Consider the following 51406-nt stretch of genomic DNA (forward strand, 5'->3'; position numbering starts at 1 on the left):
TACATACACACAAACACAGGTACACATACATACATACATACATACATGCATACATAGTATTACATAAATAAGGTAATAAACTGAACGTTTGGTTTCCATTTTCAAGGACGAAGGGGTTAGCCTAAAGAGGCAACGGCCCTGATGGAGCTCTTCCTCTTCCTCACTACCATGACTCGGAAGTTCAAGTTCGGTGTCCCGGTGAACGGGAAATAATAGCCTCCAGTGGATGGAGTTATGGGCTTCACACTAGCCAAAGTGAATTCCAAGCAGAAGCTATTCCCCGAAGCTACAATGCTCTGGTTCCCACGAGTTTCTCGGTACAGCAATGTCCATCGCTGATTAATTTTGTCCGACATCCGCCCTGTTCAGCCAGCAGTGGATGATATGGTAATATCATTTAACCATCCAGCATCACCCCAACACAGCTTGAAGCGAAATGGCTTTGAACGTAATATTCTTCTAGGGAAAATGCCATACAAAATGGTCTAAGTTATCGTTATGTCACACATTAAAAACGGTGAAACCGCTTGGCAGAGTTAAAAACCCTTGGAGTGCCAGAAACCAACCCTCCCTCCTACTCGACTCCATGCGATATTTCGGCCCGTGGCCGTCAAAGACGCATTGTCGCGTGTCGCGCTTTATTGAAGTTATTCAGCACAATATGCATTACTATGACGTGGGCTGACTAAAACGCGACGATGCGATATATTGTGGGCGACAACGCGACATATTTTGACCTTGAAAATTGTTGCCATGTTGCATTGTCGCTCTTGGAGTGAATAGAAAAATATTATTCAAACGGAACATATGACATCGCGACAATGCGACAAATGGCCGAAATGTCGCTTTGCTGCATTGTTCGCATTGTCGCGCTTTGGTTAATTTTGGCTCATTAAGGCTTTAGATGAGAGGGCGACAACGCGACAATGTCCCTTTCAGGATTCCAGAGTACTCGTTTTAATGCGTTATTCATTTACCAGTTCCACTGAACAAGTTTCGCCATTCTTTGACCTTCCATATGTAGTTACATTCCCGTGTTCACTGAAGTCATGTAAAGTCCTTTGAACCCTGTGAAATTGACTCGCGGTAGAGTATTCTGGCCATGAGTCCTAGTAGGTAGGTAAAAGCACAAATACGATCAATGATGACTCTGGTTGAACAGCTCTTCAAAGGTCTGAATGGTTGTCGTTTTGAATGGCAATTTCTTATTCGATTTGCTCACCACGGCACACAAATTCTGCGTTTAGAAAAGCTCACAAGATAGACCGCACAATGATCAATATCAAGGAAGAGGTCTTCCAACAACATACAATTATTAGTCGCTGTTCGGACTGATAGTTCACACTTTTCCTTCTTCAATACAGCTATGAATGGAAACATGTGATTAACCTTTAATCAGCAACCGTGATAAATAATGGATTGTTTTCACAAAGGTGACGACACTCGCCGTCAGCCCTCACAATGGTTGTTCTCTGTCCTGCAACACGTACATGTAGTAATGATAACTATTCAATATAGCCTTTCTGAAAACTCAATTTTATTCACACATGTATCTGAAGCAAGATTTCAATAACAACAGGTCCCGCTAATGATGCCCTTCCTTCTGAATCTGTTATGGTTCAGGAGTTATAGGTGGAATAATACAGTTACCTCATGCGCATAGAGAAATGCATACATGCTGCAATGATCGCTGTTGGCTGTCTGTAAAGTTGTAGGTAGTTTCATAAGGTCACATTGAGTTTTCATTCTCAGTTTATATTTTGCACAGGTATCTTATGCTCCCACCAGCTGCCCACGTATGCAATGTTGACCACAGTTACACACACGACCACTATGTTGATCTTTTCAACAGTCTGTAAGTCACACCGCATGTAAATAACCACATGGAACGTCACCAAGACACCGGAAAGATAAAAGCCCTCACAATAGTGTAATGAGAACGCACGTTGTCGGTAACAATATTAAGTAGCGGCATCTGAGTGCGAGTGAGCTATTTACGCCGACCTCACCTGCTTAAAGAGCCTGACCACCCTATCCCGTTAGTTGCCTTTACGACGGCCAGTAGCGGTCTCTTAATGAGATTGTAAGCTTCTTATGAAATAGGACTTGCTTCAAGGACACATTAGACGCTGTTGTTTTTGTACGTTTGAAGTTCATGAGGTGCTCGGTACATTTCAGCAATATAATAATGGTCTTAAATAAGATAATCCAGATTGACATCATGAGACTGATCACGGTTAGAGGGAACAACAATGCAGGTTACAAGCCTCTTACAAGCAAAGCATTTGTTGCTGAAGAGAGTCTTCTGTGACTTCCTTCGCATACTAAATCATATTGAAACAAGTCCAAATAGACTTGACAGTACCTATATTCACGTCAGACAGGTGCCTGATAATTCAAACAATAAAATACTACTAAAGTAATAAAAGAAATATCCGCTATTGTCACCGTATATGGGAGAGGTGTTGAAATTACGCTTTTAGATGACTTTGGTTTCTGACCAGCGCAACTATGCTATGAGTGCCGCTTTATGCAAGGATTGAGTGAGTGAGTATGGACTTTACGCCGCTTTTAGCAATATTCCAGCACATCAATGGCGGGGACACACCAGAAATGGACTTCACACATTGTACCGCTCTGTGGGAATCAGACGGTACTTCGGCGTGACAGGCGAACGCTTTAACCACTTACCCTACTTTAGCCCTCTTCTTTGCAAGGACAATGTCATTTCACCAAAACACCATGAACACAAAGAAATCGTATATAATTCAAGAACTCTTTCAAAGTAGAAACCTCCCACAGCAAGAAGTTTTGTGTAGGTACCCTAAAATTTCCATGTATTTTTTCAATTCTGTATTACAGTGTTGGTTCTATATGAAAACATTGAATTCTTGAAAAAACTTGTAAAAGATTTGCTTCATGTCATGTAAATACAATCAAATACAAGGCTACTTCCAGAAAAGTTAATCCCACTTGAAGAATTACAACTAGATGTCACTCAAGTAACATTAAGACCAGTTTATGTGGATATGTTTTGGTAGATTTTGAATATATATATCGTTATTTCAATCCTGAAGTCACACACCCCTGTCCTAGAGCGACACATCAGAAAGTTTAGATACGTTTGAGGCGTAAAGGTATGGAATGCCGCCAACTACCAGGTGTTGACGGCAAGTCTTTTGTAAAGACTGTATGGCGTGTATTAATAAAAACTACACGCACTTTTCACTTTCTGGGTAAAGCGTTCAGGGATGAAGGTAGTGAGTATGGTTTTCGCCAAAGCGCGCTTAAGATTCAAACAACATCACGGCAGGAGGGACACCAGATATGGGTTTCACACATTGTGCCGTGTGAGGGATTTGAACACGGGTCTTCGGCGTGACGAGCGGACGCTTTAACCACTAAACTGCACTTTGTCGCTACGGGGACGAAGTGGAAATTAACTTGACAAAAGCTGATTTGGGCGGCACGTTCCTTATGTCCGCGGTGGCTGACCGGATTAATGTAGAGAAGGAAATTGTGAGAGTCGAACCGAGCTCACTAAGTCATATCGTTTTGGTGAAAAACAGAGTTAGGTTGTGGACAAACCTGAGAAACGAACTTGTGGCAAACCTGGATTCCAAACAGCAACAATCTGTTGGTTTCTGGTGTGCTCATGGACGCAACTCTACACAAAGAATTGCGGCGAAACTCGACACGACTGGGTACATCTGATTATGATACTTATAATAGAAACACGAACCGTGTTCACACATTGAAGAACTTATGAACAACGCACAGTAATGATATCAACTGTAAACGAGAGAAAAACATATATCAGCAAAATATAATAAAATAATAAATAATTTCCACCATCATAAATGGAGCCTTTTCCTCCCCAATAGTACTTACCCAGATGACTCAAACTGTATTGACTTGTACCTGGCATTATCTGTACATTATCTATTTACGTGAACTATGTATGTTTATATAAATATTTAATACGAAAATATCTCACCTGTACATCATGTAGCTATATTACTTTGGGCTTCAAGCGGAACACGGCTTGGTACATCCTGCAATATTGTAATCTTGGGAACCAATAACAAAATAAAAAAACAAAAACTGTAAAAGAGAAACTGTGGATCTGTTATGAGACAGGTACCCGGCTACCACTGTATGTAGATAGGCAGTTATTATACTGTCAATTACTATCTATGCGACTCCTAAACAGCTAATAGCCCCTGCCTCATGCTCATGTTGTAGTATAGAACATCTATTGGACAAAGTGTGTGCAGAAACCTGGTTAAGCAGCCCTTTACACAGTAATCCGGACTGTTGTCAACAAATGAGTTAGCAAGAGCAAAAGGTCAGGCATTTTTACTGACCGTACAGATGCGGCGCTTCCTCACCTTATGAGGTGTTACATAAATAAAGTACGCCAAGAAAACCACCAAGATACCCTAATTTAAGGATGAAACTCCAGTTCAAGATTATTCATACAGGATGTTTTCAACAAACTCATTCTTCTCACGCTTCCTTTGTATGAGCTGTGAAGGTTCGAGGAAACGATAACCTTGATTATTTTGGGGGTGTAAACAAGTTCAAGGCTTCGCAAATCACCTATTTAGCCGACTTGATAAAACGTGCCCAAACATCCACCAATTTTGAAGTTTGACCTTGAAGCTGTCTGGTTCGGTTGGAAGCCAACATGCGTATGCTGACGGTGTGAAGGTCATGCTTAATTTCTGGGGCTTGGGCTATTTGTACATTTCACATGTGACATTCTCCAGGGTCTGGGGAGCCAGACCTCAATACTCCGCACATGTATAGAGACAGGTGCATGACAGTAATTTATTTGAAAGGCTGACTCCACTCCTGACTCATTTTTCTTCCTCAAAAGGTGCAAGTGCGTTTCATATTTGCGCCAAAGCTGAAGGTGTTTTTATAAGTGATACCAACCGTTAGAACCACCTCCTGACTGCATTTATGGCTTAGCAGCCATACGGCATCTCACATTGAAGACGTTAAATGTGCAGCCAACTACCATTGCTGGAAGCAGCGTCAAAGTCAAGAAATACTTGTAAGCGGTGTGCCGGTTGTAAGCCATTTCCAGCTTTTTGTACAGCATTGTCCATAATCAATGTTGCGATGAAATTAATGAATATTTGTGTGTACACCTGAGCACACAAATAATGTGCATTCACTTTTGGCACGATGTTGAGAGATTGGGAAAGCCAGAGATCCGCGCAGTAAGAAAGCAAGAAGTGATGGGGTGATTGAAGGTGAAATTGGGCTTAACGTTTGCCATGCTTGGGAATATTTCTGCTCATATGACGACGTGCATGCGTGTAAAGGTGTATGTGCGGCAACTTATTACTAGCCCAGACTGAAGGTGGTTATGCAGTGAAAATTATACAGCCATACTTTGAGACATCACGCCGTAGTGAAACGCCAGATACCTCAATTTCGGACACGTTATCACTGACTCCAAAGGCGACCAGTCCTTGTTGTTGAACCCATTAATGCCGAGAGCGCCGGGCATGAATCAACAGAGTACCACATTTAACGTCTTTTGGTATAGGCGCGCGGTCGAGGATCCGAACCTGCCACCTTCCAGCTCTCCAGACTGAGGACGCTCTAACTCCTCACCTACACCTACGGAGGCGGTAGTAACAAAGGGTACCTGAAAGGACAAACCAGGGTGTGATGTTTATGGCATCAGTTATCTGAAGTGATACGAAATGATTATGCATGCGGACAGACAAAGAATGTTCTGGACATAACTCTTTATTTATGAATGGAACTTTAGTCAGGATTGTAACTACCAGCTTTCCTCCTGAACAAATGTTAGCATTCATGTTTACACCCGTTCATTTACTGCCTTTATGCATTTTCCGTACCGCTATCGTAGATGTTTCGCTGCACGTGTATAGAATTGGCACCTGCCCCACTATACACAGATAATATCATAAGCCGAAACTTTTTACGTATCTATACAGGTGAAGGCCTAATACGGTGTACCTTTTAATGGTAATTGCATGTAAGGATGTTTTTACATCGTTGGGTGTCGACAAGGTAAAAGACATGCAATTCGTGGCAATCCATCGCCTTCCGCGTATATCGACAAACCCTTATACAGAGAAACAACCAAAGCCAGTGCTTGCAAAGTTCGTCAAATTAGACGACAGAAACGCTGTCCTTCACGCAGGTTTCAAGAAACCCATAACCCTTCGAGAATCTAGAATATCCATCAGAACGGACTTTCCACTGGTGTTGAAAAAATTTAGGGGTAAACTTGCAGCCAAGGCCTATGAACTCAGAAAAAAACAAGAAACTCCAAACTAGAATCCAAGAAAAGGGCACAGACATTCAACTACAAGTCAGGAAAGACTCTGATTACCCGTGGAAATCAATTAAACTTGACGATAATCTATAGACTTTTCCTTACTGTGACCTCAAAATGTGCCATGTGCGCGTGTTTGTGTGAGATTCAGGGCACAGATCAAACCACCTCCATTTGAAAAAATATAGGATTGCTCTCTCTAATTTCCATCTACGGACGCTAGATTACTTCTTGTGTTTCTAGAATGGGGAAAAAGTGTGTACGTGTTTTTTCTCATGTGAAGGAATAAGTCAAACTATCGGATCTTTTGTGTGTCTACTTTTTCATGGATATTCATTAGATGGACCTTTTCATAAGGTAAATAATGATACACTGAAAGTATCTATTAGCGATGCATTGTGTGGATCTAAAAGTTTATTTTCCCACCTACTTTCAGTAAAAGTCATGTAGTGCTGAAAATGCAATTCTCCACTGATGTATTGATACATAGAATACTTTATATACCTTTTCATGCACCGGGTCTATACCGGTTGACAAAATTCTACATATCTGGGGAGGGTTTGCTGTTGGCGGTGGATCCAACATTGAACTACTTTTTTTCCTTTTCGTGCTACACGAAAAAGGAACCAGATCACACGTATTCTCACCAGGGAATTATTATAAACCAAACATACATCAAAGTCAGTTATAATGCATTTTTAATTCGTTAACCCTAATTTATAGGGATAACGGTGTGCAGCGGAATAATATATTTTTTTTTTCACTGAAAAACTATCAAAGACGTATATGTGTAAGTCTTCGACTACACTTAGACTGGTCTCTCACTCCGCAGAGCGTAACCCGCTTTGAGTGTTGTGGCCTCTGGCCGTTTCGCACCATACAAAACGAAATTCTAATGACACCTGTTCTCATTCATGAACCAAACTTACCACAAATAATTTGAGCCTCCATTCTATAACGTTACTATGATCCATGTTAATCATGTCAACCCCAATTTTGCATGGGCAGCGTAACTTTGTTCTATGAACTCTGCTCTCAATTTCTTCTGTCCCAAGATAGTGTACTCTGTAATGTTTGTTGTTAGAGCTCAGAAAGACATACTCTTGCCATCTCGTATCATAAAGAGTAGAAACCAGTTCATGTCCATTTTTTATATAGAAAAATTATGAACCAAACTTTGTCCGATACACAATTTCATAAGATATGTTTAATTTATGATGTTTATGTCATCTGTATTCTATGTGGGCACAGTAGCTCCACGCCGAGGAACATGATGCTACTTTTTCTAAGTCCTGTTTCATTTACAAAGTACTTGTACAGTGAATGTTTGCTGTTAGAATGAGGGAATGTTTCCGTTTGCTATTTTTGCACTATATTAGGTGATACCCGCTTCTGTAAAGGATATATTAAGAATCAAACTTATATAAAAGACTTCTCACGACAAAGATTTTAGTTGATACACAATTCCATAATTTAATTTCAATATATGTAATTTATAATTTCTGTTGGCAATGTAGCCCTTTACTGATGATCAGGCTGTCAGTGATCTCAAGTTGTGTTGTACAAGTAACAATGTTTTCTGCGAATATTATTCGGCAAATCGTAGAAAGGTATTTCTTTTGTATTTTTTTTGTACCATACAAATTAGAAATCACCCTTTTAAGTTACATGGGCAGGATAACTCCAGGTTGAACAATGGCCTCAAGTTTTATTTACTGATAAACTCTTATGGTCTTAGTGAACATTTGAGAAGGCCGAAAGATACTTTCTTTTTGTGGCTCTGCACTATATCCAGTGGAAAACTTGATCTTCCATTCCATAACGCAATTATAATTCACTTCAAGTGTAGTTTGTATGGGCAGGATAACTGTGTGCTGATAACATTGTTCCCTAATCTCTTACGTTCTTAAGGTACAGTGATTCCTGTATATCAGGTGATACCCGTTTTTGTTAAGGATATATTAAGAATTAAACTTATATAAAAGATTTCTTACGACAAAGATTTTAATTGATACACAATTCCATAATTTAATTTCAATACATGTAATTTGTAATTTCTGTTGGCAATGTAGCCTTTTACTGATGATCAGGTTGTCAGTGATCTCAAGTTGTGTTGTATTAGTAACAATGTTTTCTGCGAATATTATTCGGCAAATCGTAGAAAGGTATCTGTTTTGTTGTATCATACAAATTAGAAATCATCTTTTAAGCTACATGGGCAGGATAACTCCAGGTTGAACAATGGTCCTAAGTTTTATTTACTGATAAACTTTAATGGTTTTAGTCAACATCTGCTATGAGAATGCCGAAAGATATTTTCTTTTTGTGGCTTCGCACCATGTCCAGTGGAAAACTTGATCTTCCATTCCATAACGCAATTATAATTCACTTCAAGTGTAGTTTTGTTTGGGCAGGATAACTTTGTGTTGATAACATTGTTCCTTAATCTCTTATGTTCTAAAGGTACAGTCATTCCTGTAATGTATGTTTTCAGAACTTTGAATGGTGTTTCTTTGCTTTTTCACATTATACGAACTCAGCGAAGGTTTGCTTTTAGAATGTAAATGTTTATCTCTGTTATTTTGCACCATGCAAAGTAAAGTTTTTGTTGTACAAGTAACTTCAACGAATATCATCCATTTTCACATACAACTGCATAATGCTTTCTTAACTTATGTGGGCAGGGTGAATCCAGTTGACCAACATCGCCTCCAGGCTTTTTCTTTGTTTTTATACATTTTGTTTTCTGTCTTTTTACTTCTGTTTATTAACTACAAATTCCACATTTGTAGGTACTTCATGCTACGCGTTAATCACTTCCAAAAATAACCATGTTGCCATAGACGTATTAATACCTATGAATACCTTTGACTTTGTCAAACATGACCATGGATAATAAAATTAAAATAGTGTCGGTAAACTGCAGGGGCCTCGGGGAGAAAAACAAGCGTAGAGAAATAATGAACATATGGAGAAAAAAATGTTGCTCAATTATTTGTCTACAAGATATTCACGTTGCTGAAAAAGATGAACTACTAATGAGAAACGAATGGGGATTAGAGTGCATTATTGCCCCTTATAGATCTAATGCAAGAGGGGTTGCCATTCTTTTTAATAACAATATTGAAGTCAAAATACATAGAACAATAAAAGATCCTAATGGCAACTTTATTATTGCAGATATCTCAATTGATGGTATAAAACTTACCCTTTCAAATATTTACGGCCCAAACAATGATGACCCAACTTTCTATGAGAATATTTTTAGAAATATCGACAGCCTAGAAAATGATTCTTTGGTCTTGTGTGGAGACTGGAACTTCGTACTTGAACCATCAATAGATTTAGAAAACTATCGGCATGTTAACAACCCTAAAGCCAGGCAAGTGGTCCTAGAAATGATAGAAAATTACGATTTGTTGGATATTTGGAGACAATATAACCAAGGCTCTAAATGTTTTACATGGTGGAAAAAAAATCCTAGACAGCAGGCTAGGTTGGATTTCTTTTTACTATCTCAAGACTTGGCAAATCTTACAATAGAATGCAATATTGTCCCAGGATATAAATCAGACCATTCAGCAGTTATAATATCAATATCAAATACTTTGTCTAAAGAAAAAGGTAAGGGTTATTGGAAATTTAATACCTCTTTATTACACAATAAAGATTATGTTGAAAAAGTCAATACAATTTTGAAAGATATGAAACAAGAATATCTCAATAGAAACATATATCAAGAAATACAAGATATTAGCGACAAAAACCTTAAATTAACCATTAGTGACACTTTGTTTCTGGAAACATTTCTTATGAAAGTTAGAGGCGAATCCATATCTATGTCTTCATTTCTGAAGAAAAACCGGTGCTGTAAAATTGAACAGTTGGAAGATAGAATATGCGAAGTTGAAAACGAAATTAGGAGGAACTTTCAAAATATAAGGGAAGAAAAACTAAATGAACTTACCAAACTTCAAGAAGAAATTGAAAAGTTAAGGGGAGAAGTAACTAGAGGGATTCAAATAAGGAACAGAATAAAATGGTATGAGGAAGGTGAAAAGCCGACAAAATACTTCTGTCATTTGGAAAACCGAAATTACACAAGCAAGTTGATTAATCAATTAATAGATGATAAAGGAGAAATAATATTAGATGGTAAAAAAATCCTAGAAGAACAAAAACAGTTTTATAAAAATCTGTACTCCCAAAGTGATAGAGCTTCAGAAAAGGAAATTCAGGTTTTCCTCTCAAAAGTTCCAGTTCCTTCTTTAGATAAACAACAAAGAGACAATTTGGAAAAAGAAATTACATTGGATGAAATTTCAAAAGCAGTAAAAGGAATGAAAAATAACAAAAGCCCCGGGGTAGACGGCTTTCCAATAGAATTTTTAAGTTTTTCTGGAAAGAACTAAAGGTTTGGGTGCACAGATATATCAGTGAATCACTTTGTAACGGCTGTTTGAGTCTGAACATTAACAGAGGAATTATAACATGTCTGCCTAAAGGAAACAAGGATAGGTCCTATCTTAAAAACTGGCGACCAATCATCCTTTTAAATTGTTTGTACAAGATTATTAGCACATATATCACTAAGAGAATGAAGACTGTTTTGGATCTTTTGATACATGAAAATCAAACAGGATTTATTCCAGGGAGATCTTTAGCGGATAATATACGATTATTGTATGATATCATCCTGGAAACAAAATCTAAAAATAAGAAAGGTATGCTACTTTCTATAGACTTTGAAAAAGCCTTTGATTCCGTGTCAAAAATAGCTATACTTAAAGTTCTGGAAAGGTTTGGCTTTGGTCCTCAGATGATAAAGTGGGTACACATTTTGATAAGCAATGCAACCTCTTGTGTCATACAAAATGGCCATCTCTCTTCATTTTTTGACAATGGTAGAGGCTGTAGACAGGGGGACCCAATCTCCCCATATTTATTTCTTTTTGTAGCCGAAATACTGGCCACTATGATTAGACATAATGATACGATTAAAGGCATTTATTTAATAAACATAGAGTATAAATTAGGGCAGTATGCTGACGATACACAGCTTTTTTTGGACGGCTCAGAAGAAAGCCTAAGAGCAGCACTTAATACTTTGGAAAGTTTTTACTATTATTCAGGATTAAGAATGAATTCAGATAAAACTAAGGCAATATGGCTTGGGTCAATGATTGGAAAGAATATTAAAGTGTGCGAAGATGTTAATCTAGATTGGATTCATGGTGACTTTGAAGTTCTTGGTATTCAACTAAACGCAAATTTAGAAAAACTATGGGTTATCAACACCAGAAAAAGACTAGAAAACATTACGAGATTACTAGCAAATTGGCGTAAACGTAAATTGACATTAATTGGAAAAATAACTGTGATAAAAACTTTAGCATTATCTACTCTTGTTCACATATTTTCTGCTCTGCCGCAACCACCCAAAGAATTTGTTGATGAACAAAGTTCAATTTTTTTAAGTTTATTTGGAACTCTAAGCCTGATAAAATTAAACGGGCGAACTTGACAAGAAGCTATGAAAATGGTGGATTGAGAATGGTAGATATAAATGTGTTCATATCATCTCTAAAGCTCAGTATCCTGAAAAAAAGCATGTTCAAGAACCTCTATAATAGTTACTTTCCTTTAAAACTCCTTTTTCAACTGGGTGCCCATGTATCGTCTTACAGACTTTGTAAAATTGATAACCCCTACTGGCAGGATTTGATATATATTTGGAGTAAATACTATAGGTCTCATTTGACAGATGCAAGAGATATTCAGGCTATTCTAGCTGAACCTATATGGTTTAACCACCAGTGTACAGACTCAAATTTTATTATAGAAAACTGGTTCGGTAAAGGAGTGCATTATATAAGAGACCTATGTGATGAGAATGGGCTCCTATCCTTTGTAGACTTGAAAAAAAATTCAGCCTCAAGGGTACTTATCTGGACCATCAGCGAGTTGTTAGTAATCTCCCTAAAGAATGGATAAAGGTGATAGACAATTCTAAACCTATATGTGTTTACGATCTTAGGATGAATAACTTTCTAATGGAATGGATTAAACCAGCAAAGGGATCTCGGAAGATCTATGATATACTCATGCAAAATAATTATCTCCCTATTATTTGTAGTAAATGGCAACAAATGTTCTTAACTGACTTAAACTGGAAGGAAATATTTAGTCTTCCTAAACAATGTTGTAGAGATATCAAGCTACAAGATTTCCAATATAGATTTTTGCATCGCATTATATACACCAAAAAGGAATTATTTAAGATGAAGCTGATCGACAATAGTATTTGTCAAAGATGTAACAATGAAAACGAATCGATTGTGCACGTATATTTTGAATGTCCACAGGTTAGTCATTTCTGGTACAATCTGGAACAATTTTTGAGACAACATTTGTGTTATGAGATTCAGCTTAATCTTAAATCCATCCTCTTTGGTACCCAAGGGACCGCAAACTTCAAACTGGTGAACCACATTCTTTTGGCTGGAAAAAGATATATATACATAAGTTGTATTAGAAATGAATCTCTATCTTTCAAATCTTTTAGTGCTACCTTGAAAGATATTTTTCAAGTTGAGAGATATGTTGCTAGAATAAAAAACCAACTAAATGAATGTATGAGTAAATGGCTACCACTACTCGCAACATGGACCGATGTGTCATGACTCTTCAACAGCTTAAAGTAGAATTTTGAGATTGCGAATTACAATATGTGTCAATCCACGGATGGGAAAAGATATACATATTTAATGCATAAGCTGTATTAAAAATTTAATATTGACCCAAAAATCCTCCATCACTTCTTTGAAAGATAGGTTGCCAAAATGAAAAACCAGCCAGACGAATGTGGAGTAAACGGGCGCCCATTACACAACATGTATGATGTGTTATGACTCTTCAATGTGTAAAACTTATGATCTTTGTGCAGTAATACTTGAATGTATCTACTCATGTTTGAAGACTGTTGTGTTGTGAACTGTCAACATGTATAAGCTTGTATTAGGCATGACATCTGTATAATAATGTATAAATATTTCTACCCCTTGGCTACCCAGAAGGATACGGTGCTGTTATGAAAACGAACTAAATGAACCCAGGAGCAAACAAGCAATATTACACATAACACCGACTTACCTAATTGCTTAAGCTTAGACGATCCGCAATTATACAACTTTGTTTGGATGATACTCGTATGTAAAGGAGTTTCTATATACATTTGTTTTGCCCTTGTTTTCACGTCGTTATCTTCGGCAGTTTCCGGAAGTAGTCGGAAACAGGAATTTCATATCACCAACAAATACACCATTTTCGTAATTATAAGTCTTTCTAATCTATTTATCATTAAAAATAATATGTTCCATTAACGTTTATCCAACTTTTAGGTGTTTGATGTAAAAAGATATAAAATCTTTTCCCATAGTGCAGTTCGCTATTGTTCCATTTCGCGCCATCACCTCTCAGATGTAGCGCAGTTTTCAAGCAGACAAGTCAATCGTTTCTTCTGCTAGTCACAACAGTTTCAATGTGAGTACATGCTCTTGGCTCATAGTGTTTTGCTTTTATGTTCACAATAGGTTAGAGGTGTTAGAAAGGCCGTGTTTTGTAATATTTCATTCATAACATTCAAGCACAAGCGAGAGGGTCATCCTCACAAGATTCACAACAACTTGTGTGTAGTCCACGTGCTTTTAGTATTATTAATCCTAGTCTTTGTTTCAACATATTTTAATGCGAGTGAATTGTAAATTATTCACTGAAATTGTTGTTATTTGTAGAATAGTTTTGTATGACCATTATGGGTCGAAACAAGCAAGTTTTTCTTTGTTCGTGATGATCACAAAGAGTTACCTCCCTTCCCTCGTTGTGCAGTGTTTTGTTTACAAATGTTTCTGATTACCTCTCCTCGATTATATTCATAAACTATGCCATTTCTATGCACAGTTGTTAGAATTATATTGTATTTTACTGCATAATAACGTTTGGTTATTATTGTACTAAGTATAATTATTGTTTTGATATTAGGACTAGTTGGTCCGTGCCCTGGGTCATGTGACCACTGACCGTTGCTGAAAGGAGTGTTCTCCTGGGGGTGAGTTAAAGGGGCAGTTCTGTACATCCTCATTTTCATAATTATTAACATTAATTGCATTTTGTAATTCTCAGCCGTAAGCGTAACACGTCTCATAGGATATTTTGTATTGTAATAAGATTCATGTGTAGAGATGGGTTTGAATGTTACTGATATTTTCAGCCATGTTAATTAATCAACCTCAGTTCATGTACATTTCATCTATTGTTCAAAAGTCAAGAGTGATGTTATATTATTGATTGATCATATGTAATACTTTTGCTGGTCAACATCAATAAGTAGTAATTATCATGTCTATTGTATTTGAATTATAGTATGATTTGTTGATAAGAGTATGTATCTCGGCATGTCCTGACAAACTGCCTTGTCTTTTGTTGTAGGTTTTTCGTTACATGGATTCATCCATCCACAATGAACAATAAAGTCTCTCTATAGAAGATCAAAACTCTCTGTATTCCTTACCCCGCTTACATTTGGTGTCAGAAGTGGGATACAGAGCAGTTATTGTGGAAAACCCCCAGGGAGGCTAGAACAAGATGGCAGATGAGGAACCAGCAGTTGTTGTGGCAGATCCAAACTTAAAGAAAATGGAATTGCTTGCCATGGAACTCGAAGCACTTCGCATTAAAGTTCGGGACCAGGAGCTATCGTTGTCTGCTAGTGCCAGCAAGCCACTCGTCCTCTCAACTGGTCGACAACTACCACGCTTCAAAGACAAGCCTCTACGAGCTGGTGACACCACGCTTGAAGAGTGGATTTCGGACCTGAAAGTCTCCGCTGAGACAAGGAAGTTGTCTGAGGAGGACTATGCGGTTCTTCTATGTGACAACTTGGGTGGACGGGCTCGCCAGGAAATCCTTGCAAGAGGACCTGATGTCAGGAAGTCTCCGTGTCAGATCATCAAGACCCTGAGGAAGGTGTTCGGAGAGGGAAATGACTTGCCAGCAGCCCAACACCGCTTCTATTCTTACCGCCAGACAGCTGGTAGCGACCTCGTAACAACTTCGCTTGACCTAATCGAACTGTACGACAAGATCGTGGAAATTGATAGCACTTTCCATGGTATGAAGGAGATGGCACTGAAGGGACAGCTTGCCGAGTCAGCCTACCATGAAGTCCAGAGGCGGAAATCAGAAGGCTGACTCGTGAGCATCCAGAGCTATCCTTCCTGGATCTCCGCGACCGTGTCATTGAATGGCTAGGGGGCAATTCCAAAGAAAGATCAATAGTATACGCTCAGGAACATCAAGCCCAAATGGCAGATATACTCAAACGACAAGAGGCCATCATTGAACGTCAACAAGAACAGATCGCCAGCTTGCTCAATAGCAGCAGGCCTCGAGGACCAAGGACCTGTTGGAGCTGCGGAGAAGAAGGCCACATCCAAAGAAGGTGTCCCCAGAACCGGAGAAACCCCCCCCCAAACAAGCTTTAAACCAGTGATTCCCACCGTGAAGGACCTCACTGTGGGAGCCGAGGAAAGTTTAACAAATGGTCCCTTCTTGTATAGAGTGGTAGGGAAATGCCCAGAGACCAGCATTACTGCGAATGGAATGAGCCTTACATGTCTGATTGATACTGGAGCTCAGGTGTCGACAATCACCGAGTCCTTCTACAAGGAGCACCTGTCAGCAGAGGAGTTATTGGACATGGGAAGGTTGATTCGCATTACTGCCGCGAATGGACAGGACATACCCTACCTGGGATACCTCGCTCTGGAGATTAAAGCTTTTGGACATAACATGGGTATAATCTGGTTCATGGTCGTCAAAGATCCAACTGACGAGGACACAAGAACACGGAAACAGAAAGTTCCTGGAGTACTTGGATCCAATGCCCTTCGAGATATAAGACTTAAGGTAACGCAAGACAATCTCCAAGTACCCAAGGACGTTCACCAAGTTTTGGCATACTACAATCAAATTCCTGCCTCAACAAAACAAAATCTCAGGATAAGAGTTTCTGGTAAAAGCCCATCCTTGTCCCAGCTCGATCACTCATGGTCTTTGAGGGAACTGTTCAGCCGAGCAAGGTGTCCTACACCGCCATCATTGAGGAAATCTCTGCTCCGTTGCCAGTTGGACTTAAATTGGGTCCAACTGTGGTCAATGTGGACTCTACAGGGAGAGTACCGTGCCAAGTTGCCAATTTCAGCGACAAGGCTATATATCTCAATCCAAGGACACAGGTTGGAGTTTTAAACCTGGCCGAAGTTGAACCAACTTACGATGTTGTGGAGGTCAGCTGCAATGAAGTACAAGTCACAGATACAGGTGGAAACAGCTTGAAGTCACAGCTTGTTGACAGCCTCCTACAGCGTATGGATGTTAGTGAGAGTCTTCCTTCTTCCTGCCAACAAAAACTGCAGGAATTAATCAACAAACACTCTGATGTATTCAGCAAAGACGAGGACGACATAGGATTCTGTGATGCCATTGAACACAAGATTCCAACTATGGACGATATACCTGTCAGGATTCCCCACCGGCGTATACCACCAAGCCAATGGCAAGAGGTCCGCGATTATCTACGCAAGTCGTTGGAGAAAGGTATCATCCGGGAGTCATCCAGTCCCTATGCCGCTCCTGTGGTGCTTGTTAGGAAAGGAACAAAGCTGAGAGTATGTTGTGACTATCGCTCGCTGAACTTGAAGACACGTAAGGACGCATATCCTTTGCCAAGGATAGACGAAGCTTTGACAGTCCTAAAGGGTGCGAAATACTTTTGTAGCTTGGACCTTGCTCACGGCTTTAACCAGATTGCAGTCGCCAAGGAAGATATTGAAAAGACGGCATTCAGAGTCGGAACAGGTGGACTATATGAATATCTCCGCATGCCATTCGGATTGACTGGGGCACCAGGCACCTTCATGCGTCTGATGGACAGAATCTTTGGTGACGAGAACTTTCAAACTCTTCTCATTTACCTTGACGACATCCTTATTTTCGGCACGACATTCGAACAGACATTAGAAAGATTGGACATGGTTTTGACAAGGGTGTCAAAATTCAACTTGAAGGTTAAACCGGAAAAGTGCCAACTGTTCAAGGAGAAACTTAGGTATCTGGGACATCTAGTTTCTCAAACAGGTATCTCTCCCGACCCTGAGAAGATTGAAGCAGTAACCAGATGGCCAATTCCTAAAACGGAAACAGAGCTTAGAGGTTTTCTTGGTCTGGCGGGATATTACCGGAAGTTTGTACCATCATTTGCAAGCGTGGCAGCACCACTTCACTCTCTCTTACAAGGAAGGACAAAAGGGAAGAAAGGCAAACGAAAGACTGAAACTGGACGTGGTATGAAGGCTTGGGACAGTTCATGTGAAAAGGCCTTTGAGGAACTGAAGCATAGACTTACCACGGCACCTGTCTTGGGACATCCCGACTTCACAAGGCCATACATATTGGAGGTTGACGCCAGCCACTATGGCCTGGGAGCTGTGTTATCACAGGACCAAGAAACAGGGAGAGTTGTTTTAAGTTTTGCCAGCCGATCACTCCGACCCGGTGAAAGGAACATGGAGAACTACTCAAGCATGAAGTTGGAGTTAGTAGCATTGAAGTGGGCCGTCACAGAAAAATTCAGGGATTTTCTTCTGGGAGCAGATTGCATGGTGTATACGGACAATGATCCCCTGAGCTACATCCAGACCACAGCCAAATTGGGAGCCACAGAAACCAGATGGATCGGAGAGTTAGCGCAGTTCAACCTCACCATCAGGCACCGATCAGGCAAGAAGAACAGAAATGCTGATTCTCTGAGCAGAAAAGTAGAACATACAGCAGACAGAGCCCGCCTAGAGTCTGTATATGCCAACCATGTAGAGCAACTACCTGCAGTGTCAAGTCGTCTGCCTGTCGATCTGAAACTACAGATTCAGCAAGACCTCAATGTTGTTCGCATGGAAACCATCCGCAACTCCAATGCGTGAAGGATCATCCCCCAGCACACGAATCCCATCAGTGTCACACGATGAAATGGCAAAGCTCCAGGCAGACGATCCCAGCATCGGAAAGTTTCTACACTATTTTAAACTTGATCGTTATCCATCTCAGCGAACTCTGCTCAGAGAAGATACGAAGACCCGGAAACTGGTCAAGAGCTGGAAAAACATGACCCTGTACAACGGTGTTCTCTGCAGAAAAGTGACTGAAGATGGAAAGACAATTTCTCAGATGGTAATTCCCGGAAAAACTACTCCCCAGAATATTAACATCAAGTCACGATGAATGTGGACACCAGAGTGCAGAGAGAACCTATTCAATTCTGAAATTGAGGTGCTTCTGGCCATACATGGCCAAGGACATCGAAGAGTACTGCAAGCGTTGTGAACGTTGCCTGCTCGGTAAACATGGACCTTCAGTTAAACCCTCCTTTGGTTATATCATAGCCAAACGACCTCTCGAAATATTGGCGATGGATTTCACTGTGTTGGAAAAAGGAAGCCATGGACTGGAGAATGTACTAGTGCTGACGGATGTCTACACAAAATATACACAAGCCTTTCCAACAAGGGATCAGACATCCAAGACCGTAGCAAGGATACTTGTCAAAGAGTGGTTTGTCCGTCTGGGTGTTCCGCAGCGTTTACACAGCGATCAAGGGAGAAATTTCGAGTCAAAGGTCATACAGGAGTTATGCAGTGTCTATGGAGTGAAGAAAACCAGGACCACACCATACCACCCTGAAGGTAATGGCCAATGTGAGCGTTTCAACAGAACTCTTCACAACATGCTCAGGACACTGCCCCTGCTCAGAAAAGAAATGGCCTACCCTTCTTCCTGAACTAATGTATGCATATAACTGCACACCACATGCTACAACCAAGTATTCACCATACTACCTGTTCTTCGGCAGAGATCCTAAAATGCCTGTGGATCTTGTTATTGGCAGTGAGGTTGAGGAAAGTGATGACAATGACTGGATTACAGAGCACCACCAAAGGCTACAGGTAGCTTTCAATCAAGCCAGTCAGAGGACAGAGGAGGCTGCTCTCAAACGGAGCTCCACTCTCAACCAGGACACGAACGACAGGCAGCTGATAGTTGGTGCAAGAGTTTTCCTACGGAACCATCCTCTGGGGCGTCATAAGATTCAGGACATATGGCGTCCAGAGCCCTACAAGGTCATAGGAAGGAAAGAAAATAACGTCTATGTCATTCAACCATTGAGTGGTGAGGGTGAAAAGTCGGTCCATAGGAAACAGTTACTGGACTCCAGAACCCTTGTAGAAGACCAGCAACCAGCCACCCTCATCGAAGTAAACCGCAATCACCAGATTCATCGGACGATCCCAGAGGTTGTCCCAGAAGACGTCGAAGATAACCTCTTGCCAGAATCATGTACCTTCACCATAGTGCGACCAACACCCAATTTAGTGAGCAATGGGAATCTTGTGGGAAGTGCTTCATGCACAGCAGGGGAGCCTGACATGCTTGGTTGTGACAATGATGAAATGTGCCAGTCAGACACCCCTGAGATTCCTGTTTGTGAAACCGAAGCTAATTCTACTACAATCAACCGTGTTGTTGGTGATTGTGTTGATATTGCTACCGCCAGCAACCATTGTGATAATCAGGTTACTAGTGACAGTGTTGTGAATGATAATGAGGTTCCTAGTGACAGTGTTGTGAATGACAATCGTAATGGTGTTGTGTGTGACAGCAGAGTTGCTGACATGCCTGATACAGTTGAGGACAATAATAGTGCTTCACTTGAAGCAGGGGAGCTTGACTCAAGTGGAGCTCCCAAACGACGACACAGCACCAGATCGACTGCTGGACAACATCCCAATCCACATAACTTGCCGCGGTCAGCCCTGCAGCAAGAAGTAACATCATCCCCACAGATCGATCCTACAGTGTTGGCCAACATCAGCCAATCTCAACTGTTGTTGTTGCAGCTATTGGCAAACTCAACGACAAAGTGAACTCTTATCAAATGGACAATGCCATATCAGTATTTTCTGAACAGTGCCATATCAGTATTTTCTCAGGTGCCATGATGTGTTACAATGTTAGTCTAGTCATTAGTTAGAATTATTATTTTTGTTATATAAGTCATGTGTCAAGGTGTGCAAAAAGTACAATCATGCACTGTCCCTGTGAAATACCTTTTCTTTCACTGTGTGGTTACACTATTTTATAAGGCACAGCCAGTGGTTACTGTCTATAGTTGTCAGGGGTCAACTATTTAGCAGGGGAGTGTAAAGGAGTTTCTATATACATTTGTTTTGCCCTTGTTTTCACGTCGCTATCTTCGGCAGTTTCCGGAAGTAGTCGGAAACAGGAATTTCATATCACCAACAAATACACCATTTTCGTAATTATAAATCTTTCTAATCTATTTATCATTAAAAATAATATGTTCCATTAACGTTTATCCAACTTTTAGGTGTTTGATGTAAAAAGATATAAAATCTTTTCCCATAGTGCAGTTCGCTATTGTTCCATTTCGCGCCATCACCTCTCATATGTAGCGCAGTTTTCAAGCAGACAAGTCAATCGTTTCTTCTGCTAGCCACAACAGTTTCAATGTGAGTACATGCTCTTGGCTCATAGTGTTTTGCTTTTATGTTCGCAATAGGTTAGAGGTGTTAGAAAGGCCGTGTTTTGTAATATTTCATTCATAACATTCAAGCACAAGCGAGAGGGTCATCCTCACAAGATTCACAACAACTTGTGTGTAGTCCACGTGCTTTTAGTATTATTAATCCTAGTCTTTGTTTCAACATATTTTAATGCGAGTGAATTGTAAATTATTCACTGAAATTGTTGTTATTTGTAGAATAGTTTTGTATGACCATTATGGGTCGAAACAAGCAAGTTTTTCTTTGTTCGTGATGATCACAAAGAGTTACCTCCCTTCCCTCGTTGTGCAGTGTTTTGTTTACAAATGTTTCTGATTACCTCTCCTCGATTATATTCATAAACTATGCCATTTCTATGCACAGTTGTTAGAATTATATTGTATTTTACTGCATAATAACGTTTGGTTATTATCGTACTAAGTATAATTATTGTTTTGATATTAGGACTAGTTGGTCCGTGCCCTGGGTCATGTGACCACTGACCGTTGCTGAAAGGAGTGTTCTCCTGGGGGTGAGTTAAAGGGGCAGTTCTGTACATCCTCATTTTCATAATTATTAACATTAATTGCATTTTGTAATTCTCAGCCGTAAGCGTAACACGTCTCATAGGATATTTTGTATTGTAATAAGATTCATGTGTAGAGATGGGTTTGAATGTTACTGATATTTTCAGCCATGTTAATTAATCAACCTCAGTTCATGTACATTTCATCTATTGTTCAAAAAGTCAAGAGTGATGTTATATTATTGATTGATCATATGTAATACTTTTGCTGGTCAACATCAATAAGTAGTAATTATCATGTCTATTGTATTTGAATTATAGTATGATTTGTTGATAAGAGTATGTATCTCGGCATGTCCTGACAAACTGCCTTGTCTTTTGTTGTAGGTTTTTCGTTACATGGATTCATCCATCCACAATGAACAATAAAGTCTCTATAGAAGATCAAAACTCTCTGTATTCCTTACCCCGCTTACACTCCTACCTGAAACGACAATGGCTACCTAATCGCCGTCTTTCCGACAGAACCGTCAGAAATCGCTTAAGAGCTGTAGGCCTGAGGTTCAGAAGAGTAATCAAACGCCCTCTACTGGCAGATGACCATCAGAGGCTCCGTTTGGCATGGTGTCTGGCTCGACGTGCGTAGAATCTGAGGACATGGCGAAAAATTCACTGGTCAGATGAAAGTCGTTTTCTGCTCCCATGATTGAAAGTTGGACCTGGTTACCATACGAGGCAACCTTACAGGTGAACTGTACATCCGAAATGTCCTGGAACCAGTTGTTGTCCCCCATTTTGATAACCACCCACTGGCCACAAGACCTCAGTTCATGGATGACAATGACAGACCCCATCGTTCAAGGGCAACTGCTCAACTTTGCCTTGGCCTGCAATGAGTCCAGATCTGAATCCGTTGGAGCACATTTGGGACAATCTTGGTTGTATACAGGCATTAGAGCCTACTGTAGCGAATCTACGTGAATTGGAAGCAGCCTTGCATAGGAAGTGGCAGCAGTTGCCCCGGGAGCTGATCCGGCGTCTGACTGGAAGCATGCGACGCAGGGTTGAGGCTGTCATTCAAGCTCATGGAGGGTTTCCCCGCTATTGAATATTTTGACATACAGATGTCATCCACAGACCTTAAGCAATATTTTTATGAAGCATGTGCAGAATTCTATAATGGCATGAACTCTGCAGCTCCATACGTAAAGGAGTATTGTTTTCAGGTGAAAATAGCACCCGTGTTTGCACAACAATATCATGAATTAAATATCATATCAACTCACTAAAGTGGCTGTTCCTTGTTGTTTGTGGGTCGTTCGTACAGATCACAATCGTTTAGCTCATCTCATTGCGTAGATTATTTCATGTGGTTCTTACTTTCATCACTGAAAAATTATCAGGGGGTGCTTAACTTTACTCCAGGTGTATAGATTCTAATGTCGTTGTCAAGTAAGTGATCACTGCGTCAAAGTAAAGACAGCAGAACTTTGTTACACACGCTTTGTCTAATGACTCCTAAACGGCCTCTAAAATAACCCGCCCCATGCTGTTATCAGTATATGGGACATCTGTGAACGAAAAAATCTTTATTCATATAATACTGACTGTGTATGCAGATACGTAATCTACATCAATGTGAAGGCAGTCTAAAGGCTCATAAACGGCCTATAAAATGTGTTCAGTATATGGAACATCCATAACTTAAGGTGATTATCACATACATTCAAAATAATACAAAACATTTACACCTCCCTCAACTAGTAGCTGCTAATACAATCTACAATATAACCAGAGAAAGCAATATTAATTAAACGAAATAAACATAAAAAGATTAATGTTACCATATTTAAGCCAAAAAGCTCAACGAGTATGAAGCCGCCCATCATATGTTAACTAAACAGACAAAGGACAAGTCACTGAAATAGTTTTAATCCATTGTGATCAATGGGTGACGTATATTTGAAAAATAAACGGTAATGATTCCCTTACTCATTGTGGCTTTCGCGGCGATTTGCGGCACGGGGTTTGTACTTGAAATGTGGCTTCGTTATTTTTCAAATGTGGGTTTCCCGGGCGGTCACCATGACTCTTAACCGGCCTATTAAATGACCTTTGTTCTAGAGGTATTATGCAATGTCACCAATACCTGATTCAATGTGCTCACACCAAGCTAGTGACAGGTCGAAAGCTAGTGACAGCCTACTTGCTGCGACATGCATAGTGTGTACACAGGGGCAACCGTCTGTATTGTGAACTACCACACACAGAGACGGGGGGTGGGGGTGTATGAGGGGAAGGGGTGTGAACGAGGTGAATTATATGATGTGGTTACTAAATGCGCAGATACAAACCTACTGTTTCTTAATCAAGCAGATTGCAACCAACTGTGGCTTTAATGCAGATCAAAATACCTGAATGTACAACGACAGAGACAATATTTAAACACGCGGAATGCAACCTACTCTGTTATATGTATATAACGTACAAATTAACACCAACTTATACAACCGAACCATTGTAACATGAAGACAGCGTACTGTTGATATAATACTCAGGGCGGATACAGCCTTCAGAGAAAAGGGGTGCACACTTTTGAGAAAGAGGGGTGCTCTCATTCCACGAGGTTTCATGGTCATTTAATAAAAATTCAGGAAAAAAGGGGGAGGGGGTGCGCACCCCTGCACCCCCATTCCACCCCCCTCGCTGGATCCGCCTGTGATACTAGTTGACTCCATGTTGCAGCCATAGCGTATTACATTTTGCAGCCTTCATGTGGGGGTTGGGAATACGAGATTCGAACTCACGACTGATGAGTGTGGGAACGTCTGAAGAAGGTATAACTCGCAACTTAAACATCTATTGCTAAGCCCCCGTCTGCGACATTCCAATGGCTCGTTCGCTGATAATCTTGACAGATGTGCAATCGTGACGACTACATACACTCCTCACACAAAAATAAGCAACGAGTATTTTCAGTGTTATATCTTTATCAATCTCGATTGCGATTTTTGCTGACATGTTACTGAATTGTAAATATTCAAAGAATACATAACCTTTAGTGACTGTCAAATTGATTTATCTGATAACATTGACAACATCACCCGAACACAACCACCCTCAGAAACAACATGCACAATGTGTGGCATGAATGTGCTCCACTCTTCACACATGCACCCTGATCGGTGTAAACCTACCTGTAATCATTCCTCTGGTACAACAAGCGGGTCCTAACTTCATTAGTGATAATGCCCGTCCATGGATGATAATGCCTGAGAAAGAGTTGTTAACGATGTTGATAATGCCTGAGAAAGAGTTGTTAACGATGTTGCTTAGATCAACAACAGCACACATGTGGACTGGCATGCAAGGTCACCTGATCTTAGCTTGGGACATTTACGGTCTCCATGTTCACCCCAAGACTCTGGATGTACATGAACAGGCGTTACAGAAAGAATGGCAGAACATTCCACAACAGCAACTTTTAAGGCTCATAAGGTCAATGGAAAGACGTGTAGAAGCTTGCATTCGTGCTCATGATGGTCATACGCGTTACTGAACACTGCTTCACTGTACACAACTGACTTCAACTGTAACGTTAACATCAATGCAGCACATTTTTCACGACTGTTTCACAGGTACATGCTTTTGATGATTTGTAAGTCTATTGTTGCTTAATACCATTTCATTTCATTTTGTTCATCGTGTGTACATATGTGTCACCTTTCTATTGCATCATTCCATGATTTGCAATTTCGATAAATGATAATGTAATGAGACTAAAAATTTGTGTTGCTTAATTTTTGTGAGGAGTATATGTACGTATTACTTTGTAAGTACACGTGGGTTTATTTGCACCATGGAATGCTGGAACAATCTATAACACTAACCATCCTATCTGACAAGTTAATACTAAATATGAGACAATTACAGAGTATCATCAATTAAATATGAATATTGTTTATCTGGCGCTCTTATAACACGGTAGAACGACTGTCTCGGTTACAGTGCATGGAGCCTATGGTATACAGAAGGTGTGTTGGGCCTATGCTTAATTTCTGGAGCTGGGGCAATCTATTACTCTCACATACTTTACTCTCCAGGGTCTGGGAGGCAGACCTTGGCCACTCCACACATGTACAAGACGTGTGCATGACATGCACTTATTTTAGCTGACTCACTCTGTAAACATGGATAACCGGCAGTGTTATAAATCCGTCAGTTGTGTGAATGTGACACTCCACAGCTGTACTCAGTCTCGCTATCTCCTATCAGGTTTTAGACAGGCTGGAAACTAGCGGACGACGATGTGGGATTTTGGAATTACAACAGTTGCCTTATTTCTGGTCGTGGTACTGGTAGTGTTATGGCTGTCAATGCGGCGCCCACCTGGACTTCCCCCCGGCCCCCGTCTCCTTCCGTTCTTGGGGAACGCCCTGTCCTTGGACTCTGATCCCCGGGTCTTGTACAAGAACCTCCGACAGAAGTATGGCGACATTTTCAGTCTGTATGTTTTCCACAAGCCTCTCATTGTCCTCAACGGCTACAACGTTATCAAAGAAGCCATTGTCAAGAACGCCGACGTCTTCTCCGACAGACCGCGATCCTTTGTGACCGATTTCTTCTCAAAGGGAAAAGGTGCGTTTTCTTTATATTTTAGCCAAACTGAAGGTGTTTTTATAGTGATACTAACCATTGAACCACACTCCTGATCCCATTTATAACATGGCAGCCACGACATCCACATTGAAGACGTTAAATGTGCCAATAACTACCATTGCTGGAAGCAGCGTCAAATCAAGAACATTGTATGCAGAATGTGTTTGGTTGTGTCATTTAGCTTTTTGTACGGCATTGTCCATAATCGTTGATGAAAGTGAACACTTCTGTGTACAGGAACACAAATAATGTGCATTCACTGTTGACACGATGTAGGGGATTGGGAAAGCCGAAGTCCATGCAGTAAGCTTAAAGAGGGCACCTGAAAGGACAAAACAGGGTGTTTAACATCTAGCATCAGTTACCCTAGTGATGCGAAATGGTTATGCATGAACAGACAAGGAATGTTCTGGACATAACTCTTTTATTTTGTAAATAGACTTTACTGTGATTGTAAATAACTCTCGAAAAAATGTTTCCATTCATGTTTACACCCGTTGTTACCTTTATGCATTTCCATACTATCGTAGATGGTTCGCACGTGTATAGAATTACCACCTGCCCCACTATACAGATAACCCATGTCATACCTTGGCTGCACTATACAGATGGAATATATCATACCTTGGCTGCACTATACAGGTGACCCACGTTATACCTTGGCTGCACTATACAGCTGGCCCATATCATACCTTGGCTGCACTATACAGCTCACCCATGTCATACCTTGGCTGCACTAAACAGCTGACCCATGTCATAACTTGGCTGCACTATACAGCTGACCCGTGGCATTCCTTTGCAGCACTATACAGCTGACCCATGGCATACCTTTGCGGCACTATACAGCTGACCCGTGCCATAACCTGGTGGCACTATACAACTGACCTATGGCAATGCATACATACAAAGAATATAGCGTGAAACAACAAAAATGTGATAGAATTAAGAATTGTATTCTAAAATGAACTAATTACAATGACGGTATAAAACAGCGTGGCAATACAAATTCAATATAACTTTGATGTATTAGCAGTGATTGTAGCAACAAAGATAGTGATGCTAAGATTCACATCGCGCGAACAGTGGTGAAGCTTTCAAAATGGGCCAAGGCTGAGTATCCAGGGTGAAAAACGATCGCCATACATCTGCTGGTCTTGAACCGTGATACGTCATATGTGACGTCATATTTAAGGTGACCAGGACCAGATTGAGACCCGCTTCGTGTACATGAAAAGATTGCTCCAATTCTTCAGCCAGCACTTGCACGTCCCAGTGTAGGCCCAGAACCTTTCACGCTAGTATTGGCTCTTAATAGATTAACCAGGGTGCCGTTGTACAAAGCAACCGTAGCGCTACGCTAGCCGTAAGTCTATGTTAAGGTAATGGGAGTTACGGTCACCTTAGCGCTAAGACCGCTTTGTAAAACGGCACCCAGGTCACCACCGTCCTAAACTGAGTCTTAACAGAAACAACGTGATACAAACACAACACTGTTCTACAATGTCTACAAACACTGCCAGATTTATTCCACGAAATACAGCTGAATTCTGTTGAACTGTATTTTTCCAAACAGGAGTAGTCGGAACCTCCGGGGACTTGTGGCATGAACAGAGACGATTTGCTCTCAATGCTCTGCGAGAGTTTGGAATGGGAAAAACCATCATGGAGGACAAAATACACGAGGAAATTGCTCAGTTTATGGTGGCCCTGGAGGAAAAGAAAGGCCGGGGTTTCAACATAGAGCGTCTTTTGCAGAATGCCGTATCAAATGTCATCTGTTCCGTTGTCTTTGGCAAACGTTTTGAATATACCGACCATGTCTTCATCACATTTCTGAAAGCATTGGATGATTTTTTTAAAAATAGCGCAGCATCTGGAATACTAAACGTTTTTCCTGCTGTGCGATATTTGCCTGGAGACCCATTCAAGTTCAGAAAATCAATGGACAACATAGATATTGTGGATAATCTACTGATTAAACCTTTCATTAAGGATCACTTAAACGATCACGATGATGAAAATCGGGACGATTTCATCCATGTATACTTGAAGGAGATGCGACGTCGCCAACAGAAACAAGAAACAACTACGTTAGACTGTAAGTGTGTTTTGTTATTTAACGATGTTCATGGAATGTACATTATCCTTTCCACGACAGGGAGATTCGTTGGCTATTTACTTTTAAAGGGTTGTTTTCTAGATTTGTTCAATAGGTTGAATGTGAAGAATTTAATACAAATAACTGGCACATCATTTCTGCTAAGGATGTAATGAATTGTGTATATATGTAGCTATTGCATTCAATAATCCATATTGTTTTACTCATGTTATTTAAGCATGACTTTGATTTGGTTTTTGGTTTTTACTTAAGAATTATATTTGTCAAAACGTATAGTTGGTTTTGTGAACATCTCTTAAATTGACAGACTGAGGACGCTGAAGTTTCCTTTAGAATCTACACTGAATCTACACTGACCTATATACATGGTTGATTCTGTTAATGCATTTCCACATTTCAACTAGTATTTCGTAGGCATGTAATTGTAATGTTTCCGGTTTTATATGGGTCATGTTACATCTGTCACGTGAACTTACACTAAAGATTACATTCGTGTTGGCAGTGGAGAATCTGGCGCAGATTATTACTGATCTGTTTACTGGAGGCTCGGAGACGACGTCCACCACTATACGCTGGGCGCTGGTCTACTTCCTGAACTACCCGGATGTACAAGAGAAGTGCTTCCAAGAGATTCTGGAAAACGTCGGTCAGAGCAGACGACCCTCCATGAAGGACAAGACGAACCTTCCTTACGTGGAGGCCACCATTATGGAAACCTTGAGATACGCTGATATTGCACCTATTGGTATTCCTCACACAGTTCCACATGATGTACAGTTCAGGGGATTCACCTTCCCACAAGGCGTCACAGTCATATTGAACCTTGATTCAGTCCTCCAAGACGCGAATGTATGGGGAGACCCGCAAAACTTTCGGCCGGACCGTTTCCTCGATGACGCAGGCAAGATTCAGAAGAGGGAGGAATTTATCCCCTTTTCTTTGGGTGAGTCACCTACAAACTCGAGATATGGTAAGCAATAGACCTGTAACCACATGTACATATACATGCACACGCACACACACGCACACATACACATACACGCACGCAAACGCACACGCACGCACATACAGATGTGCATACATACATGCACGCACGCACGCACACACGCACGCACACACACATACATACATACAGTAATGACACTGTACCTTTGTTTTTCATATTTCAAGGACGAAGGGTTTGCCTGGGGGAGTCAATGTCCCGGATGGAGCTCTTCCTCTTCCTCACCACCATGATTCAGAGATTCAAGTTCGGCCCAGTGAACGGGGAAAAGCCTCCAATGGAAGGAATACTGGGTTTATCATATTCGCCAAAGGAATTCAAACTAAACGTTATCCCCCGAAACTAATATTGTTCGGATCATCACAATGTTAAAAAGAACACAATGCCTATGTAGCCGTGAAGATCCGTGTTAGAATTGGTCTTCAGTAACCCATGCTTGTCGTAAGAGGCGACTAACAGCATCGGGTGATCATCGTCTCCCAATTGCGTGATGTTGATCACTGGATTGTCTGGTGCAGGCTCGACCATTAACTAATATCGCTGAGTGCGGAGTTAAACAACCTAGATTCTATGAGTTCTCCAACATCGTGATTTTTTGTTTGTATCTAAATGTTTAAATCAAAGATATCAAATGTTTTGGGAATCTTATTTAACATAAAAAAAATTGTATCAAATGAATAAAATCAATAAGCATATAAGTATGATTTTTTTGTTACGGTAAGGACAGGGTAGAGTAACGGCTATGACAAAGAAGAACACGGCTGTGATAGGCCATTACGGTGGTGACATTATATACCATCACAAATGTCACTGCCGTAACATGCCGTCTTTTACCTGTCTTTTACATGACAATGATCTATGGTGAATGCGGTCGCTTCCCACTTTATCTAGAAGCACAGATAAAAGTTATCAAATACTGGGTAAAGCTCTTGAATATGCCTGCATCAAGATTTCCTAAGAAATGTTATAACATGATGTATTTGTTTGACACCAACGGAAAATCAAAATGGGTAACGAATGTTAAAAAATTTACTAAATCATTGTGGTTTTAGTGATGTATTTTTGTCACAAAAGATTACCTGCCCAAAGTCATTTTATAATGCTTTATCGCAAAGATTAAAAGATATGTACATTCAGACCTGGAACTCATCTTTAATACTGTCGCCCAAATCCACTTTTTACAGTACTTTTAAATCTTTTTTCCATACAGAGCAATACCTACACGATATTAATCTTAGAAAATTCCACGTTTCATTATCCAGATTTAGATGCTCTTCACATGATCTTATGATCAAGAAGGGCAGATATTATAATATTCCAAGAGAAAACAGATTGTGCAAATTTTGTGCACTAAATGTAATTGAAGATGAGTTCCACTTTTTGCTGGTATGTCCTTACTATGCTGATTTAAGGACAAAATATATACCACAATATTACTATTCACATCCTACCATGTTTAAATTTAATTTGATAATGAACTCTAATAATACAACTTATATTCGTAAACTTGGTATGTATATCCACCATGCTTTTGAACAAAGAAAATAACGTTTGCAAACATTGTGATTGTATGCCATTATTGTTTTTATATTTTGTACTATAGGCCTGTGGCCTCTTCAGTAGTGGAATAAAGAGATTTGACAATGTCACTGATAGTTGACAATTGATATGTACAGAAATATAATCAAACATTCACAGAGGGGATGGCGTCACTTGTACACAGAGTGTCTCCATTAAAATACATGTACAAACTCAAGATATTGTTTCAAATGATAGACATATGTTGCAAAGTTTATAATGACAACATGGTATGTGTCCCGCACTAGGGATCATGTGAACTGTGTATCTGCACCTTGGAGAGCTGACAACATGGTATGTGTCCCGCACTAGGGATCATGTGAACTGTGTATCTGCACCTTGGAGAGTTGACAACATGGTATGTGTCCCGCACTAGGGATCATGTGAACTGTGTATCTGCACCTTGGAGAGCTGACAACATGGTATGTGTCCCGCACTAGGGATCATGTGAACTGTGTATCTGCACCTTGGAGAGCTGACAACATGGTATGTGTCCCGCACTAGGGATCATGTGAACTGTGTATCTGCACCTTGGAGAGCTGACAACATGGTATGTGTCCCGCACTAGGGATCATGTGAACTGTGTATCTGCACCTTGGAGAGTTGACAACATGGTATGTGTCCCGCACTAGGGATCATGACAACATGGAACTGTGTATCTGCACCTTGGAGAGTTGACAACATGGTATGTGTCCCGCACTAGGGATCATGTGAACTGTGTATCTGCACCTTGGAGAGTTGACAACATGGTATGTGTCCCGCACTAGGGATCGTGTGAACTGTGTATCTGCATGTTGGAGAGTTGACAACATTTCGTCGATCTTCCAACATTTCAAAAATTACATAGGTTTCAACATCAAGTAGATCAATCAGAGATGAGAAAAAGTTATTTCGGAGAGGTAATAAGTTTTCACAGTGTAGTATCACATGGTTGTCATAATCTTGTTACATAGCAAACATTCTTTTGAAACTTTATTTCGTGATGAAATTTTAAAACATAATTGCAAGGCTGTTCTGTGTTCAGGCTATAAAAATGTTCTAAAGTATGTGATATGTCAGTGATGTGTGAGCTCGCATGTAAGGAGACAGTCCTGCATTAAGTGATACTTTGTTACGCCACATTTGTTCCTCGTATTCTTGTACTTGTTTGTTTACAATTCGTCTCCACTGGTGTTTGGTGGGAAATGAACCACTGTATAAATAAGTATAAATACGTAGAAGTAGTTTGTAAGATTGTATTTGCACAAAACAGACTGAAGATCTCCACAAATAGTTGATTTTCGGCGCGGAATAGCCATGGAAGCACAGAATATGTGTTTCGTGAGATTATCACAACTAGTGTTGCATAAAGAGCCAAAGAACTGGAGATTACTTGTAGCCAATGTGTATTACTTTACATTTGCAAATCAGAAATGAAAGGAATTGTTGGCTTGTTGGCCATTTTAAGCAATGCATATAACATTTCAAAACTCATTAGCCATGTCATATTGAAAAACTAGATATTTTAATATATATACATTAAATGATTTCATCTTTGTTTCATATTTTCTTTTCAAAATGACTTTACAAATTTCATACCGGTAGTGACGCAATTTCATGAAATTTCTAATTAGAAGGATAAAATATGAAAAATGAAATGTCGTTAAGCTTGCATAATGTATGTTTTGTACATTCAGAATACTATGACCGTAGTCAACAACATTTCATGGTAAAGCAAGCAAACAAAACTTACAATTTTTACCTAAATGAAATATGCACGAAATTTGAGAATGCCTCAATGACATATCTATTCACTGAATAGAAACAAATTGCCACCACAATACGCTGGATGCTGATCTACCCGGGTGTACAAGAGAAGTGCTGCCAAGAAATCCGGGGAAAACGTAGGCCAGAGTAGACAGTCGTCCATGAAAGACTAGACGAACCTTCCCAACGAACAGGCCACCATTATGGAAGTGTTGAGATACGCCAATATTGATCCCCTGAGTGTCCCCCACACTGTTCCCATGATGCTCAGATCCGAGGTTTCACCTTCCTTAAAGGTGTCTTTATCATACCCAACCTAGATTCGAACAAAAACGAACATGGGGGGGGAAGAAACTATATGTTGGGGGGGGGGCGCCGGCGGATACCTTCAGAACTGACTGTTTACATGACAAAGAGGGGAAATTACCAAAGAAACAGTTAATTATGACGCTTACTATTGCCTCCCGGTCGTACAGAGATTAGCTGGTTGATCAGATCAGTATGTACCTTGGTGAGCCAATGGTGCTCTTCTTATTCCTTACTGGTATGGTTTAGATATTCAAGATAAGCCATACGTCAAGTAGGAAAGGTCTAGTCAACCTCTTCTCTCTTTTTTGTAGCCTGTAGGCACAGTCAACCTTCCAGAAACTGTCCCGTCATGAAACTTCTCCATCCACCAAATCTATCATGCTTGTAACTAACCACTCATGGCTATGAAAACAACACTTTATGGCAGAATGGTTCCCGCGGTCTGTGGTAACAACATAAACGGCCTTGCATTTAAATAGTCAGTAGGTTAATTATGACGCTTACTATTGCCTCCCGTTCGTACAGAGATTAGCTGGTTGATCAGATCAGTATTTGCCTTGGTGAAGCAATGGTGCTCTTCTCATTCCTTACTGGTATGGTTAGATGTTCAAGATAAGCCATACGTCAAGTCGGAAAGGTCGAGTCGATCTCTTCTCACCTTTGTATCCTGTAGGCACAGTCAACCTTCCAGAAACAGCTATGATGCAGTATAAACCAACATACACTGATAAATGTTTCAGCTTTATAAACGAATAACAACATACACTGATAAATGTTTCAGCTGACAAAAGAAACGAATAACAGATTTGGTTTCAGCAGCATGAGCTATGTGCCAATGACTCAACCAAGACCTACGTAAGCCGTTAGTCGCTAATGAATGAACAAAATTCATCTATCAAAATGTGAATTATCTTATAAACATCTATTCTCTTATAAAAAACAACCCCTCGTAAAGGAACTGCCACGGTCTTTATCAAAGATCAGCGATGGTAATCTATATTCTTGGTATGATTAGTTTGAAAACTGATATTACGATTGACAAGGTATGTATGAATCCGAGGTAATTTGGAGTGATTGGTTAACTACGGGCCATGTGACGACGGTTACAAAGGACGTTTGACATAATATCAGTCGTTAATATGTCTCGTCCACGGTCGAATATTTATTGGCTGCCACACATATCAGTATGTGTGTCGATACTGCTTCTTTCATTTTTTATCTTCCAGTCAGTTTATATTGATATGTTTGTTACGAAGTAGGAATACATTTGAAAACAATATTCCCGAGTGGTGAGTGAAAGCTTTTACAATTTTTCAGAAGCCTTATTCACCTACTTGGTTGCAAAATTTAAATATTTATTAAACTTAGGTCCAGATGGAAGTCACAAATAAGGTTACCACACACCATCATTAAATTTTATTTTCTTAGTTTATTATTTATGGCATCAATGTTTATGAATTTGGGTTGAATCATAACAAGACCTTGGAAGGTCAAGGGTCAAACAAAAATACGTAAAATGAGGATATTTGTCATTTCATTGCCTGATCTTTTAGTATGACGCGGCCATGGATCGAACCCAACCTTCCACTCTCCGGACAGATGATCTACCCACTGGATCATGGAGGCGGTCTGACATTGACATAAACACTCACATTCAACAATTAAACCAGTCCTGCCATTTTTACAGTGCCAAAACAAGAATGCATTAGGGAAGAGGTGCCTGTTGTGAATCTGTCATTGTTTAGCGCGCTGGAGTGGAATAATTAGTTTGTGTGAGTAGTTACATAGGGCCACCTCTGCGCCGAGTACTGTGAAACACAGGTATCCTTGCTCCCACTAGCCAAGCCCCTGAATGTACCTGTAGCTATAGACACGGCCTCTGTGTTGGCTTTACAACAGCTCAAGGTCATACGCCATGTAAACAGAACATTAACATCAAGCGTCGTATGAGTATTTACCTGGCAAAAGATAAGAGTCTCTTATAACAATGTCTTGTTGTTTGAGCAACAAAACAAAGTAATAGTCTCTTAATGAGATGCAGCCTTCTACGAAATAGTACTTTACACACCATATGTTATCTGATGTTTTAGTATACGAGTGTCTGATTATTTGTTTTTCTGATGTCTAATGACGCCCAGGCTATATGAAGATGGTCTTTAAATAACGTCGTCGTCTGGATCAGACAATCCAGTGATTGACGCCAGGCATTGCGTTACACTTCACCGAACAACCCTAGCAACCCAATTGCGTTACAACCTCTTTAAACTTGCATGTGTTGCTGGAGACAAATGCTACCCCGATCAATTACGGGACGCAACTTTTGTGAATTCATGCATGGAACTATTTACATTAGGATAGAAGTCGAAATAAAGTTGCCTGTACCTGAGCATTGTGTTAGTGAGTAAAACGGGACAGACCTATAAACAGGTCCACAGAAGGGCGTGTCATGGCTGATTATAAGCCCTCGAATCTGAAGCAGGTGAACCAATGTACTAGGTCATATACCACCAGCGACGATCAAAACTCTGGGATTATATTACATGCAGTGCCCCTTCAGGTCAAACAGGTGCTCGCTAAACTCCGAACAATGAATACTCGGGGTCATAACTAAAACCCTATATCATAATACAGGAAAGCTCTTTTGGTTGGATTGTTTTTAAATGCTGGCCAGACCAACAGAAGTATGTACTGCTTTCTATACAGACAGTGTTTCTCAACATCACGAAAAAATTAATAAGTCTACAATCAGAACAATTTTAAAACCAAAATCCTTCAAGTGTTAGGTTTGCGTATGTCTACAAAGACAAATTGCCAGTGTATGACTGCTGATTTTATACCCTCTAGCATTACACTATGCACGACATGATTGTAAACACAACCATATACAGGCTACTTCAGAGAGTTAAACCACAAATAACTACAACGCACTGCATAGATAACATAACAAAGGCCAAAGACGGCTATCAGGTGTTGGCGACAGTATCGTGTAACGAGTGGAAAACTGCACACTGCACTGTAGGTAAGGTTCAGGGACAAGTGGAGGTATTAGCTGAGTTAAAGCTGATTTGGGCAGCATTCCACTTATGTCACGTGTGTCAGATTAATGTAGAAGGAAAGTGTGAAGTCAAGCAGAGCTCAGACGTTTACGTTTACTCGTTTTGGTGAAAGAAACAGGTGTGGTGCAGACAAACCTAGAAACGAACTTGTGGCAAACCTGGTGTGTTCAAGAGACGCACAGTGAATTAGACTGGGCCACATCTTGATATGATACTATCACAGAAACAGAGTTTAGAATTCAAACATTAAAAACATGAACAGCACAATGTTTGTATCAGTTGTAAATGAGAAACTCCGGATTCAGGAAGAATGATGACAATTTTATGGATATACAACTTCTTTTATTCGGTGAAGGGCGACGTTTCGACATATACACCTGGGAAAAGTGAAGCACCCCTGATATAACGAGTTAGAACATATTACAATAATAATCAAACTGTATGGGAATAATGATTATGGCAAGAATGGTGTTCCATCGTAAGAATGGTGACCATTGATGCATGATGTTGACGTCACAGTTGGCCGTGTCATGCACGTGCAGCATGCCTTCCATGCATCCCAAAATGCTGTATGTTCATGCATCAAATATGGGTATTTAAACCTGCTGACATAAACAGTTAAAGCATTCCCTGTTAACATGGCACGAAGGCGGATATCTGAGGTACAAAGATGTCAAATTATTGGAATTCATTCCACAGGGATGTCTTACAAAGCTTTTGGGCGTCAACTGGGCTACCACTACACAGTATTCAGTCGACTGGTGAGAAGACATGCTGTAACCCATTCCGTTATGGACCTGCCACGATCAGGACGTCCCCCTGTGACATCACAGCGTGAGAACAGGGCACTACTGCGATTAGTTCGACGTCAGCCGTTTGCAACGAGCTCCTACCTGAAACGACAATGGCTACCTAATCGTCGTCTTTCCGACAGAACCGTCAGAAATCGCTTAAGAGCTGTAGGCCTGAGGTCCAGAAGAGTAATCAAACGCCCTCTACTGGCAGATGACCATCAGAGGCTCCGTTTGGCATGGTGTCTGGCTCGACGTGCGTAGAATCTGAGGACATGGCGAAAAATTCACTGGTCAGATGAAAGTCGTTTTCTGCTCCCATGATTGAAAGTTGGACCTGGTTACCATACGAGGCAACCTTACAGGTGAACTGTACATCCGAAATGTCCTGGAACCAGTTGTTGTCCCCCATTTTGATAACCACCCACTGGCCACAAGACCTCAGTTCATGGATGACAATGACAGACCCCATCGTTCAAGGGCAGTGACTGCTTACCTCCAGAACAACGCAATTACAACTTTGCCTTGGCCTGCAATGAGTCCAGATCTGAATCCGTTGGAGCACATTTGGGACAATCTTGGTCGTATATAGGCATTGGAACCTCCAGTAGCGAATCTACGTGAATTGGAAGCAGCCTTGCATAGGGAGTGGCAGCAGTTGCCCCGGGAGCTGATCCGGCGTCTGACTGGAAGCATGCGACGCAGGGTTGAGACTGTCATTCAAGCTCATGGAGGGTTCTCCCACGCTATTGAACATTTTGACATACAGATGTCATCTACAGACCTTAAGCAATGTTTTTAGGAAGCATGTGCAGAATTCCATAATGGCATGAACTCTGCAGCTCCATACGTAAAGGAGTATTGTTTTCAGGTGAAAATAGCGCCCGTGTTTGCACAACAATATCATGAATTAAATATCATATCAACTCACTAAAGTGGCTGTTCCTTGTTGTTTGTGGGTTGTTCGTACAGATCACAATCGTTTAGCTCATCTCATTGGGTAGATTATTTCATGTGGTTCTTACTTTCATCACTGAAAAATTATCAGGGGGTGCTTAACTTTTCTCCAGGTGTATAGATTCTAATGTCGTTGTCAAGCAAGTAATCACTTGCTTGACAACGACATTAGAATCTATGTCGAAACGTCGCCCTTCACAGAATAAAAGAAGTTGTATATCCAAAAAATCGTCATCATTCTTCATCAACTCAACTTCTAAAATGCCCACCAAAGAAGTCCGGATTCATGCATTACCCAATTACTGATTCTGTGCGTAGATGTGTTATCTGCGTCAAAGTAAAGACAGCAGAACTTTGTTACACACGCTTTGTCTAATGACTCCTAAACGGCCTCTAAAATGACCCGCCACATACTGTTATCAGTATATGGGACATCTGTGAACGAGAAAATCTTTATTCATATAATACTGACTGTGTATGCAGATACGTAATCTACATCAATGTGAAGGCAGTCTAAAGGCTCATAAACGGCCTATGCAACGTTTTCAGTATATGGAACATCCATAACTTAAGGTGATTATCACATACATTTGAAATAATACAACATTTTACACCTCCCTCAACTAGTAGCTGATAACACAATCTACAATATAACCAGAGAATGCAATATTAATAAAACGAAATAAACATAAAAAGATTAATGTTATCACATGTAAGCCAAAAACCTCAACGAGAATAAAGAAGCCGCCCATCATATGTTAACTAAACAAACAAAGGACAAGTCTCTGAAACAATTTTAATGCATTGTGATCAATTGGTGACGCTTATTTGAAAAAACGGTATTGATTCCCTTACTCATTGTGGTTTTCGCGGCGATTCGCGGCACGGGGTTTGTACCTGAAATGTGGCTTCGTTATTTCTCAAATGTGGGTTTCCCGGGCGGTCACCATGACTCTTAACCGGCCTATAAAATGACCTTTGTTCTAGAGGTATTATGCAATGTCACCAATACCTGATTCAATGTGCTCAAACCAAGCTAGGTCGAAACGTTCTTGAGTTGTGACAGCCTACTTGCTGCGACATGCATAGTGTGTACACAGGGGCAACCGTCTGTATTGTGAACTACCACACACAGAGACGGGGGGTGGGGGTGTATGAGGGGAAGGGGTGTGAACGAGGTGAAGATATGATGTGGTTATTAAATGCGCAGATACAAACCTACTGTTTCTTAATCAAGCAGATTGCAACCAACTGCGGCTTTAATGCAGATCAAAATAACTGAATGTACAACGACAGAGACAATATTTAAACACGCGGAATGCAACCTACTCTGTTATATATATATAACGTACAAATTAACACCAACTTATACATACAACCGAACCATTGTAACATGAAGACAGCGTACTGTGGATATAATACTCAGGGCGGATACAGCCTTTTGAGAAAGGGGGTGCACACTTTTGAGAAAAGGGGTGCTCATTCTATGGTCATTTAATAAAAATTCAGGAAAAAAGGGGGAGGGGGTGCGCACCCCTGCACCCCCATTCCACCCCCCTCTCTGGATCCGCCTGTGATACTAGTTGACTCCATGTTGCAGCCATAGCGTATTACATTTTGCAGCCTTCATGTGGGGGTTGGGAATACGAGATTCGAACTCACAACTGATGAGTGTGGGAATGTCTGAAGAAGGTATAACTCGCAACTTACACATCTATTGCTAAGCCCCCGTCTGCGACATTCCAATGGCTCGTTCGATGCTGATAATCTGGACAGATGTGCAATCGTGACGACTACATACACTCCTCACACAAAAGTAAGCAACGAGTATTTTCAGTGTTATATCTTTATCAATCTCGATTGCGATTTTTGCTGACATGTTACTGAATTGTAAATATTCAAAGAATACATAACCTTTAGTGACTGTCAAATTGATTTATCTGATAACATTGACAACATCACCCGAACACAACCACCCTCAGAAACAACATGCAAAATGTGTGGCATGAATGTGCTCCACTCTTCACATATGCACCCTGATCAATGTAAACCTACCTGTAATCATTCCTCTGGTACAACAAGCGGGTCCTAACTTCATTAGTATGGATGATAATGCCCGTCCATGGATGATAATGCCTGAGAAAGAGTTGTTAACGATGTTGATAATGTCTGAGAAAGAGTTGTTAACGATGTTGCTTAGATCAACAACAGCACACATGTGGACTGGCATGCAAGGTCACCTGATCTTAGCTTGGGACATTTACGGTCTCCATGTTCACCCCAAGACTCTGGATGTACATGAACAGGCGTTACAGAGAGAATGGCAGAACATTCCACAACAGCAACTTTAAAGGCTCATAAGGTCAATGGAAAGACGTGTAGAAGCTTGCATTCGTGCTCATGATGGTCATACGCGTTACTGAACACTGCTTCACTGTACACAACTGACTTCAACTGTAACGTTAACATCAATGCAGCACATTTTTCACGACTGTTTCACAGGTACATGCTTTTGATGATTTGTAAGTCTATTGTTGCTTAATACCATTTCATTTCATTTTGTTAATCGTGTGTACATATGTGTCACCTTTCTATTGCATCATTCCATGATTTGCAATTTCGATAAATGATAATGTAATGAGACTAAAAATTTGTGTTGCTTAATTTTTTGTGAGGAGTATATGTACGTATTACTTTGTAAGTACACGTGGGTTTATTTGCACCATGGAATGCTGGAACAATCTATAACACTAAGCATCCTATCTGACAAGTTAATACTAAATATGAGACAATTACAGAGTATCATCAATTAAATATGAATATTGTTTATCTGGCGCTCTTATAACACGGTAGAACGACTGTCTCGGTTACAGTGCATGGAGCCTATGGTATACAGAAGGTGTGTTGGGCCTTGCTGGGGCAATCTATTACTCTCACATACTTTATTCTCCAGGGTCTGGGAGGCAGACCATGGCCACTCCACACATGTACAAGACATGCACTTATTTTAGCTGACTCACTCTGTAAACATGGATAACCGGCAGTGTTATAAATCCGTCAGTTGTGTGAATGTGCCACTCCACAGCTGTACTCAGTCTCGCTCTCTCCTATCAGGTTTTAGACAGGCTGGAAACTAGCGGACGACGATGTGGGATTTTGGAATTACAACAGTTGCCTTATTTCTGGTCGTGGTACTGGTAGTGTTATGGCTGTCAATGCGGCGCCCACCTGGACTTCCCCCCGGCCCCCCTCTCCTTCCGTTCTTGGGGAACGCCCTATCCCTGGAATCTGATCCACGGGTCTTGTTCAAGAACCTCCGACAGAAGTATGGCGACATTTTCAGTCTGTATGTTTTCCACAAGCCTCTCATCGTCCTCAACGGCTACAACGTTATTAAAGAAGCCATTGTCAAGAACGCCGACGTCTTCTCCGACAGACCGCGATCCTTTGTGACCGATTTCTTCTCAAAGGGAAAAGGTGCGTTTTCTTTATATTTTAGCCAAACTGAAGGTGTTTTTATAGTGATACTAACCATTGAACCACACTCCTGATCCCATTTATAACATGGCAGCCACGACATCCACATTGAAGACGTTAAATGTGCCAATAACTACCATTGCTGGAAGCATCGTCAAATCAAGAACATTGTAAGCAGAATGTGTTTGGTTGTGGCGTTTAGCCTTTTGTACGGCATTGTCCATAATCGTTGATGAAAGTGAACATTTGTGTGTACACGAACACAAATAATGTGCATTCACTTTTGACACGATGTGGGGGATTGGGAAAGCCGAAGTCCATGCAGTAAGCTTAAAGAGGGCACCTGAAAGGACAAAACAGGGTGTTTAACATCTAGCATCAGTTATCCTAGTGATGCGAAATGATTATGCATGAACAGACAAGGAATGTTCTGGACATAACTCTTTTATTTTGTAAATAGACTTTACTGTGATTGTAAATAACTCTCGAGAAAACGTTTCCATTCATGTTTACACCCGTTGTTACCTTTATGCATTTACATACTATCGTAGATGTTTCGCACGTGTATAGAATTAACACCTGCCCCACTATACAGATAACCCATGTCATACCTTGGCTGCACTATACAGATGGAATATATCATACCTTGGCTGCACTATACAGGTGGCCCACGTTATACCTTGGCAGCACTATACAGCTGGCCCAGATCATGCCTTGGCTGCACTATACAGCTGGCCCACGTTATACCTTGGCAGCACTATACAGCTGGCCCATATCATGCCTTGGCGGCACTATACAGCTGGTCCATATCATGCCTTGGCTGCACTATACAGCTGGCCCACGTTATACCTTGGCTGTACTATACAGCTGGCCCAGATCATGCCTTGGCTGCACTATACAGCTGGCCCACGTCATACCTTGGCTGCACTATACAGTTGGCCCACGTCATACCTTAGCAGCACTATACAGCTGACCCATGTCATACCTAGGCTGCACTATACAGCTGACCCATGTCATTCCTTAGCAGCACTATACAGCTGACCCATGTCATACCTTAGCAGCACTATACAGCTGACCCATGTCATACCTTGGCTCCACAATACAGCTGGCCCATATCATACCTTGGCTGCACTATACAGATGGCCCATATCATACCTTGGTTGCACTATACAGATGGCACACGTCATACCTTGGCAGTACTATACAGTTGGCCCACGTCATACCTTAGCAGCACTATACAGCTGACCCATGTCATACCTTGGCTGCACTATACAGCTGACCCTTGTCATACCTTGGCTGCACTATACAGCAGAACCAAATCATACCTTGGCTGCACTAAACAGCTGACCCGTGCCTTTCCTTAACAGCACTATACAGCTGACCCATGTCATTCCTTAGCAACACTATACAGCTGACCCATGTCATACGTTAGCAACACTATACAGCTGACCCATGTCATACCTTGGCTGCTCTATACAGCTCCCCAATGTCATACCTTAGTAGCACTATACAGCTCACCCATGTCATACCTTAGTAGCACTATACAGCTCACCCATGTCATACCTTAGTAGCACTATACAGCTGACCCATGTCATACCTTGGCAGCACTATACAGCTGAACCAAATCATACCTTACAGCTGACCCATGTCATACCTTGGCTGCACTAAACAGATGACCCATGTCATACCTTCGCTCCACTATACGGCTGACCCATGTCATTCCTTAGCAGCACTATACAGCTCACCCATGTCATACCTTGGCTGCACTATACAGCTGACCCATGTCATACCTTGGCTGCACTATACAGCTGAACCAAATCATACCTTGGCTGCACTAAACAGCTGACCCGTGCCTTTCCTTAATAGCACTATACAGCTGACCCATGTCATTCCTCAGCAGCACTATACAGCTGACCCATGTACAGCTGACCCATGTCATTCTTAGCAACACAACACTGCACTATACAGCTGACCCATGTCATAGCACTATACAGTTCACCCATGTTAGCAGCACTATTCAGCTGACCCATGTCATACCTTAGCACTAAACAGCTGACCCATGTCATACCTTGGCTGCACTATACAGCTGACCCATGTCATTCCTTATACAGCTCACCCATGTCAATATCATAGGCCTTAGTAGCACTATACAGCTCAACCATGTCATACCTTAATAGCACTATACAGCTGACCCATGTCATACCTTGGCAGCACTATACAGCTGACCCATGTCATACCTTGGCAGCACTATACAGCTGACCCATGTCATACCTTGGCAGCACTAAACAGCTGACCCATGTCATACCTTGGCTGCACTATACGGATGACCCATGTCATTCCTTAGCAGCACTATACAGAAGACCCATGTCATACCTTGGCTACACTAAACAGCTGACCCATGTCATACCTTGGCTGCTCTAAACAGCTGACCCATGTCATAACTTGGCTGCACTATACAGCTGACCCGTGGCATACCTTGGCTGCACTATACAGCTCACCCATGTCATACCTTGGCTGCACTAAACAGCTGACCCATGTCATAACTTGGCTGCACTATACAGCTGACCCGTGGCATTCCTTGGCAGCACTATACAGCTCACCCATGTCATACCTTGGCTGCACTAAACAGCTGACCCATGTCATAACTTGGCTGCACTATACAGCTGACCCGTGGTATTCCTTGGCTGCACTATACAGCTGACCCATGGCATAGCTTAGCTGCATTATACAGCTGACCCATGGCATACCTTGGCAGCATTATACAGCTGACCCATGGCATACCTTGGCAGCATTATACAGCTGACCAATGGCATACCTTAGCAGCACTATACAGCTGACCCGTGCCATAACCTGGTGGCACTATACAACTGACCTATGGCAATGCATACATACAAAGAATATAGCGTGAAACAACAAAAATGTGATAGAATTAAGAATTGTATTCTAAAATGAACTAATTACAATGACGGTATAAAACAGCGTGGCAATACAAATTCAATATAACTTTAATGTATTAGCAGTGATTGTAGCAACAAAGATAGTGATGCTAAGATTCACATCGCTGCAACAGTGGTGAAGCTTTCAAATTAGGCCAAGGCTGAGTATCCAGGGTGAAAAACGATCGCCATACATCTGCTGGTCTTGAACCGTGATACGTCATATGTGACGTCATATTTAAGGTGACCAGGACCAGATTGAGACCCGCTTTGTGTACATGAAAAGATTGCTCCAATTCTTCAGCCAGCACTTGCACGTCCCAGTGAAGGCCCAGAACCTTTCACGCTTGTATTGCCTCCCAGTCTTAATAGATTAACCAGGGTGCCGTTGTACAAAGCAACCGTAGCGCTACGCTAGCCGTAAGTCTATGTTAAGGCAATGGGAGTTACGGTCACCTTAGCGCTAAGACCGCTTTGTAAAACGGCACCCAGGTCACCACCGTCCTAAACTGAGTCTTAACAGAAACAACGTGATACAAACACAACACTGTTCTACAATGTCTACAAACACTGCCAGATTTATTCCACGAAATACAGCTGAATTCTGTTGAACTGTATTTTTCCAAACAGGAGTAGTCGGAACCTCCGGGGACTTGTGGCATGAACAGAGACGATTTGCTCTCAATGCTCTGCGAGAGTTTGGAATGGGAAAAACCATCATGGAGGACAAAATACACGAGGAAATTGCTCAGTTTATGGTTGCCCTGGAGGAAAAGAAAGGACAGGGTTTCAACATAGAGCGTCTTTTGCAGAATGCCGTATCAAATGTCATCTGTTCCGTTGTCTTTGGCAAACGTTTTGAATATACCGACCATGTCTTCGTCAAATTTCTGAAAGCATTGGATGATTTTTTTAAAAATAGCGCAGTATCTGGAATACTAAACGTTTTTCCTGCTGTGCGATATTTGCCTGGAGACCCATTCAAGTTCAGAAAATCAATGGACAGCATAGATATTGTGGATAATCTGCTGATTAAACCTTTCATTAAGGATCACTTAAACGATCACGATGATGAAAATCGGGACGATTTTATCCATGTATACTTGAAGGAGATGCGACGTCGCCAACAGAAACAAGAAACAACTACGTTAGACTGTAAGTGTGTTTTGTTATCTAACGATGTTCATGGAATGTACATTATCCTTTCCACGACAGGGAGATTCGTTGGCTATTTACTTTTAAAGGGTTGTTTTCTAGATTTGTCCAATAGGTTGAATGTGAAGAATTTAATACAAATAACTGGCACATCATTTCTGCTAAGGATGTAATGAATTGTGTATATATGTAGCTATTGCATTCAATAATCCATATTGTTTTACTCATGTTATTTAAGCACACTTTGATTTGGTTTTGGTTTTACTTAAGAATTATATTTGTCAAAACGTATAGTTGGTTTTGTGAACATCTCTTAAATTGACAGACTGAGGACGCTGAAGTTTCCTTTAGAATCTACACTGAATCTACACTGACCTATATACATGGTTGATTCTGTTAATGCATTTCCACATTTCAACTAGTATTTCGTAGGCATGTAATTGTAATGTTTCCGGTTTTATATGGGTCATGTTACATCTGTCACGTGAACTTACACTAAAGATTACATTCGTGTTGGCAGTGGAGAATCTGGCGCAGATTATTACTGACCTGTTTACTGGAGGCTCGGAGACGACGTCCACCACTATACGCTGGGCGCTGGTCTACTTCCTGAACTACCCGGATGTACAAGAGAAGTGCTTCCAAGAGATTCTGGAAAACGTCGGTCAGAGCAGACGACCCTCCATGAAGGACAAGACGAACCTTCCTTACGTGGAGGCCACCATTATGGAAACCTTGAGATACGCTGATATTGCACCTATTGGTATTCCTCACACAGTTCCACATGATGTACAGTTCAGGGATTCACCTTCCCACAAGGCGTCACAGTCATATTGAACCTTGATTCAGTCCTCCAAGACGCGGATGTATGGGGAGACCCGCAAAACTTTCGGCCGGACCGTTTCCTCGATGACGCAGGCAAGATTCAGAAGAGGGAGGAATTTATCCCCTTTTCTTTGGGTGAGTCACCTACAAACTCGAGATATGGTAAGCAATAGACCTGTAACCACATGTACATACACATACACATACACGCACGCAAACGCACACACACGCACACAGATGTACATACATACATGCACACACGCACGCACACACGCACGCACACACACATACATACATACAGTAATGACACTGTACCTTTGTTTTTCATATTTCAAGGACGAAGGGTTTGCCTGGGGGAGTCAATGTCCCGGATGGAGCTCTTCCTCTTCCTCACCACCATGATTCAGAGATTCAAGTTCGGCCCAGTGAACGGGGAAAAGCCTCCAATGGAAGGAATACTGGGTTTATCATATTCGCCAAAGGAATTCAAACTAAACGTTATCCCCCGAAACTAATATTGTTCGGATCATCACAATGTTAAAAAGAACACAATGCCTATGTAGCCGTGAAGATCCGTGTTAGAATTGGTCTTCAGTAACCCATGCTTGTCGTAAGAGGCGACTAACAGCATCGGGTGATCATCGTCTCCCAATTGCGTGATGTTGATCACTGGATTGTCTGGTGCAGGCTCGACCATTAACTAATATCGCTGAATGCGGAGTTAAACAACCTAGATTCTATGAGTTCTCCAACATTGTGATTTTTTGTTTGTATCTAAATGTTTAAATCAAAGGTATCAAATGTTTTGGGAATCTTATTTAACATAAAAAAAATTGTATCAAATGAATAAAATCAATAAGCATATAAGTATGATTTTTTTGTTACGGTAAGGACAGGGTAGAGTAACGGCTATGACAAAGAAGAACACGGCTGTGATAGGCCATTACGGTGGTGACATTATATACCGTCACAATGTCACTGCCGTAACATGCCGTCTTTTACCTGTCTTTTACATGACAATGATCTATGGTGAATGCGGTCGCTTCCCACTTTATCTAGAAGCACAGATAAAAGTTATCAAATACTGGGTAAAGCTCTTGAATATGCCTGCATCAAGATTTCCTAAGAAATGTTATAACATGATGTATTTGTTTGACACCAACGGAAAATCAAATTGGGTAACGAATGTTAAAAATTTACTAAATCATTGTGGTTTTAGTGATGTATTTTTGTCACAAAAGATTACCTGCCCAAAGTCATTTTACAGAGCAATACCTACACGATATTAATCTTAGAAAATTCCACGTTTCATTATCCAGATTTAGATGCTCTTCACATGATCTTATGATCAAGAAGGGCAGATATTATAATATTCCAAGAGAAAACAGATTGTGCAAATTTTGTGCACTAAATGTAATCGAAGATGAGTTCCACTTTTTGCTGGTATGTCCTTACTATGCTGATTTAAGGACAAAATATATACCACAATATTACTATTCACATCCTACCATGTTTAAATTTAATTTGATAATGAACTCTAATAATACAACTTATATTCGTAAACTTGGTATGTATATCCACCATGCTTTTGACCAAAACAATAACGTTTGCAAACATTGTGATTGTATGCCATTATTGTTTTTATATTTTGTACTATAGGCCTGTGGCCTCTTCAGTAATGGAATAAAGAGATTTGACAATGTCATTGATAGTTGACAATTGATATGTACAGAATTATAATCAAACATTCACAGAGGGGATGGCGTCACTTGTACACAGAGTGTCTCCATTAAAATACATGTACAAACTCAAGATATTGATTCAAATGATAGACATATGTTGCAAAGTTTATAATGACAACATGGTATGTGTCCCGCACTAGGGATCATGTGAACTGTGTATCTGCACCTTGGAGAGCTGACAACATGGTATGTGTCCCGCACTAGGGATCATGTGAACTGTGTATCTGCACCTTGGAGAGTTGACAACATGGTATGTGTCCCGCACTAGGGATCATGTGAACTGTGTATCTGCACCTTGGAGAGCTGACAACATGGTATGTGTCCCGCACTAGGGATCATGTGAACTGTGTATCTGCACCTTGGAGAGTTGACAACATGGTATGTGTCCCGCAGTAGGGATCATGTGGACTGTGTTTCTGGACCTTGGAGAGTTGACAACATGGTATGTGTCCCGCACTAGGGATCATGTGAACTGTGTATCTGCACCTTGGAGAGCTGACAACATGGTATGTGTCCCGCACTAGGGATCATGTGAACTGTGTATCTGCACCATGGAGAGTTGACAACATGGTATGTGTCCAGCACTAGGGATCGTGTTAACTCTGTATCTGCACCATGGAGAGTTGACAACATTTCGTCGATCTTCCAACATTTTAAAAATTACATAGGTTTCAACATCAAGTAGATCAATCAGAGATGAGAAAAAGTTATTTCGGAGAGGTAATAAGTTTTCACAGTGTAGTATCACATGGTTGTCATAATCTTGTTACATAGCAAACATTCTTTTGAAACTTTATTTCGTGATGAAATTTTAAAACATAGTTGCAAGGCTGTTCTGTGTTCAGGCTATAAAAATGTTCTAAAGTATGTGATATGTCAGTGATGTGTGAGCTCACTTGTAAGGAGACAGTCCTGCATTAAGTGATACTTTGTTACGCCACATTTGTTCCTCGTATTCTTGTACTTGTTTGTTTACAATTCGTCTCCACTGGTGTTTGGTGGGAAATGAACCACTGTATAAATAAGTATAAATACGTAGAAGTAGTTTGTAAGATTGTATTTGCACAAAACAGACTGAAGATCTCCACAAATAGTTGATTTTCGGGGCGGAATAGCCATGGAAGCACAGAATATGTGTTTTATGCATGAGATTATCACAACTAGTGTTGCATATTGAGCCAAAGAACTGAAGAATACTTGTAGCCAATGTGTATTACTTTACATTTGCAAATCAGAAATGAAAGGAATTGTTGGCTTGTTGGCCATTTTAAGCAATGCATATAACATTTCAAATAGAAATAAATTGCCACCACAATACGCTGGATGCTGATCTACCCGGGTGTACAAGAGAAGTGCTGCCAAGAAATCAGGGGAAAACGTAGATCAGAGTAGACGGTCGTCCACGTAAGACTAGACGAACCTTCCCAACGAACAGGCCACCATTATGGAAGTGTTGAGATACGCCAATATTGATCCCCTGAGTGTCCCCCACACTGTTCCCATGATGCTCAGTTCCGAGGATTCCGAGGTGTCTTTATCATACCCAACCGATTCGAACAATTAACGAATATGTTGGGGGGGAGGGAGCAAGAAACTATCATGAGTGGGGCGGGATACCTTCAGAACTGACTGTTTACATGACAAAGAGGGAAATTACCAAAGAAACAGTTAATTATGACGCTTACTAGTGCCTCCCGGTCGTACAGAGATTAGCTGGTTGATCAGATCAGTATTTGCCTTGGTGAAGCAATGGTGCTCTTCTTATTCCTTACTGGTATGGTTAGATGTTCAAGATAAGCCATACGTCAAGTCGGGAAGGTCGAGTCGATCTCTTCTCACCTTTGTATCCTGTAGGCACAGTCAACCTTCCAGAAACTGTCCCATAATGAAACATCTCTAAGGACCAAGTCTGTTAAGCTTGTAAATAACCACAAACTGCTGCTGAAAACCAATATGTTATGGGTTCTTCAACAGGATCTTTCTTCCATATAACACATTTACACAGCTATGATGCAGTATAAACCAACATACACCTCGATAAATGTTTCAGCTTTGAGAAAGAAACGAATAACAGATTTAGTTTCAGCGCTATGTGCCAATACATAGGGCCACCTCTGGTGCCGAGTACTGTGACACACAGGTATCCTTAGTTCTCACTCAGCTAAGCCCCTGAATGTACCTGTGGCTATAGACACGGCCTCCAGGCTATTTCTTTACATCCAAGGTCATACGCCATGTTAACATTACAACAATAGTAATTTCGCACACCACACCATATGTTATCTGATGTCTAATGACGCCCAGGCTATATGAAGATGGTCGTCTGCCTAATAATCCAGCATTGACCCCAGGCATTGGTGTTACGATAAACTTCACTGAACAACCCTAGCCACCCAATTGTGTTAGCAACCTCTTTCGACATGCATGTCTTACTGGAGAATGCTTTCACTCTGATCTTTACGGGACGCAACTTTTGTGAATTATTCATGGAACTATTTACATTAGATAGGTCGAAATAAAGTTGCCTGACCTTTAGTATCATTGTGTTAGGTGAGTAAACGGGACAGACCTATAAACAGGTCCACAGAAGGGCGTGTCGTGGCTGATTGTATCGCCTTCGAATGTACAGGTGAACCAATGTACTCAGGTCATAAACCACCAGCAACGAACGAAACTCTGGGATTATATTACATGCAGTACCCCTTCAGGTCAAACAGGTGCTCGATAAAACCCTTGAACAATGAATACTCGGGGTCATAACTAAAACCCCTATGTCATAATACAGGAAAGCTCTTTTGGTTGGATTGTATTCAAATGCTGGCCAGACAAACAGAAGTTGCAACTGCTTTCTATACAGACAGTGTTTCTCAACATCACGAAAAGCATTAATAAGTTAGAACAATTTTAAAAACCAAAATCCTTCAAGTGTTAGGTTTGCGTATGTCTACAAAGACAAATTGCCAGTGTATGACAGTGCTGGTTTTGTACCCTCTAGCATTACACTATGCACGACATGATTGTAAACACAACCATATACAGGCTACTTCAGAGAGTTAAACCACAAATAACTACAACGCACTGCATAGATAACATAACAAAGGCCAAAGACGGCTATCAGGGTGTTGGCGACAGTATCGTGACGTGTGTAACGAGTGGAAAACTGCACATTGCACGGTAGGTAAGCTTGCCAGGGTCAGGCGTGGAGGTATTAGCTGACTTAAAGGCCGATTTAAGCAGCATTCCACTCTATGTAACGCGTATAGAGTAATGTAGAAGGAAAGTGTGAAGTCAAGCAGAGCTCAGGACGCTACTGCCTTTGGTGAGTGTGGTACAGACAAAATCTAGAAACGAACTTGTGGCAAAACTCTGGTGTGTTCAAGACGACGTACAGTGAATTAGACTGGGCCACATCTTGATATGATACTATCACAGAAACAGAGCTTAGAATCTCAAACATTAAAACATGAACACAAGTATCATGTAACTGAACGAAGGGCTTGAGTTTTGATTCGAACGAAGCAATACCG

At 40.8% G+C, this 51406-nt stretch overlaps 1 protein-coding gene, 2 long non-coding RNA genes and 1 pseudogene across 3 annotated transcripts; all 4 read left to right on the forward strand.

Moving 5' to 3' along the window:
- The first annotated feature begins 13542 nt into the window (after positions 1-13542).
- On the forward strand, positions 13543-14871 carry LOC124277677. The gene is made up of 3 exons (XR_006898889.1): positions 13543-13867; positions 14366-14432; positions 14813-14871. It is a non-coding gene; the product is annotated as an uncharacterized LOC124277677 (long non-coding RNA).
- Positions 14872-20451: 5580 nt separating this feature from the next.
- On the forward strand, positions 20452-21962 carry LOC124277678. The gene is made up of 3 exons (XR_006898890.1): positions 20452-20967; positions 21466-21532; positions 21914-21962. It is a non-coding gene; the product is annotated as an uncharacterized LOC124277678 (long non-coding RNA).
- Positions 21963-25566: 3604 nt separating this feature from the next.
- Positions 25567-30308, forward strand: LOC124277679 (cytochrome P450 2J6-like). Its single transcript, XM_046713409.1, has 4 exons — positions 25567-26164; positions 27759-28283; positions 28807-29247; positions 29475-30308. The coding sequence occupies exons 1-4, from the start codon at positions 25834-25836 to the stop codon at positions 29651-29653; spliced, it is 1476 nt and encodes a 491-aa protein (XP_046569365.1). The 5' UTR covers positions 25567-25833; the 3' UTR covers positions 29654-30308.
- Positions 30309-40932: 10624 nt separating this feature from the next.
- Positions 40933-47306, forward strand: LOC124277680 (annotated as a pseudogene).
- The last annotated feature ends 4100 nt before the right edge of the window (positions 47307-51406 follow it).

The sequence above is a fragment of the Haliotis rubra genome, unplaced genomic scaffold (assembly GCF_003918875.1).
Source record: "Haliotis rubra isolate DU_JTF1 unplaced genomic scaffold, ASM391887v1 Scf2251, whole genome shotgun sequence".
Taxonomy (NCBI): domain Eukaryota; kingdom Metazoa; phylum Mollusca; class Gastropoda; order Lepetellida; family Haliotidae; genus Haliotis; species Haliotis rubra.

Bases quoted from the DNA above. Each gene is read 5' to 3' on its own strand.
- LOC124277679 (XM_046713409.1), top strand. From the start codon at position 25,834: ATGTGGGATTTTGGAATTACAACAGTTGCCTTATTTCTGGTCGTGGTA. The intron at 26,165-27,758 runs GTGCGTTTTCTT...TTTTCCAAACAG, and splicing joins TTTCTTCTCAAAGGGAAAAG to GAGTAGTCGGAACCTCCGGG. The intron at 28,284-28,806 runs GTAAGTGTGTTT...TCGTGTTGGCAG, and splicing joins AGAAACAACTACGTTAGACT to TGGAGAATCTGGCGCAGATT.